Raw genomic sequence first — 52,591 nt, 5'->3', positions numbered from 1 at the left:
CTACTACCCTATGGTCACTGTTCAAAAGCAGTGCACTATATAGGGAGAGAGAGATAATCAAATTTTGATAAACTCCCATATCTATTGGGTGAAATATCACAGTGTGCCATCACAGCAGCAAGATGTGTGACCTGTTGCCACAAGAAAAGGGCCACCAGTGAAGAACAAACACCATTGTAAATACAACCCATATTTATGTTTGTTTATTTCCCCTTTTGTACTTGAACTGTTTGCACGTCATTACAACACTGTATATAGACATAATATGACTTATCTAAACTCAGCACCATGTCCAAACGGACTGCTTCCTAACTAGGGAAATTGTCAACAACACATATTCAGGGTGGTACATTAAGGATTGGAGGCCTGAGAAATAGGCCGTTTACTTTGGGAACGTTATTTTTCCAAACATAAAAATAGTGCCCCCTAGCTTCAAGAGGTTTTTAATTCAGGGCAACTCATCACCAGTCTGAGATTGAGTTTCTAGTGGTATGCAATTCACGTGGAACAGTACTGAGAGAGAGAGAGAGAGAGTGTGAGCGAGAGAGAGAGAGAAAGAGGGAGAGAGAGAGAGATGGGGCAAGGAGGGGGTGAAGGTAAGAAAAGCTACTGCCGAGCCGGAAAAGGATAAAGAGAGAGAGAGAAAAGCATTAGAGTCTAATGTTAGCAGAGTCTAATGTTAGCAGAGTCTAATGTTAGCAAAGCACAGTTAACATTAACTAAGGCCTCTAGTGGCCTTGACAGCCAGCAGGAAAGGTGAAAGTTCATGAATTCTGTTTCCAGCAGGAGAAAGGGAAGAATAACAGAGAAGGAAAGACATCTAAGGGCAGTGGCGGATTGGTGATAGGACAATTCTGGCATTTGCCAGATGGGCTGGTACATTTTTTAGCCTACTAGGCCTGTCTAAATTGGGGGTTTGCACAAAATGATCATTATTTGGCTGATAATGGTGGCCTCGAGAAACAAAATGGGTCGGTGTGTCAGAAATGCTGTGGTTGATTTATGGTCCCAGTCTGTCTCTGTTAAATGGGATTACAAGATAGAAGACAACATTTGAATGCTACTCTGTAATTAAAACATGTATGTGGGTTTAGTGTGTGTGTGTGTGTGTGTGTGTGTGTGTGTGTGTGTGTGTGTGTGTGTGTGTGTGTGTGTGTGTGTGTGTGTGTGTGTGTGTGTGTGTGTGTGTGGACGTGTTTAACTATTCTTGTGGGGACCAGAAGTCCCTACAAGAATAGTAAACGAACAAATAGTTGACCAGCTGGGGACATTTTGTTAGTCCCCACAAGGTCAAATGCTATTTCTAGGGGGTTTAGGGTTAAGGTTAGAATTAGTGTTAGGGTTAGAATTAAGTTAAATATTAAGGTTAGGAGCTAGGGTTAGTTGTAGGGTTAGGGTTAGGAGCTAGGGTTAGGTTTAGGGTTAGGATAAAGTTTAGGCTTTTGGGTTAGGGTTAGGGTTAGGGTTAGGGTTAGGGTTAAGGTTAGGGTTAGGGTTAGGGTAAGAGTACGGGTTAGGATTAGGGCTGGGTATAGGGTTAGGGGTTAGGGAAAATAGGATGTTGAATGGGACTGAATTGTATGTCCCCACAAGGTTAGCTGTACAAGACTGTGTGTGTGTGTGTGTAAAACATTGTCCTGTCGGAAACGTGTTAGAGACTTAAAATAACTTCTGGAATAAACAATAGAACAGGGAACAGAGAAGGAAAACAGGAAAAAGAGCAGAAAAACATTTTAAAATAGTGTATGAAATGATCATTTTAAACCCCCTGTAACGTTCCTCGTCTGGAGGAGAAGAAGAGGACCAAGATGCAGCGTGGTAAGTGTCCATAATCTTTTAATAATAAAACTGAACACTGAAACAAAACAATAAACCGACAAACGAACAGTCCCGAAAGGTGAAACACAAAAACACTAAACAGGAAATAACCACCCACAAAACACAACAGAAAACAGGCTACCTAAATATGGTTCCCAATCAGAGACAATGACTAACACCTGCCTCTGATTGAGAACCATATCAGGCCAAACGAGAAACCCAACATAGAAACACAAAACATAGATAACCCACCCAACTCACGTCCTGACCAACTAAAACAAAGAAATAACACAAGAACTAGGTTCAGAACGTGACACACCCCCCCCCCCCCCCCCGTAGAAACCCCTCTGCAGACGAGCATTTCAGAAAACGTAATAAGCCTCAGATGATCAACTTCAGTGGATGCTACGCTAAAAACATCAATATCATTACCTTCTCTCTCTAAGCCTGAACACGGTTGGTACAACAAGACAGGGGTTTCAAAAGGTTTTGTGCTTAAGGACCCCCGCTCAGGCAAACCGGCGACCCGGGGACACTCATATATTAGCAAAAGGAAATACATCTTGTCTTATCATCAAGTGAACGATAGTGGAATGTAGAAGTAATCAACATTTTAAAATCATAAGATTTTAGAGAAAATGTTGCTGTTGTAAGGATAATTTTCTGCAAGCATCAGTAAAATAACAATAGCGAGGCTATATACAGGGGGTTCCGGTACAGAGTCAATGTGCTGGGGCACCGGCTAGTCGAGTTAATTGAGGTAATATGTACATGTAGGTGGAGTTATTAAAGTGACTATGCATAGATTACAACAGAGAGTAGCAGCGGTGTAAAATAAGGGGGGGGCAATGCAAGTAGTCTGGGTAGCCATTTGATTAGATGTTCAGGAGCCTTATGGCTTGGAGGTAGAAGCTGTTTAGAAGCCTCTTGAACTGAGACTTGGTGCTCCGGTACTTTTTATTTATTTATTTAACCTTTATTTAACCAGGAAGGGCTCATTGAGATTTAAAATCTCTTTTTCAAGAGCGTCCTGGCCAAGATAGGCAGCACCAAGTCATTACAAAAATTACAGACAAACAACATGAAAAACTACAAGTAATCTAGTAGAAACCATAGAATTAACACGAGTATAACAAAAATCAAAAACAGCAAATTAAAAACATTGACAGGTCAGGGAATCAGTCTCAAGATCATTCATCAGTGATTTAAAAATACCAATCGGGACAAGTTCTTCCAGTTTAAAAGTATTTTGTAAGGCGTTCCAAGACGATGGCGCAGAGTACATAAAAGCCCTTTTACCAAATTCAGTTCGGACATTTGGAACAGTTAGCAGGATAAAGTCCAGCGAACGAAGAGAGTACCCACCACATTTCTGAACAATAAAAATGCCCAAATAAAAAGGTAGTAAACCCAAAATGGCTTTATGTGACTAGAGAAGGCCAGCCAACCCTGGTATACAAAGTGCAGTGGTGCGTAAGGGTTTTGCAGTTTAAAATAAATCTCAAAGTGCCATGGTAAAGGGTGTCAATTGATCTCAAACACTGAGCGTAAGCATTCATATATAGAATATCCCCATAGTCTAGTAAAGGCATAAATGTAGCTGATACTAGCCTCCTTCTGGCTTCAAAAGAAAAACAGGCCTTATTCCTAAAATAAAATCCCAATTTCAGCTTCAATTTTTTTGTAAGTTGTTGAATATGCAATTTAAAATAGAGGCCGTCATCAATTAAAATTCCAATATATTTATATGAGGTTACAACCTCAATCTCCTTGCCCTGACAGGTAGTAACAGGTGAAAGGTTCAGAGGTCTATTTCTTGCTTTAGAAAACACCATTAGTTTAGTTTTGTCAGTATTGAGGATAAGCTTCAATTGACACAAGGTATGTTGAACAGTATAAAAAGCAGTTTGCAAGTTCTGGAAAGCTTTTGTAAGAGACGAGGCACAACAGTAAATAACAGTATCATCAGCATAAAAATGAAGTTGCGCATTTGGACATTTTTGTCTAAATCATTTATATAAATAGTGAATAAGAGAGGACCAAGTACAGAGCCTTGGGGCACACCATTAAAGACAGACAATTTAACAGACATAAGCCCATCAAATTGAGTGCACTGAGTTCTATCAGACAGATAGTTAGCAAACCATGCAACTGCATGCTCTGAAAGACCTACACTAGACAATCTCTGCCTCAGTATAGCATGATCAACTGTATCAAAAGCCTTAGAGAGATCAATAAAAAGTGAGACACAGTGCTGTTTTTTGTCAAGGGCTTCAGTGGTATCATTTAAAACCTTCATGGCTGCTGTAATTGTGCTATGCTTCTTCCTGAAGCCCGATTGGTACATTGATAAAATAGAATTAGTAAATAAAAACTATTTTAGCTGTTCACTCACAAGGGTTTCAAGTATTTTCACCAGGGGTGACAGCTTTGAGATTGGCCTATAATTATTTAAAAAGTTGTATCTCCCCCTTTTAAAAGTGGTAGGACAAATGCTGATTTCCAGATCTTTGGAATTTCATTACATTCCAGGGTTAGATTGAACAGATATGTAAGTGGTTCAGCTATGAAATCAGCTGCCAGATTTAAAAAGCAGGGATCCAAAAGATCAGGACCTGCAGGTTTTCTCTGATCTAAGGATTTCAGGGCTTTATGTACCACCTGCACTGAGAATGGCAAAAAGCTCAAAGTTTGACCAGCTCTCACTGGTTCATCCACACAGGGTTGTACAGAGACAGAGGACACTGGTTCATCCACACAGGGTTGTACAGAGACAGAGGACACTGAATCAAACAGCCTACCAGATGATACAAAGTGCTCATTGAAACAATTCACCATTTCGGTTTTGTCATATACAGCAACAAAGTCCTTCAAAACACATGACGGTAATTCATTAACATTACTGTTACCAGACATAGACTTAATAGCCTTCCTAAACTGTCTAGTGTCATTCAGGTTATCAGTGGTAACAGACATAAAATATTCAGACTTGGCCTTCCTGAGAAGAAAATAACAATTGTTTTGTAACTTTCTAAAAATAAGCCAATCAGCATCAGAACATGATTTCCTTGCTTTAGCCCAGGCTAGATTATGGTTGTGAATAATACAAGACAGCTCAGATGAAAACCATGGATTATCCCGCCCTTGAACCCTGAACCTGCGGAATGGTGCATGTTTGTTTACTATTTGGAAAAAAACATCATGAAAGAATATCCAGGCAGTTTCCACATCAGGGATAAGCGCAATCTTGCTCCAGTCAAAATAAAACAAATCATGAAAGAAACTGCTTGCCATGCAGTAGCAGAGAGATGATTATGACTAGGCTGGCTGGAGTCTTTGACAATTTTTAGGGCCTTCCTCTGACACCGGCTGGTATAGATGTCCTGGATGGCAGGAAGCTTGGCCCCGGTGATGTACAGGCCGTAAGCACTACCCTCTGTAGTGCCTTGCGATCGGAGTCCGAGCAGTTGCCGTACCAGGAAGTGATGCTCTCGATGGTGCAGCTGTAGAACCTTTTGAGGATCTGAGGACCCATGCCATATCTTTTCAGTCTCCTGAGGGGGCATAGGTTTTGTCGTGCCCTCTTCACGACTGTCTTGGTGTGCTTGGACCATGTTAGTTTGTTGGTGATGTGGATGCCAAGGAAATTTAAGCTCTCAACCTGCTCCACTACATCCCCGTCGATGAGAATGGGGGCGTGCTCGGTCCTCTTTTTCCTGTAGTCCACAATCATCTCCTTTGTCTTGATCACGTTGAGGGAGAGGTTGTTGTCCTGGCACCACACGGTCAGGTCTCTGACCTCCTCCCTATAGGCTGTCTCGTCGTTGTCGGTGATCAGGCCTACCACTGTTGTGTCATCGAAAAACTTAATAATGGTGTTGGAGTCGGGCCTGTCCGTGCAGTCATGAGTGAACAGGGAGTACAGGAGGGGACTGAGCACCACCCATGAGTGGCCCCCGTTTTGAGGATCAGCGGGGCAGATGTGTTATTGCCTACCCTCACCACCTGGGGGCGGCCCGTCAGGAAGTCTAGGATCCAGTTGCAGAGGGAGGTGTTTAGTCCCAGAGTCCTTAGCTCAGTGATGAGCTTTGAGGGCACTATGGTGTTGAACGCTGAGCTGCAGTCAATGAATAACACTCTCACATAGGTGTTCCTTTTGTCCAGGTGGGAAAGGGCAGTGTGGAGAGCAATAGAGATTTCTTCATCTGTTGATCTGTTGGGGCGGTATGCAAATTGGAGTGGGTCTAGGGTTTCTGGGATAACGGTGTTGATGTGAGCCATGACCAGCCTTTCAAAGCACTTCATGGCTACAGATGTGAGTGCTACGGGTCGGTAGTCATTTAGGCAGGTTACCTTAGTGTTCTTGGGCACAGGGACTATGGTGGTCTGCTTGAAACATGTTGGTATTACAGACTCAGACAGGGAGAGGTTGACAATATCAGTGAAGACATTTGCCAGTTGGTTAGCCCATGCTCGGAGTACACGTCCTGATAATCAGTCTGGCCATGCAGCCTTGTGTATGTTGACCTGTTTAAAGGTCTTACTCACATCGGCTGCGGAGAGCGTGATCACACAGTCGTCCGGAACAGCTGATGTTCTCATACATGTTTCAGTGTTACTTGCCTCGAAGCGAGCATAGAAGTAGTTTAGCTCGTCTGGTAGGCTCGTGTAACTGGGCAGCTCTCTGGCTGTGCTTCCCTTTTTAGTCTGTAATAGTTTGCAAGCCCTGCCACATCCGATGAGCGTCGGAGCCGTTGAAGTATGATTCAATCTTAGTCCTGTATTGACGCTTTGCCTGTTTGATGGTTCATGGGAGATGTTGGAATTTTTCCAGTACACATATTGCCCATTATACATTTTGTAGTAGTCAGCAGAATAAGTGCACTCTATACGTGTGTCTAGGTCATTGGACACCATTAGACATGCACTTGTCTTGGGAGTGAACATGTCTGTTTATTTTTTAACCATTGCTATGGCTCTAATGTGAAACCAAACTAAAATGAGTGCAAGGCAAAAAGATAACAGTGGTTAAATGCCAGAGAGGATGAATCATTAACATAAAGAGGTGCTACTATGTGTGTGACGTAAGGCTGAAACCTGTATAAAAAGCGTGTACCAAGGCTGGAAAGATAGTTGTTTCATGAACCAGCTCGGTTTATATTACTTTGTAATAAAGTCTAATTGAACTCACAGGCTCCGGTATTTGAGAAATATTATTGACTGAATATTTCCACGACAGACGGAGGGCATAGCGGGATTTTTTTTATAAGCTTCCCGGGTTAGAATCCCGCTCCTTGAAAGCGGTAGCTCTACCCTTTAGCTCAGTGCAAATGTTGCCTGTAACCCATGGGTTCTGGTTGGGGTATGTGCACACAGTCACTGTGGGGATGACGTCATCGATGCACTTATTGATGAAGCCAGTGACTGATGTGGTGTACTCCTCATTATCAACGGAAGAATCCCGGAACATATTCCAGTTGTAACGGCAGTCTACTTCGTCCTCCTCCTCAGACGAGGAGAGGCGAGAAGGATCAGAGGACCAATACGCAGCGTGGTAATTTTCCATAATGAATTTAATCAACACAAAACAATACACTATACAAAATAACAAAAGAACATACCGTCACAGTCCTAGCTGGTGCAGACCACAAACACAGAGACAGGAAATAACCACCCACAATCCCCAACACAAAACAAGCCACCTATATATGATTCTCAATCAGGGACAACGATTGACAGCTGTCTCTGATTGAGAACCATATCAGGCTGAACATAGAAACAGACGAACTAGACACACAACATAGAATTCCCACCCAGCTCACGTCCTGACCAACACTAAACAAGCAAAACACATAAGAACTCTGGTCAGGACGTTACACCAGTCTGTTTTAGCCAAACAGTCCTGTACTTTAGCATCTGTTTCATCTGACCGAGTCATTGGTGCTTCATGCTTTAATTCTTGCTTCTAAGCTAATATCAGCAGGATAGAATTATGGTCAGATTTGCTAAATGGAAGGGGAAGGAGAGCTTTTTACGAGTCTCTGAGTGTGGAGTAAAGGTGGTTTAGAGTTTTTTCACTCTGGTTGCACATTTAAAATGCTGATAGAAATTCGGTAAAACTGATTTAAGTTTCCCTGCATTAAAGTCCCTGGCCACTATGAGCGCCGCCTCTGGGTGAGCGTTTTCCTGTTTGCTAATGGCGGTGTACAGCTCATTGAGTGTAGTCTTAATGCCAGCATCTTCTGTGGTGGTATGTAGACAGCTATGAAAAATACAGATGAAAACTCTGTAGGTAGATAGTGTGGTCTACAGCTTATCATGAGATACTCTACCTCAGGCGAGCAAAACCTCAAGACTTCCTTAGATATCGTGCACCAGCTGTTGTTTACAAATATGCATAGGCCCCTTCCCCGTGTCTTACCAGAGGCTGCTGTTCTGTCCTGCTTTTAGAGTGTATAACCTGCCAGCTGTATGTTATTACAGTTTTTCTCAGTCGCTTTGGTGCATTTCTTAGATCAAAGTGCAATTCTTGATACTACTTGTACAAATTCCAAATCATCTAGTCACTTGTGCACATCATTAAAGCAATTTCTTATTCCTTTGAACAAATTGCAACTGATAATGTACAAGTGTCAGCTTTTTTCCACATTATCAATTGCTCATGTCATGTTGATCAAAATATAGTAGATGGTTCTCTGTTGAATAGTCTTACCCCTCAAAACATCTAGGCATTAGTTCCTTGCATAAGCCATTACATGCAAAATTGTTAAACTATTTGTCATAAACTGTCAAGCATAGTTTTACACATTTCTATTAGACCTTTTGTACAAAAACGTGAATTGATGAATCGTGCAGGTGAAATTGACCCTCACTCATGAAGGAATGTAAAGTGTTAGTTCAACCAACAATCAACCAGTTGTCTAAATTGCTCAAAGGTGCATCTCATGAAGAATCAATTGGCAAGCATATATAGACAGACCACAACACAGAGTTGCAATTTTCCAATAATGGATGGACCAGGAAACGAACAGGGTCAACAGCCAAGAGGAGGAGGAAGAGGAGCAAGGATGCGTGGTGGAAGGCAAAACAGAGGAAGAGGCAGAAGAGGACATAGGCGCATATCTGATGACATAAGGGCCACTATTGTAGACCATGTTGTCAATCATGGCCTTACAATGGCTGAGGCGGGTCGAAGGGTGCAGCCGAATATTGGGAGATCAACCGTGTCCTCAATAGTTCAAACGTTTCGAAGAGAGAACAGGTATGTCCACCAATGTACAGTGCACTGTTACTGTATATAAGCAGTATACTGTATACTTCCTACAATGCTTCATATTACAGTAGTCCACTTGTTTTTCACAGCATACAGAAATATACTCTATACAGATACATACTGCACCTTACATGCACCCACCTGTATGTTTTACAGTAAAATGTGTGTTCGCATAATTTTTGTCTATGTGAAAGTGTGCGATGCATCACTGCATTTTTCCCCACATAGGACTGCAAGATTACCTCAAACCGGTGGCAGAGGACGCCTTTTCACACCTCAACAGGAGGAGGCTATTTGCATCTCAACCATCGACAGGGTGCTGCATAGAAACCAGATGAGTATGAAACAGCTGTACCGTGTACCATTCCAAAGGAATGAGGACAAAGTTAAGGAGCTACGGTACCAGTATGTACAGGTAAAACATATACTGTATCTATGTAACTACTTTACAGCAACATTTTATAGTGATACATAGTACAGTAAGCATAAACTGCACACATTTCCATTGCTGTGGAAGGAACATGCAATATATGTACATTTTATGTCACTCTTCCTTACCAAAACAAATTCAACTGTGTGTTCTGGGATATAGCGTATAATGGAGTTGGAATCAAGTGAACCCTCTCCGAACTTTGTATACGTGGATGAGGCTGGCTTCAACCTGACCAAATGCAGAAGGCGGGGTCGGAATATCATTGGTCACAGAGCTACTGTGGATTTGCCAGGCCAACGGGGAGGAAATATCAGCATGTGTGCTGCTATTTCGGAGCATGGTGTCGTAACCCATATCCCTCTTATAGGGCCATACAACACCCAGAATCTACTCAACTTTTTAGAGACTCTCTACAGGGCTCTCATCCCTGATGATGAGAGGGGTCTGTTTAGAGAGGATTTGCCAAAGTATGTGGTCATTTGTGATAATGTGAGTTTCCATCGATCAAAATTCATAAGGCAATGGTTTGTGACCCACCCGAGGATGCTCATAGAATTCCTCTCACCTTATTCACCATTCTTTAACCCAATTGAGGAGTTCTTTTCAGCATGGAGGTGGAAGGTGTACGATCGTCACTTCCTGTTGAATCTGCAGACGTGTTGCTGTGCGTTTTGTTGCTGTGCGTTTTGCTGCCAACTTTACTTTACTTTGCTAGCTGACAACTACGTTTTTTGTTTTGTTTTTGTTTTTAATTACCGTTTATATTTTTAGTTTTTCCATCGCAACTTTTTTCCCTCATTCAACTTTTTCACTCCGGACGCTTTATCTGGACATGGTTCGTCAACACCTTCAACAGCCGAAGCTAAGTAGTAACATTAACATGATGTCTTCTAATTGCAGTCGCTGTACTCATAATATACAGGAGAACGATCGCCTTACGGCGAGAATAGCTGTGCTACAAGCCCAGCTTCAGACGCAATCGTTAGGCAAGGGTAATTTCAGTGTAGGAAAGGAAGAAACAGCGTCTGTGCCACCAGTAAGTACAGAGAGTAACGTTAGTATAAATCCCCCCGCACAGTCCCCGCAGCCGGACAACTTTCTCATGGCTTCTGGAGGGAAATGCTGTTGGAATGCTCAACCGGTGTCGCTCATTCAGCCGACAGAAACTTTCAACCGGTTTTCCCCATTATGTAGCGAGTCGGAGTCTGAGTCTGAGTCTTCTCTTGTCTCTACTCCTCCCGTTACGGGGTCTGAGACGCCGAAGGCTCCCACCATTAGCTCTGACAAATTGAAAACCCTAGTCATTGGCGACTCCATTACCCGCAGTATTAGACTTAAAACGAATCACCCAGCGATCATACACTGTTTACCAGGGGGCAGGGCTACCGACGTTAAGGCTAATCTAAAGATGGTGCTGGCTAAAGCTAAATCTGGCGAGTGTAGAGAGTATAGAGATATTGTTATCCACGTCGGCACCAACGATGTTAGGATGAAACAGTCAGAGGTCACCAAGCGCAACATAGCTTCAGCGTGTAAATCAGCTAGAAAGATGTGTCGGCATCGAGTAATTGTCTCTGGCCCCCTCCCAGTTAGGGGGAGTGACGAGCTCTACAGCAGAGTCTCAGCACTCAATCGCTGGTTGAAAACTGTTTTCTGCCCCTCCCAAAAGATAGAATTTGTAGATAATTGGCCCTCTTTCTGGGACTCACCCACAAACAGGACCAAGCCTGACCTGCTGAGGAGTGACGGACTCCATCCTAGCTGGAGGGGTGCTCTCATCTTATCTACCAACATAGATAGGGCTCTAACTCCTCTAGCCCCACAATGAAATAGGGTGCAGGCCAGGCAGCAGGCTGTTAGCCAACCTGCCAGCTTAGTGGAGTCTGCCAATAGCACAGTCAGTGTAGTCAGCTCAGCCATACCCATTGAGACTGTGTCTGTGCCTCGACCTAGGTTGGGCAAAACTAAACATGGCGGTGTTCGCCTTAGCAATCTTATTAGGATAAAGACCTCCTCCATTCCTGCCATTATTGAAAGAGATCGTGATACCTCACATCTCAAAATAGGGTTACTTAATGTTAGATCCCTCACTTCAAAGGCAGTCATAGTCAATGAACTAATCACTGATCATAATCTTGATGTGATTGGCCTGACTGAAACATGGCTTAAGCCTGATGAATTTACTGTGTTAAATGAGGCCTCACCTCCTGGTTACACTAGTGACCATATCCCCCGTGCATCCCGCAAAGGCGGAGGTGTTGCTAACATTTACGATAGCAAATTTCAATTTACAAAAAAAAAAATGGCGTTTTCGTCTTTTGAGCTTCTAGTCATGAAATCTATGCAGCCTACTCAATCACTTTTTATAGCTACTGTTTACAGGCCTCCTGGGCCATATACAGCGTTCCTCTCTGAGTTTCCTGAATTCCTATCAGACCTTGTAGTCATAGCAGATCATATTCTAATTTTTGGTGATTTTAATATTCACATGGAGAAGTCCACAGACCCACTCCAAAAGTCTTTCGGAGCCATCATCGACTCAGTGGGTTTTGTCCAACATGTCTCTGGACCTACTCACTGCCACAGTCATACTCTGGACCTAGTTTTGTCCCATGGAATAAATGTTGTAGATCTTAATGTTTTTCCACATAATCCTGGACTATCGGACCACCATTTTATTACGTTTGCAATCGCAACAAATAATCTGCTCAGACCCCAACCAAGGAGCATCAAAAGTCGTGCTATATATTCTCAGACAACACAAAAATTCCTTGATGCCCTTCCAGACTCCTTCTGCCTACCCAAGGACGTCAGAGGACAAAAATCAGTTAACCACTTAACTGAGGAACTCAATTTAACCTTGCGCAATACCCTAGATGCAGTTGCACCCCTAAAAACTAAAAACATTTGTCATAAGAAACTAGCTCCCTGGTATACAGAAAATACCCGAGCTTTGAAGCAAGCTTCCAGGAAATTGGAACGGAAATGGCGCCACACCAAACTGGAAGTCTTCCGACTAGCTTGGAAAGACAGTACCGTGCAGTACCGAAGAGCCCTCACTGCTGCTCGATCATCCTACTTTTCCAACTTAATCGAGGAAAATAAGAACAATCCAAAATTTCTTTTTGATACTGTTGCAAAGCTAACTAAAAAGCAGCATTCCCCAAGAGAGGATGGCTTTCACTTCAGCAGTAATAAATTCATGAACTTCTTTGAGGAAAAGATCATGACCATTAGAAAGCAAATTACGGACTCCTCTTTGAATCTGCGTATTCCTCCAGGGCTTAGCTGTCCTGGATCTGCACAGCTCTGCGAGGGCCTGGGATCGGGAGAGACACTTAAGTGTTTTAGTACTATATCTCTTGACACAATGATGAAAATAATCATGGCCTCTAAACCTTCAAGCTGCATACTGGATCCTATTCCTACTAAACTGCTGAAGGAGCTGCTTCCTGTGCTTGGCCCTCCTATGTTGAACATAATAAACAGCTCTCTATCCACCGGATGTGTACCAAACTCACTAAAAGTGGCAGTGATAAAGCCTCTCTTGAAAAAGCCAAACCTTGACCCGGAAAATATAAAAAACTATCGGCCTATATCGAATCTTCCATTCCTCTCAAAAATTTTAGAAAAAGCTGTTGCGCAGCAACTCACTGCCTTTCTGAAGACAAACAATGTATACGAAATGCTTCAGTCTGGTTTTAGACCCCATCATAGCACTGAGACTGCACTTGTGAAGGTGGTAAATGACCTTTTAATGGCGTCAGACCGAGGCTCTGCATCTGTCCTCGTGCTACTAGACCTTAGTGCTGCCTTTGACACCATCGATCACCACATTCTTTTGGAGAGACTGGAAACCCAAATTGGTCTACACGGACAAGTTCTGGCCTGGTTTAGATCTTACCTGTCGGAAAGATATCAGTTTGTCTCTGTGAATGGTCTGTCCTCTGACAAATCAACTGTACATTTCGGTGTTCCTCAAGGTTCCGTTTTAGGACCACTATTGTTTTCACTATATATTTTACCTCTTGGGGATGTTATTCGAAAACATAATGTTAACTTTCACTGCTATGCGGATGACACACAGCTGTACATTTCAATGAAACATGGTGAAGCCCCAAAATTGCCCTCGCTAGAAGCCTGTGTTTCAGACATAAGGAAGTGGATGGCTGAAAACTTTCTACTTTTAAACTCGGACAAAACAGAGATGCTTGTTCTAGGTCCCAAGAAACAAAGAGATCTTCTGTTAAATCTGACAATTCATCTTGATGGTTGTAAAGTCGTCTCAAATAAAACTGTGAAGGACCTCGGCGTTACTCTTGACCCTGATCTCTCTTTTGACGAACATATCAAGACTGTTTCAAGGACAGCTTTTTTCCATCTACGTAACATTGCAAAAATCAGAAATTTTCTGTCCAAAAATGATGCAGAAAAATTAATCCATGCATTTGTTACTTCTAGGTTAGACTACTGCAATGCTCTACTTTCCGGCTACCCGGATAAAGCACTAAATAAACTTCAGTTAGTGCTAAATACGGCTGCTAGAATCCTGACTAGAACCAAGAAATTTGATCATATTACTCCAGTGCTAGCTTCCCTACACTGGCTTCCTGTTAAGGCAAGGGCTGATTTCAAGGTTTTACTGTTAACCTATAAAGCGTTACATGGGCTTGCTCCTACCTATCTTTCCGAGTTGGTCCTGCCGTACATACCAATACGTACGCTACGGTCACAAGACGCAGGCCTCCTAATTGTCCCTAGAATTTCTAAGCAAACAGCGGGAGGCAGGGCTTTCTCCTATAGATCTCCATTTTTATGGAACAGTCTGCCTACCCATGTGAGAGACGCAGACTCGGTCTCAACCTTTAAGTCTTTACTGAAGACTTATCTCTTCAGTAGGTCATATGATTGAGTGTAGTCTGGCCCAGGAGTGTGAAGGTGAACGGAAAGGCTCTGGAGCAACGAACCGCCCTTGCTGTCTCTGCCAGGCCGGTTCCCCTCTCTCCACTGGGATTCTCTGCCTCTAACCCTGTTACAGGGGCTGAGTCACTGGCTTGCTGGTGCTCTTTCATGCCGTCCCTAGGAGGGGTGCGTCACTTGAGTGGGTTGAGTTACTGACGTGATCTTCCTGTCTGGGTTGGCGCCCCCCCTTGGTTTGTGCTGTGGTGGAGACCTTTGTGGGCTATACTCGGCCTTGTCTCAGGATTGTAAGTTGGTGGTTGAGGATATCCCTCTAGTGGTGCGGGGGCTGTGCTTTGGCAAAGTGGGTGGGGTTATATCCTTCCTGTTTGGCCCTGTCCGGGGGTTTCTTCGGATGGGGCCACAGTGTCTCCTGACCGCTCCTGTCTCAGCCTCCAGTATTTATGCTGCAGTAGTTTATGTGTCGGGGGGCTAGGGTCAGTTGGTTATACCTGGAGTACTTCTCCTGTCTTATCCAGTGTCCTGTGTGAATTTAAGTATGCTCTCTCTAATTCTCTCGTTCTCTCTTTCTCTCTGAGAACCTGAGCCCTAGGACCATACGTCAGGACTACCGGGCATGCTGACACCTTGCTGTCCCCAGTCCGCCTGGCCTTGCTGCTATTCCAGTTTCAACTGTTCTGCCTGCGGTTACGAAACCCCTACCTGTCCCAGACCTGCTGTTTTCAACTCTTAATGATCGGCTATGAAAAGCCAACTGAGATTTATTCCTGATTATTATTTGACCATGCTTGTCATTTATGAACATTTTGAAAATCTTGGCTCTCTCTAATTTTCTCCTTCTCTCTTTCTTTCTCTCGGAGGACCTGAGCCCTAGGACCATACGTCGGGACTACCGGCCGTGGTGACTCCTTGCTGACCCCAGTCCGCCTGGCCTTGCTGCTATTCCAGTTTCAACTGTTCTGCCTGCGGTTATGGAACCCCTACCTGTCCCAGACCTGCTGTTTTCAACTCTTAATGATCGGCTATGAAAAGCCAACTGAGATTTATTCCTGATTATTATTTGACCATGCTTGTCATTTATGAACATTTTGAAAATCTTGGCTCTCTCTAATTTTCTCCTTCTCTCTTTCTTTCTCTCGGAGGACCTGGGCCCTAGGACCATGCGTCGGGACTGCCGCCCGTGGTGACTCCTTGCTGTCCCCAGTCCGCCTGGCCTTGCTGCTATTCCAGTTTCAGCTGTTCTGCCTGCGGTTATGGAACCGCCACCTGTCCCAGACCTGTTGTTTTTCAACTCTTAATGATCAGCTATGAAAAGCCAACTGAAAATTATTCATGATTATTATTTGACCATGCTTGTCACTTATGAACATTTTTGAACATCTTGGCATAGTTCTGTTATAATCTCCACCCGGCACAGCCAGAAGAGGACTGGCCACCCCTCATAGCCTGGTTCCTCTCTAGGTTTCTTCCTAGGTTTTGGCCTTTCTAGGGAGTTTTTCCTAGCCACCGTGCTTCTACACCTGCATTACTAGCTGTTTGGGGTTTTAGGCTGGGTTTCTGTACAGCACTTCGAGATATTAGCTGATGTACGAAGGGCTATATAAAATAAAATTGATTGATTGATTGATTGATTGATCGTCAGCCACACACACATAGATGACCCTGCTGGCTGCAATGGATGCAGCATGTGAGGACATCACAGTAGACGCCTGCAGAGGATGGATAAGGCATTCCAAAAGATTCTTTCCACGTTGCATTGGAAGGGAAAATATCCGGTGTGATATGTGAGAATATGTGGGCCGACAGACAGGAACGTCTGGATGTGTAGAGACAGCACAACAGTGCTGCGGGCAAAGTTGTGCCTTAGGGGTGGTTTCCTGTGTTTCTTTCTAATTTAGTTTTTTTTCCTTTGTGCCCCTTGGGTTGTCCAGTCTCTTTCAATCAATAACCCACATACAGTAATATGTAAATAGTACTGTTGAAATTGATATATGCCATAGAAGTGCAGCCTTGTGCATTTTCAATACAGTAACTGTCATCCAAACTGTAGCCTAAGTTTACATCAGGTAATACTGTCAAAGTACACAGTTACATTGACAACATGCCTAAACATTTTGACGACCTTGTTCGTGAACAATGACTCAATGACTTATCATTCTGATGACACTGACATGATCATTGGCATGAATATTTAATTTTGAGACGTACTAAGGGTTTTTAGTGACTGACTAGCTTTAGAAACATATCTATTGTATATTGCAGTTTGTACAAATTGTTCTGAGAAATGCACTTATTATTTTGCACATGTTAGGGATGATGTGAAAAATGCACCAAAGCGACTGAGAAAAACTGTAATGTCGTCATTCAGCCACAACTCAGTGAAACATAAGACAGTTTTTAATGTCCCGTTGGTAGGATGTATGTGCTCTTAGTTCGTCCCATTTATTTCCAGGGACTGAACATTGGCTAACTGTACGGATGGCGAAATCAGATTAGCCACTCGATCCTCACAAGGCACCCCGATCTCTTTCCGCGAAATCTCTGTTTCTTTCTCCTGCGAATGACGGGGATGAGGGCCTGTTCGTGTGTTTGGAGTATATCCTTCACGCCCGACTCATTAAAGAAAAAATTATTTGTTCAATTCGAGGTGAGTAATCTCTGTTCTGATGTCCAGAAGTTATTTTTGGTCATAAGAGACGTTAGCAGCGACATTATGTACAAAATAAGTTACAAACAACGCAAAAAAATAATAAAAATAGCACAGTTGATTAAGAGCCAATCAGACTGCAGCCATCCTCTCCGGCGCCATGTTACCAGGGCAACAGTAACAGTGGTGATTTTAGCTTGTACATTTTGGTGGGGCAAAACAAAATAATTGGAGAATGCATGCCAGCAAAGCCACTACATAACACAACACTAAACCGTACATTAACTGCACTATAACGGTGACAAACGGTGCCCTAAATAGACCAAATTATTAGGGTGATGCACATACCAACATCTTACTACACAACATACACTTAGTATTACTTTCTTAGTTACAGTATACATATCTCCCTGGCATATTACATAATTTATGCAGCAGCATACAAGACATTTTTGGACTCACCTTGTTGTGCTCGGCTCACTTGAACAGGTGGCGTGGCGGTCCTCCGTGTTAGCAGTTGTTTTGACCGAGGCACAAATCATGCTTCATTGTTGAATGTTTATCATTTTAAACTTGGAAAAAAGTGCCTTAATCCCAGATTTGGGACCACACAGCCACTGTCACTGATTCCTTCCCTAACCACTCGTTGAATTTGCGATTTTCAACTTGTCGTGTAATGTTTATGTCCAATGGCCGATGAGCACCGATACGTTTTATCAATACTTTCTCTCCATTATGGGCACTTTATAATATCAGCAGCCAAATGGCTAGAATTTTCAATGTCTCCTCTCACATTTGGCAGTGATGTAATGTCCCCATGAGTGACAGAACACTGAGCCAATCACGGCGCAAGGCTCCATATATTCTGCTGGCATGCCCCACTACCACAGAAAGCACTGAGCTTGACAGAAACACCTGAATTTTGGAGCTACCTTACTCAAGAAAACAAAAAAGAGACCATGTTTGTATGCGGTTTTATTAACTCAATGATATATATTATTTTCACATTGCTTGCAAACTGATATGTGGCACGTTTTAATGCCAAAATAACATGTAAAACAGGCAAGCCTTATTTTTGCTAAAACTGTGTGGCTCAGAAAGGGGTGGGCTCTAGCCCCACCTGACGGAAATTATGGGTAGCAACTGAGCAATAAAAAAGCAATTGGATCGGGTCTGCTGACTAGTCTACTTGTTGCTGTACCAAAAACAACCAAAATACCAAATATTGCTTAATTAGGGGAAACTGTGTTTTTATTTACAATGATGACTAGATTATTCTAGTAGATGTTTCTAGTAGACGTGACTCACCACGAGTCATTGGCACTCGTGTATGAGTCAGGTTGTTTATAACCTTTCGGAACTCGGACTAAACGCCAATCCTCTCTACCTAACTACAGAAATAGGACGACGTGTACGTGTTTCCATCTGTACCAGGTTAGGCGGTTTCTAGCGGGACATTTATTTGCTTACAAAGAGGTGTTACATTTGAGATCCGTGGAAATAGTAAAAAGTCCCGATGGTAAAGTCTATTTTACAGCGTCCCATCAAACGATTAGAGATGTCGGAATGGTTCTTTATTCTGCTCATCGCTGCACTCAGAGACATTGGTAAGTTTTAATAAGATAAAGACATTTTCAGATTGTTTTGTAATTCTATATGAAAAGCACACTTATTGAGATATCGTAGTTGTGCCAGTTCCAACAGTTTTTAAATCAAAGTAATGTTTAATTATTATTACACAGTAATAGCCTACGCAGCCAACTGCCGTGGGTATTTATAAACACGTTTAAAGTAGCTGGATGAAGGACGTTCTTGCAAGGCTACTGTAGTGATTTAAAGACAAAATATAATTTACAAGTGTACAACTAAATCTTTAAAGGGAAAATCACTATTCTGGTAAACAGCTGGATGAGTCTGGAGAAATGTAAGATGGAGTTCGACATTTACTGTGGTACACTCTAAAAAGAAAAGTTTCCTGCCTTTAGGAGTTCTTCGATGTGAGACTGTGGCGGTTCTTCAAATAACCCCTTTTAATGGATCCTTGAATAACCTTTTGAAGAACCTTCTCAGGTACATTTTTGAACTACCCCCACCCCTATTATTAATAATAATACGCATAACAATAACACCATATTTTAGTTCTCAGCGTTTATTATGATTTTAGTGGCAAAGCAGAATAAAACAAATCTGAATATGAGTCAAACTACCAGCAGAGCCCCAAGTCACATGGATATATCCCCTGTAGTGTTGATGTAAATGTGAAGACAGTTTCAGGGTGGATATTCGACGGATATTCGCCTGTAGATTTCCTTACGTTCACCAACAGCAGTTAGGGACCGTCAACATAGTGACAAATGCATTTTTTTCAAATTTCAATAGCTCTTTAACCAATACTCCTAACACTTTCACAACTGGTTGTAGCTAACCCATAGATGGCATAGACACACATTGCACACACCTTTTTTTTTTTGTCGATTTACATCTTGCACTATTTTAAATTATTTGTTTTACATTTTTTGAATTTCAATAGCTCATTGGTCATATGACCTACTTGTCACGTTCGTCGTAATCCTCCTCGTCTGAGGGGGAGTAAGGATCGGACCAAAGCGCAGCGTGGTTTGAATACATCTTCTCTATTTATTATAACGAAGACGAAGAACACTAAACAAACTTACGAAAACAACAAAACGAACGAACGTGAAGCTATATATGAAAAGTGCAGACACAGGCAACTTACACATAGACATAGACAATAACCCACAACCCACAATACAAAACAGACTACCTAAATATGGTTCCCAATCAGAGACAACACAAAACACCTGCCTCTGATTGAGAACCATATCAGGCCAAACTAGAAAACCCCACATAGAAACAGACAACATAGAACTGCCCACCCCAACTCACGCCCTGACCATACTAACTAAAGACAAAACAAAGGAAAATAAAGGTCAGAACGTGACACTACTGACTTCAAACAAGGTTCAGAATGTCCACTGACTATACTTCTATATTGCACACCCTTTAGTTTATCCATTTTCATCTCACAATATTTTACATGAATTTTTCAACATTTAAAATTTCAATAGCTCCTTGGTCATGTGACTTACTGACTTCAAACAAGGTTCAGAATGTCCACTCAGTGGGCCTACAAATAAAATCAAATGTATTTATATAGCCCTTCTTACATCAGCTGATATCTCAAAGTGCTCTACAGAAACCCATCCTAAAACCCCAAACAGCAAGCAATGCAGGTGTAGGAAAAACTCCCTAGAAAGGCCAGAACCTAGGAAGAAACCTAGAGAGGAACCAGGCAATGAGGGGTGGCCAGTCCTCTTCTGGCTGTGCCGGGTGGAGATTATAACAGAACATGGCCAAGATGTTCAAATGTTCATAGATGACCGGCAGGGTCAAATAATAATAATCACAGTAGTTGTCGAGGTTGCAATAGGTCAGTACCTCAGGAGTAAATGTGAATTGGCTTTTCATAGCCGATCATTAAGAGTATCTCTACCGCTCCTGCTGTCTCTAGAGAGTTGAAAACAGCAGGTCTGGGACAGGTAGCACGTCCGGTGAACAGGTTCCATAGCCGCAGGCAGAACAGTTGAAACTGGAGCAGCAGCACGGCCAGGTGGACTGGGGACAGCAAGGAGTCATCAGGCCAGGTAGTCCTGAGGCATGGCCCTAGGGTTCAGGTTAGAGGTCGACTGCTTAATCGGAATGGCCGATTAATTAGGGACGATTTCAAGTTTTCATAACAATCGGAAATCGGTAATTTTGGGCTCCGATTTTGCCGATTTTTTAAATGTATTTTTTTACACCTTTATTTAACCTTTATTTAACCTTTATTTAACTAGGCAAGTCAGTTAAGAACAAATTCTTATTTACAATGACGGCCTAGGAACGGTGGGTTAACTGCCTTGTTCAGGGGGCAGACCGACAGATTTTCACCTTGTCAGCTCGGGGGATCCATTCTTGCAACCTTACAGTTAACTAGTCCAACGCTCTAACCACCTGCCTCTCATTGCACTCCACGAGGAGCCTGCCTGTTACGCGAATGCAGTAGAAGCCAAGGTAAGTTGCTAGCTAGCATTAAACTTATCTTATAAAAAACAATCAATCAATCATAATCACTAGTTATAACTACACATGGTTGATGATATTACTAGTTTATCTAGCGTGTCCTGCGTTGCATATAATCGATGCAACGCTGTGGGGAGAATTTAACAAAAGCGCATTTGCGAAAAAAAGCACAATCGTTGCACGACTGTACCTAACCATAAACATCAATGCCTTTCTTAAAATCAATACACAGAAGTATACATTTTTAACCTGCATATTTAGCTCAAATAAATCCAGGTTAGCAGGCAATATTAACCAGGTGAAATTGTGTCACTTCTCTTGCGTTCATTGCACGCAGAGTCAGGGTATATGCAACAGTTTGGGCCGCCTGGCTCATTGCGAACTAATTTGCCAGAATTTTACGTAATTATGACATAACATTGAAGGTTGTGCAATGTAACAGGAATATTCAGACTGATGGATGCCACCCGTTAGATAAAATACAGAACGGTTCCGTATTTCACTGAAAGAATAAACGTTTTGTTTTCGAAATGATAGTTTCCGGATTCCACCATATTATTGACCAAAGGCTCGTATTTCTGTGTGTTATTATGTTATAATTAAGTCTATAATTTGATAGAGCAGTCTGACTGAGCGATGGTAGGCACCAGCAGGCTCGTAAGCATTCCTTCAAACAGCACTTTCGTGCGTTTTGCCAGCAGCTCGTCGCTGTGCTTCAAGCATTGCGCTGTTTATGACTTCAAGCCTATCAACTCCCGAGATGAGGCTGGTGTAACCGATGTGAAATGGCTAGCTAGTTAGCGGGGTGCGCGCTAATAGCGTTTCAAATGTCACTCGCTCTGAGACTTGGAGTAGTTATTCCCCTTGCTCTGCAAGGGCCGCGGCTTTTGTGGAGCAATGTGTAACGCTGCTTCGAGTGTGGCTGTTGTCGATGTATTCCTGGTTCAAGCCCAGGTAGGGGCGAGGAGAGGGACGGAAGCTATACTGTTACACTGGCAATACCATAGTGCCTATAAGAACATCCAATAGTCAAAGGTATATTAAATACAAATGGTATAGAGAGAAATAGTCCTATAAATACTATATTAACTACAACCTAAAACCTCTTACCATGGAATATTGAAGTCTCATGTTAAAAGGAACCACCAACTTTCATATGTTCTCATGTTCTGAGCAAGGAACTTAAACGTTAGCTTTCTTACATGGCACATATTGCACTTCTACTTCTCCAACACTTTGTTTTTGCATTATTTAAACCAAATTGAACATGTTTCATTATTTATTTGAGGCTAAATTGATTTTTATTGATGTATTATATTAAGTTAAAATAAGTGTTCATTCAGTATTGTTGTAATTGTCATTATTACATATACATTTTTAAAAATCGGCCGATTAATCGTACCAGCTTTTTTTGGTCCTCCAATAATCGGTGTCGGTATCGGCGTTGAATATCATAATCGGTCGACCTCTAGTTCAGGTCCTCCGAGAGAGAGAAAGAGAGAATTGGAGAGAGCATACTTAAATTCACACAGGACACCGGATAAGACAGTAGAAATACTCCAGATATAACAGAATGACACATAGCCTGACAACCTAGCCCCCTGACCCCATAAACAGGAGGGGTCAGGAGACACTGTGGCCCCGTCCGACGATAACCCCGGACAGGGCCAAACAGGAAGGATATAACCCCACCCACTTTGCCAAAGCACAGCCCCCACACCACTAGAGGGATATCTTCAACCACCAACTGACCATCCTGAGACAAGGCCGAGTATAGCCCACAAAGATCTCCGCCGCGGCACAACCCAAGGGGGGACGCCAACCCAGACAGGAAGATCACGTCAGTAACTCAACCCACTCAAGTGACGCACCCCTCCTAGAGACGGCATGGAAGAGCACCAGTAAGCCAGTGACTCAACCCCTGTAATAGGGTTAGAGGCAGAGAATCCCAGTGGAGAGAGGGGAACCGGCCAGGCAGAGACAGCAAGGGCGGTTCGGTTGCTCCAGTGTCTTTCCGTTCACCTTCACACCCCAGGGCCAGACTACACTCAATCATAGGACCTACTGAAGAGATGAGTCTTCAATAAAGAATAAAGACTTAAAAGTTGAGACCGAGTCTGCGTCTCTCACATGGGTAGGCAGACCATTCCATAACAATGGAGCTCTATAGGAAAAAGCCCCGCCTCCAGCTGTTTGCTACACATTGCACACCCTTTAGTTTGTCCATTTTCATCTCACAAGATTTTACATGAATTTTTCTAAATTTAAAATTTCAATAGCTCCTTTTAAATTTCCTTTGTTAATATGGACTCTTTTGATCTAAATTGCTTTTGTTTTATAGATGAGTACTGAATTGCATGGCCTCTAAAGGCACATTTAAAAGTGTCCCATACGATAAGGGGATCTGCTGTACCTATGTTACGTCTGAAAAAATTAAGTTATAAATTCTTCTGTCCTAGTTCTAAACAATTTATCATCTAGTAGGCTTTGATTAAGTTTCCAATATCCTCGCCCACGTGGAAATTCTGTAAGAGTAATATATATGCCAATTATGTGATGATCCGACCGCATTCTGTCCCCTATCAACACTTTTTAAAACTTTTGGTGACAGAGAGAATGGCATAAGAAAGTAGTCTCAAATGTAGGCTATCTCACGTCTTAGTCAGCAAATAAATGTTCCGCCAGAAACCGCCTAACCTGGTACAGATGGAAACACTTAGACGTCGTCCTATTTCTGTAGTTAGGTAGAGAGGATTGGAGTTCAGTCACTTTTTCAACTTTTGGTGGCAGAGAGAATGACATAAGAAAGTAGTCAAGACGACTAGCTTGATTAAGCCTCCGCCATGTATATCTCACTAGGTCAGGGTATTTAAGTCTCCATATATCCACTAATTCCAATATATCCATGACATTCATGATTTCCTTAAGTGCCTGAGGGTTATACACTGCTCAAAAAAATAAAGGGAACACTTAAACAACACAATGTAACTCCAAGTCAATCACACTTCTGTGAAATCAAACTGTCCACTTAGGAAGCAACACTGATTGACAATAAATTTCACATGCTGTTGTGCAAATGGAATAGACAAAAGGTGGAAATTATAGGCAATTAGCAAGACACCCCCAAAAAAGGAGTGATTCTGCAGGTGGTGACCACAGACCACTTCTCAGTTCCTATGCTTCCTGGCTGATGTTTTGGTCACTTTTGAATGCTGGCGGTGCTCTCACTCTAGTGGTAGCATGAGACGGAGTCTACAACCCACACAAGTGGCTCAGGTAGTGCAGTTCATCCAGGATGGCACATCAATGCGAGCTGTGGCAAAAAGGTTTGCTGTGTCTGTCAGCGTAGTGTCCAGAGCATGGAGGCGCTACCAGGAGACAGGCCAGTACATCAGGAGACGTGGAGGAGGCCATAGGAGGGCAACAACCCAGCAGCAGGACCGCTACCTCCGCCTTTGTGCAAGGAGGTACACTGCCAGAGCCCTGCAAAATGACCTCCAGCAGGCCACAAATGTGCATGTGTCAGCATATGGTCTCACAAGGGGTCTGAGGATCTCATCTCGGTACCTATTGGCAGTCAGGCTACCTCTGGCGAGCACATGGAGGGCTGTGCGGCCCCACAAAGAAATGCCACCCCACACCATGACTGACCCACCGCCAAACCGGTCATGCTGGAGGATGTTGCAGGCAGCAGAACGTTCTCCACGGCGTCTCCAGACTCTGTCACGTCTGTCACATGTGCTCATGTGCTCAGTGTGAACCTTTCATCTGTGAAGAGCACAGGGCGCCAGTGGCGAATTTGCCAATCTTGGTGTTCTCTGGCAAATGCCAAACGTCCTGCACGGTGTTGGGCTGTAAGCACAACCCCCACCTGTGGACGTCGGGCCCTCATACCACCCTCATGGAGTCTGTTTCTGACCGTTTGAGCAGACACATGCACATTTGTGGCCTGCTGGAGGTCATTTTGCAGGGCGCTGGCAGTGCACCTCCTTGCACAAAGGCGGAGGTAGCGGTCCTGCTGCTGGGTTGTTGCCCTCCTACGGCCTCCTCCACGTCTCCTGATGTACTGGCCTGTCTCCTGGTAGCGCCTCCATGCTCTGGACACTACGCTGACAGACACAGCAAACCTTTTTGCCACAGCTCGCATTGATGTGCCATCCTGGATGAACTGCACTACCTGAGCCACTTGTGTGGGTTGTAGACTCCGTCTCATGCTACCACTAGAGTGAGAGCACCGCCAGCATTCAAAAGTGACCAAAACATCAGCCAGGAAGCATAGGAACTGAGAAGTGGTCTGTGGTCACCACCTGCAGAATCACTGCTTTTTTGGGGGTGTCTTGCTAATTGCCTATAATTTCTACCTTTTGTCTATTCCATTTGCACAACAGCATGTGAAATTTATTGTCAATCAGTGTTGCTTCCTAAGTGGACAGTTTGATTTCACAGAAGTGTGATTGACTTGGAGTTACATTGTGTTGTTTAAGTGTTCCCTTTATTTTTTTGAGCAGTGTAGTTTGTAGTGTGATTTCCTTTCTGGTCCATAGAGGTATTTAAGACCGTACTAAGAGAGTTGATCAATTCGTAGATATATTTTCAAAGAAGCTTGGATCATCATTATTTGGACCATATAGATTAGTAAGCCATTTCTGTTTATTGTCCAATAAAATATTTAAAATAATCCATCTACCTACATCTGTTTGGACAATTTGCACATTTGGATCAAAATTACTGTTAATTAAAACCATCATCCCTTTTGAATTTCTTTGCCCATGGGAGAAATATATTTCACCCCCCCAGTCCTTTTTCCACAAAACTTAATCTAAAATTGTTGAATGAATTTCCTGTAAATAATAGATATTATATTCCTTCTCTTTTAGTCAGGTAAATACTGACCGTCTGTTCTTATTATCTGCTTAGACTTTACAATTGTAACTGACTGTACTTATTTCACCACTTACCATAATGAGACACAACTTTCAATTCTATTTATCAAAATATATGTTTGTAAACGTACCATTAAAAAGTAACATGATGATTGAGTGTCTATATAGCTGTTCCATGATATTTGCATTTCTAAATAAATAAATGTTGAAAATCTTATTTCCATTTAGCTGATGATTGTCTGCATTCGGCTCTGATCTTTGATCTCTCATCTCTCATCTATGATCTCTGATCTCTGGTCTCTCATCTCTGATCTCTCATCTATGATCTCTGATTTCTCATCTATGATCTCTGATCTCTGATCTCTGCTCTCTGATCTCTCATCTCTGATCTCTCATCTCTGATCTCTCATCTATGATCTATGATCTCTCATCTCTCATCTCTCATCTCTGCTCTCTGATCTCTGCTCTCTGATCTCTGCTCTCTGATCTCTCATCTCTGATCTCTCATCTCTGATCTCTCATCTATGATCTATGATCTCTCATCTCTCATCTCTGCTCTCTGATCTCTGCTCTCTGATCTCTGATCTCTGCTCTCTGCTCTATGATCTCTGATCTATGATCTCTCATCTATGATCTCTCATCTATGATCTCTCATCTAGGATCTCTGATCTATGATCTCTCATCTATGATCTCTGATCTATGATCTCTCATCTCTCATCTCTCATCTCTGATCTATGTGTAATGAAACAGGCAGGGAGAGTGAGCTTGTCCGTGGTGGTTGGCGAACCCTAAAACTTCTGGCCTGTAGCCCTGGGAAGCATAGATTGTAATCGTTATTTTTGAGTAAATATTAGGATATGGGAGGGTGTACAAATGTTTTTACAGTACAAGGTATGGGTCATGTGAAAATATGTGAGTAGATGTATTTTAGGGGATAGCTCCAGTTGGACCAGCTCCAGTAAATGCTGAACTGTCCAAAACCACTCTTACATTCATAGACAAAGCAATGCAATGTTTTTAAACTATACAGTGTTTATTAACTATTAAAAGTAAGACAAGTTTATATTTTGGACTGTGATATCGTACGCTAAGACAGTTGAACTAAGCTCATGAGGCTTTTAATATATTCTTCAAGAATCAATGATGATATATCATTAATTTAAAAGTACAGGAATTGGATGTAGAAATCTCAGATTGCCCCTTTAACCCTTGCCGCTTTGCATAAGGAATTTTAGGGCAATCTAATGTACTGTATCTTCCTCCTACATTAGACCTCTACACTGACCATGGATTAGAGCTGGTAGGCAGGTTGTTAACTGAGTGAAATTGAAGTTGTGTGCACTTATGGACATGATTTATGTGCATTGTGGAGAGTGGAGCCTACGGCTATGGAAGCCATGTGTACTGATGGGAAATCCATCTCCTCTGCTTTACAAACCATCACACACTACCACATCTCTCCCCTTTGTTATAAGTTAATATTTTACTAACCCTTTTGTCCCTACCATGACACACACACACCCAGACACACAAACTCAAGTCTCTCCCTTGTTCCCCCAGATGCCTTCGAAGTACAGGCGCCCCAGCCCAGAGTGGTAGCCGTCTATGACCAGCCGGCTGTTTTGGGCTGTGTGTTCCCCCCTAGCCTTGACCCTGGTGCCCCCCTGAAAGAGGATCTCGTGGTGACATGGCAGAGGGTAGAAGATTTGCGGGTGGTCCACAGTTTCTACTACGGAACAGACCAACTGGCGCACCAGAGCGGGGAGTACCACAACCGCACTGGACTGTTCCATTCCCAGCTCCCTGGGGGAAACGCATCCCTCAGGTTGGAGAGTGTAGGTCCAGGGGATCAGGGAAGATATCTCTGTTCGGTTAATAACATGAAGGGGACAGGAAAGGCTGAGGTCCAGCTCAAATACGCAGGTAGGTTCTCTTTTCTTCTCTCTACTCTATTCCTCCTACTTCTCCTGATGTCTTTTGTTCAATTATCTTTCCTCATTTAGGTGTCGCCCATCTTCCCCATTATCCTCTGGGTATTTATATCTGTGTTCTCTGTTTGTGTGTTGCCAGTTCGTCTTGTCAGGTCTTACCAGCGTGTTTTCCCCTTCTCCCTGCTTTCTCAAGTTCTGTTTCATAGTTTCCCCAGTTCTGACCATTCTGCCTGCCCTGACCCCGAGCCTGCCTGTCATTCTGTACCTGCCTGACTCTGACCTGTTTCTGAACCTCTGCCTGTCCTGACCCCAAGCCTGCCTGCTGTTCTGTACCTTATTGACTCTGCCCTGGTTTACGGACCTCTGCCTGCCTTTGACCTGTCTTTTGCCTGCCCCCTGTTTGGGTCAATAAACATCTGTGACTCTAGATGTCTGCATCTGGGTCTTAACCTGAGTTCTGATAGTACGAACTGGCCATGACTGACCCAGCAGACTCAGACCAGCTCCACAATGCTATCTCCCTGCAAGGAGCCACCATTGGAAGACACAAGGAGTTACTGCAATGTCTTATGAAGGGACTCCATACCCTGGCAGAATGCCGTGACCAGGCGTTCAACGCATTGCTGGAGAAATTGCGCAGATTCCCTACTGGGCAGCGGGTCACACCAGTAATCTCCCAGCCTACCCCATTGTCCTGAGAACCCCACTTATCTCCTCCGGAGCGCTACGCTGGAGATTCTGGAACCTGCCTGGCTTTTCTCTCCCAGTGCTCCCTCATTTTCGAGCTGCAGCCTTCTTCGTTCCCCACTGAGCGCTCGAGGATAGAGTACATCATAACGCTGATGACTGGGAGGGCACTCGCCTGGGCCACGGTGGTGTGGGAGCAACAGTCCACCGTCTGCCTCAGTCTGGAGGAGTTCGTAGCGGAGGTTCGGAAGGTGTTTGATTCTCCGTTGTCCGGGAGAGAGGCTGCTCGTGACTTGCTCCAGCTACGTCAAGACTCCCGTAGTGTGACAGACTACACAGTGGATTTTCGCACGTTGGTGGCTGAGAGTGCCTGGAACCCAGAAGCATTGTTTGACATGTTCCTTCACAGAGTATCGGAGGTGATTAAAGATGAGCTCGCAGCTCAGGAGCTGCACATGGACCTTGACTCCCTCATAGCCTTGACCATCCGGATAGATTGGCGACTTCGAGAACGTAGAAGGGAAAGGGAATCTGTACTCTGTCGCCCAGGTTCGCACTCGATTCACCCCTCGCCTTCGAAGAATCCCGATGACCCCTAAAGTCTACATGTCCAAGTGCCTGCCACCCAGGCTCCCGTCAGACCCTGGCCTTTGTGTGACAGCACTTTTGGTGGCCTACCTTGGCTACTCACGTCTCTGCGTTCGTCGCCGCATGCATGATCTGTGAGCAGAACAAGACTACCCGGCAAGCTCTGGCTGGTCTCCTTCAACCCCTGCCTGTTCCTCACCGTCCCTGGTCGCACATCTCCCTGGACTTTGTCACGAGTCTCTATCGGCCCTTTCCCCATCTCCAAGATCATTAGACCCCTCTGCTGTTGGTCTTCTGTTGCCCCGTACCCTCCGTATACATCCCACTTTCAAACCCATGTGTCACAGCCCTTTGTCTCGTGTTTTCAATGTTGCCACATTTTTTGCAGTATTACTTAAGTGCATTATTGAAAACAGGATGCATTCTTTTGTCATATTTTTATTCTCTACGGGCTTCCTTCTTTTCACTCTGTCATTTAGTATTGTGGAGTAATTACAATGTTTTTGATACATCCTCAGTTTTCCCCTGTCAAAGTCATTGAACTCTGTAACTGTTTTAAAGTCACCATTGGTCTCATGGTGAAAATCCTGAGCGGTTTCCTTCCTCTCCGCCAACTGAGTTATCAAGGACGCCTGTATCTTTGTAGTGACTGGGTGTCTTGATACACCATCCAAAGTGTAATTAATAACTTCACCATGCTCAAAGGGATATTCAATCTCATCTTTAAATAGGTGCCCTTTTTTGCAAGGCATTGGATATCCTCCCTGGTCTTTATGGTTGAATCTGTGTTTGAAATTCACTGCTTGACTGAGGGACCTTAGGGAAAACCTCGCTGGTCTTTATGGTTGAATCTTTTGTTTGAAATTCACTGTTCGACTGAGGGACCTTAGGGAAAACCTCGCTTGTCTTTGTGGTTGAATCTGTGTTTGAAATTCACTGCTTGACTGAGGGACCTTAGGGAAAACCTCGCTGGTCTTTGTGGTTGAATCTGTGTTTGAAATTCACTACTTGACTGAGGGACCTTAGGGAAAACCTCACTGGTCTTTGTGGTTGAATCTGTGTTTGAAATTCACTGCTTGACTGAGGGACCTTAGGGAAAACCTCGCTGGTCTTTGTGGTTGAATCTGTGTTTGAAATTCACTGCTTGACTGAGGGACTGTAACGGCTCTCGTTTGTAGAAGGAGACCAAGGCGCAGCATGGTAGGCGTACATCGTATTTTTATTGACGACACCAAACAAAATAACAAAGACAAAAAAACGAAAGCGCTCAGTTCTGTCAGGCACAGACACTAAACAGAAAACAAGATCCCACAAAACCCAAAAGGAAAATGACAACTTATATATGATCCCCAATCAGAGACAACGAATGACAGCTGCCTCTGATTGGGAAACACACTCGGCCAAAAACAAAGAAATAGAAAACATAGACTTTCCCACGGGAGTCACACCCTGACCTAACCAAACATAGAGAATAATAAGGAACTCTAAGGTCAGGGCGTGACAGGGACCTTACAGATAATTGTATGCGAGGGGTACAGAAATAAGGTGGTCATTAAAAATTTTTGTTAAACACTATTATTGCACATAGAGTGAGTCCATGCAACTTATTATGTGACTTGTTAAGCACATATTTACTCCTGAACTTATATCAGTACAGATGCATCAAAACTGTGACCGAGAGACTAAAAAACAACTTCTATCTCATAGATCAGAGATCAGAGATCATAGATGAGAGATCATAGATCAGAGATCATAGATGAGAGATCATAGATCAGAGATCATAGATGAGAGATCAGAGATGAGAGATCAGAGATGAGAGATGAGAGAGCAGAGATCAGAGATCAGAGATCAGAGATGAGAGATCATAGAAGTTGTTTTTCAGTCTCTCGTTCAGGAGTAAAGCAACTTCTATCTCAAGGCCATCAGACTGATACATAGTCACCACTAGCAGGCCTCTGACCAATACCCTGCCCTGAACTTTAGTCACTGTTACTAGACGGCTACCACCTGGTTACTCAACCCTGCACCTTAGAGACTGCTGCCTACAGACAAGGAACACTGGTCACTTTAATAATGTTTACATAATGTTTTACTCCTTTCATGTGTAAACTCAGAAAAAAGAAACGTCCCTTTTTCAGGACCACGTCTTTCAAGGATAATTCGTAAAAATCCAAATAACTTCACAGATCTTCATTGTAAAGGATTTAAACAATGTTTCCCATGTTTGTTCAATGAACCATTAACAATAAATAAACATGCACCTGTGGAACAGTCGTTAAGGCACTAAAAGCTTACAGACGGTCGGCAATTAAGGTCATAGTTATGAAAACTTAGGACACTAAAGAGGCCTTTCTACTGACTCTGAGAAACACCAAAAGAAAGATGCCCAGGGTCCCTGCTCATCTGCGTGAACATGCCTTAGGCATGCTGCAAGGAGGCATGAGGACTGCAGATGTGGCCAGGGCAATAAATTGCTATGTCCGTACTGTGAGACGCCGAAGACAGCGCTACAGGGAGACAGGACGTACAGCTGATCGTCCTCGCAGTGGCAGACCACATGTAACAACACCTGCACAGGATCGGTACATCCGAACATCACACCTGCGGGACAGGTACAGGATTGCAACAACAACTGCCCGAGTTACACCAGGAACACACAATCCCTCCATCAGTGCTCAGACTGTCCTCAATAGGCTGAGAGAGGCTGGACTGCGGGCTTGTAGGCCTGTTGTAAAGGCATGTCCTCACCAGACATCACCAGCAACAACGTTGCCTATGGGCACAAACCCACCGTCGCTGGACCAGACAGGACTGGCAAGAAGTGCTCTTCACTGATGAGTCGCGATTGTGTCTCACAAGGGGTGATGGTTGGATTCGCGTTTATTGTCAAAGGAATGAGCGTTACACCGAGGCCTGTACTCTGGAGCGGGATCGATTTGGAGGTGGAGGGTCCGTCATGGTCTGGGGCGGTGTGTCACAGCATCATCGGACTGAGCTTGTTGTCATTGCAGGCAATCTCAACGTTGTGCGTTACAGGGAAGACAACCTCCTCCCTCATGTGGTACCCTTCCTGCAGGCTCATCCTGACATGACCCTCCAGCATGACAATGCCACCAGTCATACTGCTCGTTCTGTGCATGACTTCCTGCAAGACAGGAATGTCAGTGTTCTGTTATGGCCAGCGAAGAGCCCGGATCTCAATCCCATGGAGCATGTCTGGTACCTGTTGGATCGGAGGGTGAGGGCTAGGGCCATTCCCCCCAGAAATGTCCGGGAACTTGCAGGTGCCTTGGTGGAAGAGTGGGGTGACATCTCAAAGCAAGAACTGGCAAATCTGGTTCAGTCCATGAGGAGGAGATGCACTGCAGTACTTAATGCAGCTGGTGGCCACACCAAATACTGACTGTTACTTTTGATTTTGACCCCCCTTTGTTCAGGGACACATTATTCAATTTCTGTTAGTCACATGTCTGTGGAACTTGTTCAGTTTATGTCTCAGTTGTTGAATCTTGTTATGTTCATACAAATATTTACACATGTTAAGTTTGCTGAAAATAAACACAGTTGACAGTGAGAGGACGTTTCTTTTTTTGCAGAGTTTATATAGTGTATTCTAGTCAAGGCCATCCTATTTAACTATTGCTGTAAATGTACTATTCTATCCTAGATATTCTTCAGATATGCTACATATTATGATATTTACATTTACATTTACATTTAAGTCATTTAGCAGACGCTCTTATCCAGAGCGACTTACAAATTGGTGCATTCACCTTATGATATCCAGTGGAACAACCACTTTACAATAGTGCATCTAACTCTTTTAAGGGGGGGGGGGGGGGGTTAGAAGGGTTACTTTATCCTATCCTAGGTATTCCTTAAAGAGGTGGGGTTTCAGGTGTCTCCGGAAGGTGGTGATTGACTCCGCTGACCTGGCGTCGTGAGGGAGTTTGTTCCACCATTGGGGTGCCAGAGCAGCGAACAGTTTTGACTGGGCAGAGCGGGAACTGTACTTCCTCAGAGGTAGGGAGGCGAGCAGGCCAGAGGTGGATGAACGCAGTGCCCTTGTTTGGGTGTAGGGCCTGATCAGAGCCTGAAGGTACAGAGGTGCCGTTCCCCTCACAGCTCCGTAGGCAAGCACCATGGTCTTGTAGCGGATGCGAGCTTCAACTGGAAGCCAGTGGAGAGAGCGGAGGAGCGGGGTGACGTGAGAGAACTTGGGAAGGTTGATATGCTACATATCAAGTCTCTTCATCTTATTGGTGTCCTTTAGTAGTGGTTTCTTTGCAGCAATTCGACCATGAAGGCCTGATTCACGCAGTCTCCTCTGAACAGTTGATGTTAAGATGTGTCTGTTACTTGAACTCTGTGAAGAATTTATTTAGGCTGCAATCTGAGGTCTGCATTTAACTCTAATGAATGAAATCCTCTGCAGCAGAGGTAACTCTGGGTCTTCCTTTCCTTTGGCGGTCCTCATGAGAACCAGTTTCATCATAGCGCTTGATGGTTTTTACGACTGCACTTGAAGAAACTTGACATTTTATGGATTGACTGACCTTCAAGTTTTAATAAAACAATGTTGGAATGTCGTTTCTCTTTGCTTATTTGAGCTGTTCTTGCCATAATATGGACTTGGTCTTTTATCAAATAGGGCTATCTTCTGTATACCAACCTTACCTGGTCACAGCACAACTGATTGGCTCAAATGCATTAAGAAGGAAAGACATTCCACTAATTTACATTTAACAAGGCACACCAGTTAAATGAAATTCATTCCAGGTGAGTACCTCATGAAGCTGGTTGAGAGAATGCCAAAGCTGTCATCAAGGCAAAGGGTGGCTACTTTGAAGTATCTCAAATATAAAATATATTTTGATTTGTTTAACACTTCTTTGGTTATTACATGATTCCATACGTGTTATTTCGTAGTTTTGATGTCTTCACTATTATTCTACAACGTACAAAATAGTACAAATAAAGAAAAACCCTTGAATGAGTAGGTGTTCTAAAACGTTTGACTGACCTGTATATGTAGAGAGAGAGAAAGAGAGAGAGAAAGAGAGTGAGAAAGAGAGACAGAGATACTTTTTTGTATATAGTGTATGTGGACTACCCTTCAAATTAATGGTGTCTGCTATTTCAGCCACATCCGTTGCTGACAGGTGTATAAAATCAACCACACATTGATGCAATCTCCATAAATAAACATTGGCAGTAGAATGGCCCTGATGAACTCAGTGACTTTCAACGTGGCACCGTCATAGGATCCCAATTTTCCAACAAGTCAGTTCGTCAAATGTCTGCCCTGCTAGAGCTGCCCCCGGTCAACTGTAAGTGCTGTTATTGTGAAGTGGAAACGTCTAGGAGCAACAACGGCTCAGCCGCGAAGTGGTAGGCCAGACGAGCTCAGAGAACGGGACCGCCGAGTGCTGAAGCGTGTAATAATCATCAGTCCTCGGTTGCATCACTCACTACCGAGTTCCAAACTGTCTCTGGAAGTAATGACATGAATAATGAAGCACAATCACTATTCGTCGGGAGCTTCATGAAATGGATCACCATGCGCAATGCCAAGGAGAGGTGTAAAGCTCGCCGCCATTGGACTCTGGAGCAGTGGAAACACGTTCTCTGGAGTGATGAATCACTCTTTTCCATCTGGCAGTCTGATGGACTAATCTGGGTTAGGCGCATGCCAGGAGAACGCTACCAAACTGCCAACTGTGAAGTTTGATGGAGGAGGAATTAATGGTCTGGGGCTGATTTTCTTGGTTCAGGCCCCTCAGTTCAAGTGAAGGGAAATATTAACTCTACAGCATACAATAACATTCTAGACAATTCTGTGATTCCAACTTCGTGGCAACAGTTTGAGGAACAACCTTTCCTGTTTCAGCAAGACAACGCCCCGGTGCACAAAGCGAGGTTCATAGAGAAGCGGTTTGTTGAGATCGGTGTGGAAGAACTTGACTGGCCTGCACAGAACCCTGACCTCAACCCCATCAAACACCTTTGGGATGAATTGGAACACCGACTGCAAGCCAAGCCTAATCGCCCAACATCCGTGCCCGAGCACACTGTTCAATTATATTCTTCTTACTATAATATCATATAAAATAAAAGAATATAACGGGACTTCTAAGCATATCTTGATGGCAATATGAACATGCCTACAGCCTATGTGCCGTGGAGCCCAGCCAGATAACATACAGTAGACCAACTCATATTCTGTTCTTCTGAAATACATTTTCTTCATATCATAATGTTTTCTAGACCTTAAACACAAATGCATTATGGGTTATGGACATTTTTAAATGTAGATGTTCCAAAGGCATCAGCTGCTTGTATGTGTGGAGGCATGGAGATGCTCAATGTGTTTGTTAATTAACTGTCAGTGACCGGCAGTCTTTTGCCTGACAATAACCAGCTGCCACAGCTCTACCCTGACCTAGATTTATTTTTGGCTTTTAAAGCAGACAGGCTGACCTGAATTGGAGTCCCTCTATTTTACTCTCGAAGTATGCTTCATCAGGGAGGCTTCAACTCATTTCCAGTTTTAGTGGTATTACTACACAGGGACTAGATCCCGTAAAGAAGCGTGAATATTGGTGGGAAATAAACATGTCTGTCATCTCAGTGAAAAAGACGTTCTTTAAATTACATGGTAGGAAATATGACGGTGTTTGAAAAGATAATATCCGGTCAGCCTCGTCCTGACTCAGAATAACAAGTTCTGGAAAAACATTCACATCATTTTGGTCTGGACTCTTCCCCCAACTCACTGGCTTCTTCCCAAATGGAACCATATTCCCTTAATACCAGGGCCCACTGAGCTTCATTATCGAGCTACTCATCCTCCCTTCAACCAGCCCCCTTCTCTTCTCATCACTGTTCTCTTTTTACACCCTACTACTTTATACCAGGGCCCACTGAGCTTCATTATCGAGCTACATATCCTCCCTTCAACCAGCCCCCTTCTCTTCTCATCACTGTTCTCTTTTTACACTCTTGTTTTAAACGTTTTTTTCTTCTTTAACTCTCTCTCTCTCCCCTCTTTGACTGTGGCATATTTGGAAGAAGACGTCAACACATTTCCTGAGAATTAGATTGGTCAATTAGGTTCGTCTGGCCCACGGATTTGGGGACTGACAGATGAATGGTTTCTTTGTCCCCCTGTTCCCCCTGTTTTCCCCTTCATGTAATGCCTGTCTGTTCTCTATTCCAATCCACTCTCTCAGTTTCTCTATCCCACTCCACTCTCTCTCTCTCTCTCTCTCTCTCTCTCTCTCTCTCTCTCTCTCTCTCTCTCTCTCTCTCTCTCTCTCTCTCTCTCTCTCTCTCGCTCTCTCTCTACACAGAGCCTCACCTCACCTGGATTTGGGGACTAACAGATGAATGGTTTCTTTGTCCCCCTGTTTCCCCCTTTATGTAATGCCTGTCTGTTCTCTATTCCAATCCACTCTCTCAGTCTCTCTATCCCACTCCACTCTCTCTCTCCTCTCTCTCTCTCTCTCTCTCTCTCTCTACACAGAGCCTCACCTCACCTGGATTTGGGGACTAACAGATGAATGGTTTCTTTGTCCCCCTGTTTCCCCCTTTATGTAATGCCTGTCTGTTCTCTCTATTCCACTCCCTTTGGCTTTTGTCTTCCATCTCTCACACAGTGACCATGATCATTTTTTTACTATCCAATGAGGAGAGACAAACGTATCACACAAGTCAGAGTTATACTTAAACTAAATCTGTATTCACTTATTAATAAGGGAGCAGGTCAATACAACACACACATATAAAGTGAACCCCCAGATAATTCATTGAGAGGCCTGAGACAAAAAGTACAAAGGTATTTTATAGCAAAGATACACCCCTTTCAACCTACATGACGAACAACAGATGTACTGTCACGCCCTGACCTTAGAGAGCCTTTTTATTTCTCTATTTGGTTAGGTCAGGGTGTGATTTGGGTGGGCATTCTAGTTTGTCTATTTCTTTGTTGGCCGAGTATGGTTCCCAATCAGAGGCAGCTGTCTATCGTTGTCTCTGATTGGGAATCATACTTAGGCAGCCTGTTTCCCCACCTTAGTTTGTGGGATCTTGTTTTTGTACAGTTACTGTGTAGCCTGCAGAACGTTACGTTCGTTTATCTTTTGGTGTTTTTTTTGGTGTTCATCTAAATAAAGAAAGATGTACGCTTACCGCGCTGCACCTTGGTCTCATTCCAACGACGGACGTAATATGTACAGAATGGGTCACAAGGTTAAGATTTGTATGAAAGATACCTATAATTCACAGTAGACGGTATCTGCTGTAAATACAGTTCTCATTGTGTAGAGACAAAGAGTTTGGTCCTGGGTTCATGTCTCCCTGGTACGGTATAGAACAGAAACATTAACTCATGCTCTGGAATGCTCATTAGGCTTTATCACCCAAACAGCATAAATCTCCTGTCAGTGTTAAATCTCCCAGAGGCCCATCCTCAGTAGAACACAGATGAGCGTTCTAACAACCCCTTATTCTGTTGCAATAAAACAACCATATGCAATAAAATGCAATAAAAGCATCATAACATAACCATAACACACACACACACACACACAGCAAATTCTAACACTGAGAGTGTTAAATTTAACACTGGTCCAGTGTCTATGCAGGTCCACACTTTTCAATGTTAAATGAACATACTGCTTAGTGTTAAATTTCCTTAGGTTAGGGCGTCATTTAAGGGTTTTTACGGTAGTTTAAAGGCATCTAGAGCAGAAAGAGTATCTGGATACCATGGAGACCTGATTCACTGACTGAATGTTCCGTCACAGATTTGTTTTGTGGATCACCAAATATAACTTTTACATTCAAGCCAAGAGAAACAAATTGACTCAGAACATAATAAGACATGTTTATTTTACCAACTTTTTTCTCAACTTGTTTTTCGGTTACTTTCTAGCTACTTTCTAGCTACAGAGTAGCTCAGCTAGTTAGACAGCTTTGGAGCCATGGATTGTGAACCTTTCGTTGTTTTGCTACCTAGCTCTTTTTGAAACCAGGTACAGAGGAAAGAGACATTCATCTACACAAATGCTGTTTACATTGTTAAACATTCTGAATGAAGACTTTCAGGAACCTCAAGGGCACTCTTAACTTTTTCACGGTCCAGACCCTTAACCCTCCCTCTCTCTCTCTCGCTGTCACTCTCTCTCTCTCTCTCTCTCCTCTCCTCTCCTCTCCTCTCCTCTCCTCTCCTCTCCTCTCCTCTCCTCTCCTCTCCTCTCCTCTCCTCTCCTCTCCTCTCCTCTCCTCTCTATCGCTCTTGTCTCTCTCTCCTCCCTCCTCTCTCTCTCTCCTCTCTCTTGCTCTCTCTCTCTCTCTCTCCTCTCTCTCCTCTCTCTCTCCCTCTCTCTATACTTTTCTCTCCCTTCCCTGGAAAGTCCCAAAGAGGAATGGCCTAAACAATGAAAAGCCTTTGTGGATATTACCTTTGAAATAAGTAGCCTTTGTGGATATTACCTTCTATATATTCTTCTATATATTTGTATTTGACTGTAGAGATGATGTGGTATCAGTGATTACTGTGGGATATTTGGAAGAAGAAGGCAACACATTTCTTGAGAATTAGAGTGTCAGTGTGCAGCGGTGAGGACGGAGTCAGGCGCAGGACACAGAACTGAGTAAAATAACATACTTTACTCGAAAAGAAACAACCATAAAATTCCACGCAGGGAAAAACACACCATAACACAGCAGTCTAATAACACTCAACAAGGAACAAACACGCACAAAACCATATTAGGAACCAGAGGGTTAAATAGGAAAATTAGTATAAGGTCATGGGAACCAGTTGTGTACAATCAAGACAAAACAAATGGAAAAAGAAAACGTAGATCGGAGGCAGCTAGAAAGCCGGTGACGACGACCGCTGAACGCTGCCCGAACAAGGAGAGGCACCAACTTCGGCGGTAGTTGTGACAATGGGTCAATAGGGTTAGTCTGGCCCATGGATTTGGGGACGGACAGATGAATGGTTGCTTTGTCCCCCTGTTTCCCCCTTCATGTAATGCCTGTCTGTTCTCTATCCCACTCCACTCTCTCTCTCTATCCCACTCCTCTCTCTCTCTCTCTCTCTCAGTCTCTCTCTCTCTCTCTGTCTCTCTCAGTCTCTCTCTCTCTCTGTCTCTCTCTTTCTCTCCCAGTCTCTCTCTCTCTCTCTCTCTCTCTCTCAGTCTCTCTCTCTCTCTCTCTCTCTCACTCTCTCTACACAGAGCCTCACCTCACCTGGATTTGGGGACTGACAGATGAATGGTTGCTTTGTCCCCCTGTTTCCCCCTTCATGTAATGCCTGTCTGTTCTCTATCCCACTCCACTCTCTCTCTCTCTATCCCACTCCTCTCTCTCTCTCTCTCTCTCTCTCTCTCTCAGTCTCTCTCTGTCTCTCTCAGTCTCTCTCTCTCTCTGTCTCTCTCTCTCTCTCCCAGTCTCTCTCTCTCTCAGTCTCTCTCTCTCTCTCACTCTCTCTACACAGAGCCTCACCTCACCTGGATTTGGGGACTGACAGATGAATGGTTGCTTTGTCCCCCTGTTCCCCCCTTCATGTAATGCCTGTCTGTTCTCTATCCCACTCCACTCTCTCTCTCTCTCTAGCATTCTACACAGAGCCTCACCTCACAGTCCAGGCCCAGCACTCTTACATGACCTTCCTCTATGAGACTGAAGGTTACCCAGAACCAGAGGTCCGCTGGTTGGACCCGAATGGCCATAACCTCACGCATAACATCTCAGTGACCCAGTCGTCCAGGGCCCCGGGCCTGCTCCTCTCCCTCCGCACCCAGTTGGTGATGCAGGCTGGTGGGGCAGTCAACTACACCTTCTCCCTGAGGAACCAGCTCCTGGAGCAGGTCATGGAGAGGTCACTGAGCTATGGTGAGCTGATGTCCGCTGAATGGTTTGATTGAATACCTCGTTTCATTGATTAATGATAATAGTAATACTCTTTTAAGTTACTTTTTTTTTTGCGTTTCAAAACAGAAGAAAACAGTTGATATTGAAAGCGGATGAATAGCAACAGGACAAAAAAACTATATTGAGACTGGGAACAGCTCTGGTGGACATGCGAAATAGCCTTCCACCTCAAAATTTGAGACATCTGTGGCATTGGGATAAAACTGCACATTCAAGAGTGGGATTTTAGTGTCCACAGCACAAGGTGCAACTGTGTTAGGTTCTTTTTTTTCAGAGTAAATAACTCACGGACATTAGAGAAGCTTTAACCAAGTTTAATCATTTCCCCAAAGGTTCTGTACAGCTGAAAACAGACAGCAAAATATTTCAGACTTCACAGTTTATATATTCATTCTACTTATTAAGACACTCCCCTTTCTCTCCAATCCTTACATTTTATGGCTCTACAGGAAGCTAACAAAGAGGGTAACAGGATACCAAACATTTATTACTCTCTTACTGTAAGATAATCTGTCCTCACTTCCTGACCTCAACCCCTCTTTCATCTACTGTATCAGCACATCTCCTCTCCTCCATCAAACACAATGCCTTCTTCTTTCTTCTGAGAACCATTAACTTCTAACATAACCCAGTCTCTTTCATTTCCTTTCATTCATTTACTACCTCAATGATCAAAGTTTAGCCAAACATGTTATAATGATCATTCTGTCTTGATATGTCACACCTGTCAGGTGGATGGATTATCTTGGCAAAGGAGAAATGCTCACTAACAGGGATGTAAACAAATTTGTGCAGAAAACTTGAGAGAAATAAGCTTCTTGTGGCTATGGAAAATGTATTGGATTTTTTTTTTTGAGCTCATGAGACATGGCATCAACACTTTACATCTTGTATTTTCATTCAGTTTACACACAGCTGTGCCTGTGGAGACATGTTTCCTAGGAAACATAATATTGTTTCTTAAAGGGGAAATCTGTTCAAACAATAACAAAGAAGACCCCACCTTTTTTGGGGGGCAAAATGGCTAAGGGTAGCTATAGATACAATTCACGAGATAAAAAAATATAGTTGTAACCATGTTTTGAATACAGTATTTGTTTACAATTATATATATATTTTTACTAACATTGGAGTAAAGCAAGCTTACAGTGCCTTGAAAAAGTATATTCTGTAGTTGTTGATCAGTCTCTCACGACAGTGGCCCACCACTCTTCCATGCGGAACTGCTTTAACTCAGCGACATTTTTGGGTTTTCAAGCGTGAACTGCTCGTTTCAAGTCCTTTCAAGACATCTCAATTGGGGGGCAATTGCTTTTTCACGGCACTGTATATGTTGGGTTAAGACTGTTGAACTAAGCTCATGAGGTATGTACAGAGCCTTCAGAAAGTATTCACACCCCTTTACTAAATTCAAACTTTTGTAAAAAAAAACAACTTAAAAAACCCACTAATGTCTTGATTAGATACGTATTTAACCCCCTGAGTCAATACATGTTAGAATCACCTTTGGTAGTGATTACAGCTGTGAGTCTTTCTGGGTTAGTCTCTAAGGAGCTTTGCACATCTGGATTGCACAATATTAGCACATTATTCTTTTAATAATTCTTCAAGCTCTTGTCAAGTTGGTTGTTGATCATTGCTAGAAAGCCATTTTGAAGTCTTGTCATAGATTTTCAAGACGATTTAAGTCAAACCTGTAACTAGGCCTCTCAGGAACATTCAATGTCATCTAAGTAAGCAACTTTACTTTATACAGTATTTGTGTTTTAAGTTATTGTCCTGCTGAAAGGGGAATTTGTCTCCCAGTGTCTGTTGGAAAGCAGACTGAACCTGTCACGCCCTGACCTGTTTCACCTGTCCTTGTGCTTGTCTCCACTCCTTCCAGGTGTCGCCTTCCAGGCGTCTTCCCCACTTATCTTCTGGGTATTTATACCTGTTTTCTGTCTGTTCGTCATGTTTCTTCAAGTCAACCAGCGTTTTGTCTCTTCTCCTGTTTTTCCAGTCTCTTTTTTTCCTCGTCCTCCTGGTTTTTGACCCTTGACTGTCCTGACATTGTACTTGCCTGCCTGACCTCTCTGCCTGTCCCTGACCCCGAGCCTGCCTGCCGTCCTGTACCTTTGCTCCACCACTGTATTACACACCTGAGGCTGCCTGCCGTCCTCTACCTTGACCTCTACTCTGGATTATCGACCCCTGCCTGTCTTGACCTGTCGTTTGCCTGCCCCTGTTGTTACAATAAAAATTGTTACTTCACACAGTCTGCACTTGAGTCTTACCTTGATTCCTGATAGTACGAATTGGCCAATGACTGACCCAGCAAACTTGGACCAGCTCCGCAACCACATCTCCTCCCAAGGAGCCCTCGTCGGTAGGCACGAGGAGTTGCTTCGCGGTCTGATGGAAGGGTTCCAGGCCGTGTCCGAATGTTACGACCTAACCTTGGACGCATTGCGAGAGCAATTCCGTGGGTTGTCTACTAGGAAGCCTACCACGACGGTAACCTCCCAGCCCCCTTTGTAACCCGGCTGGTAGCAGCGTCGTCATCCCGGCTTCCCGGGAACCCCGCATACCTCCCCGGGAGCGCTACGATGGCGATCCCAGAACCTGCCGGGCCTTTCTCTCCCAGTGCATCCTCGTTTTCGAGCTGCAGCCTTCTTCGTTCCCCTCGGACCGCTCGAGGATAGTGTATCATTACGCTGATGTCCGGGAGGGCACTCGCCTGGGCCACGGCGGTGTGGGAGCAATAATCTGCCAGTCAATCAGTTATCCGTCCAGGTGGAACGCCAGGTGCCGTCCCTGTGGGGGGGGGGGGGGGGTACTGTCACGCCCTGATCTGTTTCACCTTGTGCTTGTCTCCACCCCTTCCAGGTGTCGCCCATCTTCCCCACTTATCTTCTGGGTATTTATACCTGTTTTCTGTCTGTGCTAGTTCGTCTTGTTTGTTCGAGTCTCTGCTCCTGTTTTTTACGAGTCTTTTTTTTTCTTCTCATCCTCCTGGTTTTTGACCCTTGACTGTCCTGACCCCACCTGCCTGACCACTCTGCCTGAGCATGCCTGCCATCCTGTACCTTTGCTCCACTTCTGGATTACCAACCTCTGCCCCTGTCCTGTTATTACAATAAACATTGTTACTTCACAGTCTGCACTTGGGTCTTATCTTGATTCCTGATAGAACCAGGTTTCCCTCTGGGATTTAGCCTTTGCTTAGCTCTATTCTGTTTTTTTTTATCATTAACTCACAAGTCCTTGGTGATGACAAGCATACCCATAACATGATGCAGCCACCACCATGCTTGAAAATATGAAGTGGTACTCAGTGATGTGTTGTGTTTGCCCCAAACATAATGCTTTATATTCAGGACATAAATGTAATTTCTTTGCAAATTTTTCTGCAGTTTTACTTCAGTGCATTATTGCAAACAGGATGCATGTTTTATAATATTTTAATGTACAGGCGTCCTTCTTTTCATTGTGTCAATTAGGTTAGTATTGTGGCGTAACCACAATGTTGTTGATCCATCCTCGTTTTTTGTTCCTATCAAAGCTGTTCTGTTCTTGTTCTAATACTTACCTATATTACTTACCTTGAAATTGGTACAGTGACGCATACGGAGAACAGCATAACAGCCATTCAACTCTGTAACTGTTTTAAAGTCACCGTTGAAATAAAAGATCCCAGAAATGTTCCATACACACAAGGGAGGCTGGTCTCAGACGATCCCGCAGGTGGTCTGAACCCTCAACCTTCTGGTCCATACCCTCGAGTGGCATCGACTGTGTGACAAAAGCATGCTGAAGTGGCAAATATCCTCGTTTTATCGATATCCTCGTTTTTAAACATAGGGTCACTACAGTTTGTTACTTGTTTGTGTTTTTATCCACAGAAGATGGTTAAATGGAAACACCCTAGCAGGCAATTGTCACATCTATTTTCATATTCATCCCGATATAGGGCTTGCAGCCATAATTAATGTAGATAAAAAAAGTAAAAAAATACTAGACAAGTTAATTGAAACATAGCTACTGTCACCCTTTGGCCAAGAGTGCATTTCCTATTGGGCTAATGGTTAAGATGCCTGGTTCTCCCTGTGGGAGACTTGGGTTCAGACCCCAACCTGTGACATTGAGTCAAGCTGAGACCATATTCCCGTCTTGACAAACATTTACTCCATATTTGACAAACATGGAATTAGCTAATCCTTTAATTTGAGCTGAGTAGTGTTTACAGCACAGAAACCACAAACGCCCTTCCGTTGGAACATACAGGCCAGTGTATTTTCTCTCAACCACAGAACTATTATTAGAAAGAGGAGCCTAAATCTCCTGATGTTGTGTGTCAGTCTGTCTCGGAGCCGGAATAATGAAAACAGAAAGACAGATTTCCGTTCTTTACAATTGCCACTATGGGGGCTGGTAGTGTTCTCCTGGCATCTGCCAAATCTAGATTTGTCCGTCGGACTGCCAGATGGTGAAACATGATTCATCACTCCAGAGCAGGTATTCCCAAACTGGGGTACAGCTGTCGGGGGCCAAATAAAAATGTGATTCCCAGGGACTGGGAGACTAGTCTGGATTGAGGAGAAAGATGAAACCAAAGCGCTAAGGACCTGTAATCACTGCAATAGCGGTTTCAAGTACTCAGTATTTTTTATTTCGAATAAGTTTACAAAATTGTCAAAAATACTTTTTGCTTTGTCATTATTGTGTATTGTGTGTAGATTGATGAGGGGGGGGGGACTATTTAATCCATTTTAGAATAAGGCTGTAACGTAACAAAATGTGGAAAAAGTCAAGGGGTCTGAATACTTCCCAAATGTATAGTGCTTTCAGAAAGCATTCACACCCCTTGACTTGTTCCACATGTTATTGTGTCACAGCCTGAATTTAAAATGGATTGCATTTTTTTTTCTGGTCCACACCCCGTAATGTCAAAGTGGAATTATGTATGTAGAATTTTTTACTACTTAATTTAAAATTAAAAGCTCAAATGTCTTGAGTCAATAAGTATTTAACCCTTTGTTATGGAAAGCCTAAATAGTTTCAGGAGTAAAAATGTGTTTAGCAAAAAAAATTAAGTTGCATGGTATCACTCTGTGTGCAATAGTGTTTAACAACATTTTTGAATGACTACCTCATCTCTGTACTCGACATATACAATTATCTGTAAGGTCCCTCAGTCGAGCAGTACATTTCAAACACAGATTCAACCACAAAGACCAGGGAGGTTTTTCAGTGCCTCGCAAAGAATGGCACCTATTGGTAGATGGGTAAAAATAAAAAAGCAAACATTGAATATCCCTTTGAGCCTAGTGAAGTTATTAATTACACTTTGGATGGTGTATCAATACACCCAGCCACTACAAAGATACAGGCGTCCTTCCTAACTCAGTTGCTGGAGAGGAAGGAAACCACTCAGATTTCCCCATGAGGCCAATGGTGACTTTAAAACAGTCACAGAGTTTAATGGTTGTGATAGGAGAAAACTGAGGATGGATCAACAACATTGTAGTTACTCTACAATACTAACCTTGACAGAGTGAAAAGAAGGAAGCCTGTACAGAATACAAATATTTCAAAACATGCAACCTGTTTGCAACAAGGCACTAAAGTTAAAATGTTGCACGGCAAATAACTTTTTTGTCCTGAATAAAAAAAAGTGTTATGTTTGGAGCAAATACAACACATTACTGTGTACCACTCTCCATATTTTCAAGCAGAGTGGTGGCTGTAATCATTAAGGACTGGCGGGGTGGGGGGGGGGGGGGGGGGTGTGATTCAGGATAAAAAAATAAACCGAATGGATCTAAGCACAGGAAAAGTCCTAGATGAAAACCTGATTCAGTTCAGCTTTCCACCAGATACTGGGTGATGAATTCACATTTCACAATAACACAAAATAATAAGGCCAAATCTGCACTGGAGTTGATTACTAAGAACACAGTGAATGTTCCGAGTTACAGTTTTGACTTAAATCTACTTGAAAATCTATGGCAAGACCTGAAAATAGTTGTCTAGCAATGATCAACAACCAATTTGACAGAGCTTGAAGAATTTTGAAAATTATTTATTTATTTTATTTGAACTTTTATTTAACTAGGCAAGTCAGTTAAGAACAAATTCTTATTTACAAAAGACGCAGGGCCAATTGTGTGCCGCACTATAGGACTCCCAATCACGGCCTGTTGTGATACAGCCTTGAATCGAACCAGGGGGTCTGTAGTGATGCCTCAATCACTGAGATACAGTGCCTTAGACCGCTGCGTCACTTGGGAGCCCAAAGGTGTGGAATGCTCTTAAACTTACAGAGCTTGACAAAGCTTGAGAGGTTCTGCAGATAAGAATGGGAGAAACTCCCCAAATATATGTGTGCCAAACATGTAGGATCATACCTAAGAAGACTCAAGGCTGTAATCGCTGCCAAAGGTGCTTCAACAAAGTACTGAGTAAAGGGTCTGAATACTTATGTAAATCTGATATTTCCTGTTTTTTTTTATTTTATAAATGTGCAAAAATAAACTGTTTTTGCTTCGTCATTATGGGGTATTGTGTGTAGATGAGAAAAAAAAACTAGTTCATTCATTTTAGAATAAGTCTAACATAACTAAATGTGGGAAAAGTAATGGGGTCTGAAAAGTTTCCTCTGGGACGCTGGCCTTCTAGGCAGAGTTACAAAGATAAAGCTATATCTCAGACTTGCCAATAAAAATAAAAGATTAAGATGGGCAAAAGAACACAGACAATGGACAGAGGAACTCTGCCTAGAAGGCCAGCATCCTGTAGTCGCCTCTTCACTGTTGACGTTGAGACTGGTGTTTTGCAGGTACTATTTAATGAAGCTGCCAGTTGAGGACTTGTGAGGCGTCTGTTTCTCAAACTAGACACTCTAATGTACTTGTCCTCTTGCTCAGTTGTGCACCGGGGCCTCCCACTCCTCTTTCTATTCTGGTTAAAGTCAGTTTGCACTGTTCTGTGAAGGGAGTATTACACAGCGTTGTACGAGATCTTCAGTTTCTTGGCAATTTCTCGCATGGAATAGCCTTCATTTCCTAGAACAAGTTCAGAAGAAAGTTCTTTGTTTCTGGCCATTTTGAGCCTGGAATCGAAACCACAAATGCTGATGTTCCAGATACTCAACTAGTCTAAAGAAGGACAGTTTTATTGCTTCTTTAATCAGAACAACAGTTCTCAGCTGTGCTAACATAATTGCAAAAGTGTTTTCTGATGATAAAGTAGCCTTCTAAAATGATAAACTTGGATTAGCTAACACAACGTGCCATTGGAACACAGGAGTGGTGGTTGCTGATAATGAGCCTCTACGCCTATGTAGATATTCAATTTTTTTTTTGTTACATTTTTTTCCAGCTACAATAGTCATTTACAACATTAACAATGTCTTCACTGTATTCCTGATCAATTTAATGTTATTTTAATGGACACAAAAAACAACAAAAAATCGATATCACAAAAAAAATTGCGGTTCTTTCAAAAAACAAGGACATTTCTAAGTGACCCCGAACTTTTGAACGGTAGTGTATATACCGGGTGTGTTTTAATAATGACATATTATATTGCTACTTTCTTCAGGGTAGATATATACTGAGTGTGTTTAATAATTTTGCCACTGTTTATCATTTGTTCTTTTGTGTCAACAGAGTCAAGCAATAGAAACCATGCCGACTGTCCCAGAGACAGATCTACACTGCTGATGTTGTTCATCCCTGCTGGAGGCTTGCTGATTTTCCTCATATTCCTTTACTTACGACACAAACGGACATGGAAAGCCACATCTAAATCACAAAATATGACAGAGATAACTGTGCGTAAACAAACTTGTGACAAGAACACTGGTCTTCTAGAGGCAAGGACATCCAACTGCGATTCGTACGTCTCACCTCCAAGCCCAGTACATGAAGTTTAAGAGACTCATTGTTCATTCTCTGCCAAGTCCAACGTGTGTTTCTGGTCTAGTAGTCGCATGGTAACATCCTTCCTGGAGCTGAGAATGCTGGAAATCCAGTTGGCAGTCTGGCAGTAACAATGAATCACAGTTTCATTAGGTGGTGGTAACATTAAATGACTCTTTCTTCTCGACATTGCCCAACATGTTATCACTGGGTCAGATTACTGGAGAGGGAACCAGACACAAAGCTTCTATTGAGAGACGGTCTCATTACAGACCCGAGGGGAAAACAATCTGACAGATTTGGTGGGAGGGGCCACTAACAACAATCCAGAACAGTGTTTATGGGAAATGAGTGGCAAAAGCCATTTACCGTTTGACGCGATTCATGTTCTTAGACATTTATTTTCCTGTGTAAAGTGCATCGAAAGTATTCAAACCCCTTGCCTTTTTCCACATTTTGTTACGTTACAGCCTGATTTTCCTCATCAATCTACACACAATATCCCATAATGACAAAGTAAAAACAGGTTAAGAAATTTTGGCAAATGTATTAAAAATAAAAAAAACAGCTTTTTTTACTTAAGTATTCAGACCCTTTGCTATGAGACTCGAAATTGAGCTCACATGCATCTGGTTTCCATTGATCATCCTTGAGATGTTTCTACAACTTGATTGGAGTCCACCTGTGGTAAATTCAATTGATTGGACATGATTTGGAAAGGCACACACTTGTCTATATAAGGTCCCACAGTTGACAGTGCATGTCAAAGTAAAAACCAAGCCATGAGGAATTGTCCGTAGAGCTCCGAGACAAGATTGTGTCTAGGCACAGATCTGAGGAAGGGTAACAAAACATTTCTGCAGCATTCAAGGTCCCCAATAACACAGGGGCTTCCATCATTCTTGAATGGAAGAAGTTTGGAACCACCAAGACCCTTCCTAGAGCTGGCCACCCGGCCAAACTGAGAAATCGGGAGAAGGGCCTTGGTCAGGGAGGTGATCAAGAACCCGATGGTAACTCTGACAGAGTTCCAGAGTTCCTCTGTGGAGATGGGAGAACCTTCCAGAAGGACAACCATCTCTGCAGCACTCCACCAATCAGGCCTTTATGGTAGCGTAGCCAGACGGAAGCCACTCAGTAAAAGGCACATGACAACCCGCTAGGAGTTTGTCTAAAGGACTCTCAGACCATGAGAAACAAGATTCTCTGGTCCGATGAAACCAAGAGTGAACTCTTTGGTCTGAATGCCAAGTGTCACATCTGGAGGAAACCTGGCACCATCCCTACAGTGAAGCATGGTGGTGGCAGCATCATGCTGTGGGGATGTTTTTCAGCGGCAGGGACTGAGAGACTAGTCAGGATTGGGGGAAAGATGAATGGAGCAAAGTACAGAGAGATCCTTGATGAAAACCTGCTCCAGAGTGCTCAGGACCTCAGACTGGGGCGAAGGTTCCCCTTCCAGCAGTACAACGACCATAAGCACACAGCCAAGACAATGCAAGAGTGGCTTCGGGACAAGCCTCTGAATGTCTTTTAGTGGCCCAGCCAGAGCCCGGACTTGAACCCGATCAAACATCTCTGGAGAGACCTGAAAATATCTGTGCCGCAACGCTCCCCATCCAACCTGACAGAACTTGAGAGGATCTCCAGAAAAGAATGTGAGAAACTCCCCAAATATAGGTGTGTCAAGCTTGTTACGTAATACCCAAGAACTCGAGGCTGTAATCACTGCTAAAGGTGTCACGATCGTCTTCGGGTGAAAGAGAGGACCAAGGCGCAGCGTGATATAAATACATATTTGTATTAATTTAAGAAAGACGAAGAACACTAACAAACTAAACAAAACAACCGTGAAGCTATACAAGACAAATAAGTGGCAGGTTTACACATAGACAATTACCCACAACCTACCTAATGACTATGGCTGCCTAAATATGGCTCCCAATCAGAGACAACGATAGACAGCTGTCTCTAATTGAGAACCAATCTAGGCAACCATAGACTTACATAAACACCTACACTGAACACAACTCTACAAACACCCCCTAGACAATACAAACACCCTAGACGAGACAAAAACACACAAACATCCCCCATGTCACACCATGACCTAACTAAAATAATAAAGAAAACAAAGATAACTAAGGCCAGGGCGTGACAAAAGGTGCTTCAGCAAAGTACTGAGTAAAGGGTCTGAATACTTATGTAAATGTGATATTTCAGGGTTTTTTTTATTCTAAAAACCTGTTTTGGCTTTGTCATTATGTGGTTTTGTGTTTAGATTGATTATAATTATTATTATTTTTTTTTAAATCAATTTCAGAATAAGGCTGTAACGTAACAAAATGTAGAAAAAGTCAAGGGGCACACCTGTATTGTACAATATTTGTCCATTTATTATTTTTTTAATTCTTCAAATCTCCTTCAAATTGGTTGTTGATCATTGTTTGATTATTTTCCCTTAACCCTACCATCCCTTACCTAATTAAAGTAAACTAATGGACAGCAACTCTTAGGCTTCTACTTCCAGTTTATATATTCTATATACATTTTACAGACACTGTATAGTTTAAAATAGTTATATTTTGTCCCATCTTTCAGCTCCACTCCTCCCATCTATCTCTGAACACCATCCAGTCCCATCCTTCAGCTCCCCTCAACCCCTCCCATCTATCTCTGAACACCATCCAGTCCCATCCTTCAGCTCCCCTCAACCCCTCCCATCTATCTCTGAACACCATCCAGTCCCATCCTTCAGCTCCCCTCAACCCCTCCCATCTATCTCTGAACACCATCCAGTTTTGATTTCTATTTGACGTATATTTATTCACTGTGATGTTTCACAAGTTCTGAACCTTTCTATTCTCATAGATTCTACATATTGTAAATTAAAGATAAATATTTTTGCTAAGAGCATTATACTATTATTTCAATTGACTATGACTTTTTAAATCACCCAGCAGGGCTATTTACAGAGTTAGCTCCAGGTAAATATTGCAATTCTTCAGCCATTCCTGGACAAGTTACATATAGACAGTACCAAAACAAGTTACATATAGACAGTACCAAAACAAGTTACATATAGACAGTACCAAAACAAGTTACATATGGACAGTACCAAAACAAGTTACATATAGACAGTACCAAAACAAGCTACATATAGACAGTACCAAAACAAGTTACATATAGACAGTACCAAAACAAGTTACATATGGACAGTACCAAAACAAATGATCTAATGATTCTGTCTCCTCGCAGAAAAATCTGCAGAGCTGGGCTGGTTGTATATAAATAACATTCCATTGGTTGCAAGAATTTTGCAATGCTGCAATAAATTGGTTCCATTTTTTGAGTAGAGGAGATATTTCATTTTTTGTTTGTTAGTTACATGTGTGAAATAACAACTATTTATGATGATACCTTTTTCTTTTTATTATATAATACATTTGTATATTTGTGTTTAAGCATAATATTTATTGTAATAAATATGTAATGTAATCTGGTGGTTATTATTTTCTGGTGGATTAAACTGAAATTGCAATCAACCTTGAAAAAGAGCGATATTTTGGAGATTATTTTATTTTCAAATAACCGAAAGCGAGAGGTTGTAATCTGAATAAAGGGAAAAATGGCAATTTTTTGAACATGGGGTGAGACATTCTTACTAATCGGCTTTTCAAGACGATTTATGTCATAACTGTAACTAGGCCACTGGATTGTTGTTGTTTCAGTCTTACAGGTCCTTATACTGTCTCAACCTGAAACCAGACAATGTAATACAGTCAGCCTGACGTCAGCAAAACAACAGTAATGAGTGTCTGACTTGGCTTTAGCCAGACAATAGTCTCTCCCTGGCTTAAGCCAGACAATAGTCTCTCCCAGGCTATAGCCAGACAATAGTCTCCCAGGCTTTAGCCAGACAATAGTCTCTCCCTGGCTTAAGCCAGACAATAGTCTCCCAGGCTTTAGCCAGACAATAGTCTCCCAGGCTTTAGCCAGACAATAGTCTCCCTGGCTTTAGCCAGACAATAGTCTCCCAGGCTTTAGCCAGACAATAGTCTCCCAGGCTTAAGCCAGACAATAGTCTCTCCCTGGTTTAAGCCAGACAATAGTCTCCCAGGCTTTAGCCAGACAATAGTCTCCCAGGCTTTAGCCAGACAATAGTCTCCCTGGCTTTAGCCAGACAATAGTCTCCCAGGCTTTAGCCAGACAATAGTCTCCCAGGCTTAAGCCAGACAATAGTCTCTCCCTGGCTTAAGCCAGACAATAGTCTCTCCCTGGCTTAAGCCAGACAATAGTCTCCCTGGCTTTAGCCAGACAATAGTCTCCCAGGCTTTAGCCAGACAATAGTCTCCCAGGCTTTAGCCAGACAATAGTCTCCCAGGCTTAAGCCAGACAATAGTCTCTCCCTGGTTTAAGCCAGACAATAGTCTCCCAGGCTTTAGCCAGACAATAGTCTCCCAGGCTTTAGCCAGACAAT

General features: G+C 43.0%; 1 protein-coding gene across 1 annotated transcript; it reads left to right on the top strand.

Annotated features, from left to right (window-relative positions):
* The first annotated feature begins 18,260 nt into the window (after window positions 1-18,260).
* Window positions 18,261-48,627, top strand: LOC120026871 (CD276 antigen-like). The gene is made up of 4 exons (XM_038971590.1): window positions 18,261-18,698; window positions 27,618-27,980; window positions 39,890-40,168; window positions 47,860-48,627. The coding sequence occupies exons 1-4, from the start codon at window positions 18,608-18,610 to the stop codon at window positions 48,123-48,125; spliced, it is 999 nt and encodes a 332-aa protein (XP_038827518.1). The 5' UTR covers window positions 18,261-18,607; the 3' UTR covers window positions 48,126-48,627.
* Window positions 48,628-52,591: the final 3,964 nt, after the last annotated feature.

This window comes from Salvelinus namaycush, chromosome 32 (genome assembly GCF_016432855.1).
Source record: "Salvelinus namaycush isolate Seneca chromosome 32, SaNama_1.0, whole genome shotgun sequence".
Taxonomy (NCBI): Eukaryota; Metazoa; Chordata; class Actinopteri; order Salmoniformes; family Salmonidae; genus Salvelinus; species Salvelinus namaycush.
Note: the sequence above shows the minus strand (reverse complement) of the source record. Positions and strands in the feature narration are given on the sequence as shown.

Bases quoted from the DNA above. Each gene is read 5' to 3' on its own strand.
- LOC120026871 (XM_038971590.1), top strand. From the start codon at position 18,608: ATGGTAAAGTCTATTTTACAGCGTCCCATCAAACGATTAGAGATGTCG. The intron at 18,699-27,617 runs GTAAGTTTTAAT...TTGTTCCCCCAG, and splicing joins CGCTGCACTCAGAGACATTG to ATGCCTTCGAAGTACAGGCG. The intron at 27,981-39,889 runs GTAGGTTCTCTT...CTCTCTCTCTAG, and splicing joins GGTCCAGCTCAAATACGCAG to CATTCTACACAGAGCCTCAC.